Genomic DNA, 71,827 nt, shown 5'->3' with positions numbered 1-71,827 from the left:
TGGCCAGCAAGTCCGCGCCTGACATTATCATTGAGGAGAAGTAGAACACGCGAGGCCGTCGCTGCTTGGTCCCATGAAGGCTACCGCCGAGGCGATGCCGGCGTACACAGCCGGTGTCTTGCCCGGTTCTTCTTCAGCGCATATCATTGTTGACCCCCGCATGGTCTCCACGGAAGCGGAGGCGCCCCTTCCCCTCCGGCTGGAGCATCAGCCGGCGATTCCACACCGATGAATGGCGGGGAAGCGACCCGCCCTTTGCGCTGAAGCATATACCTCCGGGGTTTCTGGCAGTCCGGTGAGCGGGCTGCCGGACATGAGGAAGATGAAGGGATCCGTCGCTACCGGCCGTTGACTCATGTAGTGTATCCATGTCGTGTGAGTGGAGCTCCGCGCGACCGTACATGCATATAGTTTTACCGTTTTAGTTAAAATATGTTCAAAATATAAACGTTATCGTCTGGTTTGTATGAAATCCATCGTATTTATATGAAAGCCGTGTTTGCACAAATTTTGTCCGGTTGGTTCGAACTGTTGTCAAAATGTATGCGCCTACGGTTTGATGGCGTCCTTCCGCATACGTGTCCATGGACAAATGTGGGAGAAAATTTGCGGGTCAGCATTGGAGATGCCCGAAGTCTGTGTTTGCGCACTGTTATATGTAGTATTGATGAGATTTTTATTTTTGCAACGCCTATCTTGTTTGTATAGGAGATACACGGGAATGCCCTGATTGTGATTTATTCCACACCATCGTAATCTTTGCTATTGTAGTTGCCACAAGGTTGTTGGCTTTTGTGCCCCGGAAGAATGCTATGTACCCACCAATATCACATGTTCCCTGAGACATCACATGCAAGGTCTCTTCAACACCCAGTTGTGCATTCTGAACAAAGTTGAAGAACCAAGTTACCTGATGAAGCACCACATGTGGTGAAAGAGTAAATCCCAATGTCTTCCAAGCCTATGCAACAAATCCAGATATCGTGCAACCAACACTCCCTCAATGCATGAACGATGTATGTACATAATCTCCAAAGGAAGAGAAACTCAGAGTCTATGAATTATGGATCTACATGTATGGCTTGGGCATTGTGAGTGTGAGGGCATCTCACTACTTGCCTTTTTATCATCTGGCGAGTCCACGTGTTTCTTTACTTCCAACACATGTTCCTAGCCAATTAGTAGTTGCCCACATTGCGTATGTTCGGGTGAGTATTAATTCGTTTAATACATTTAATGTAGATTGTGTAGAGAGAGATTGTTTTTGAAAGGGGAGGTGTTAGGTGTACATGATGATAAGCCATAATTTTTCATGTGTATTGTCCACTCATATTCTTCTTACTTGCAGATGCCTTGTCACCTGTAATGCTTTTCACGTATATAAGTCACTTCTGATGAACCAGGGAACCTTCTAATTTAAAAGAATCAATTTAGCTGTGTATGTCACGTGTAAAATGGCTGCAAATGTTTGAAAAGAAAACACGCTACATCATACTCTAGCTTTCGTTTGGTGCGTTGACAGTACAGACCACAAATAGATAGAGTTCCTTCATCAAAAGCTTCCCATAATACTATCATCACGGTGCTTAGCTGGGTTTGACGCACATGCACGCGCAACGGGAGAGGTTAGGACCAGCGTTTTTACGCTAATCCGATAGCTAGGTTTCAAAAGTTTCAGAGCATTTTTATATATCTCCCGAGCAAAAGTCACACTACGGTGTCCGATTTAAAATTTTGAGCTCGAATGCTTGTTCAGGTTGGAAAGGTAGCTCACCCATAACGGAGTTGCCGGCCGGAAAGCACCTGTTCGTGGACGGTCGAGAAAAGGGAGTTCTTGTTTCTTAGAAGTGCACAATGATTTAATTAATTAGACGCGTCAAGTTTGATCGATGCATGAGAGGCTGATCCGCCGCACCTTATCTATGTAATTATACGCAGTATTCTAAAATATACATGGGAATGTGAAAAGGTAAGAGCATCTACACCTACGATGCTACGAATACTATTTCTCCACCGACCAAACCGAAGACAACACCATACACGCCCACGACCACGTACCACTGAAAAAAATACACAAAACGGTAGAGATAGCTACACTCCCTCTGTCCCATAATATAAGGCAGGTCATTGTAGCTTTGGCTATAAACTTCACAAGAGCAAAATTGAAGAATGCAAAAATCAGGAGGAATGGTTGGCAGAAACCACACACCCGAGGGTACTATAAAGCTTAATACTGATGCTGAATTTGATGGTGACATCGATCAAGTAGCACTGGAGCTATTCTGCGTGACGCCACAGGTTCTTTCTTGGCAGCTTCATGCAGCGACATCACCTTTGCAGAAGATGCAGCGATAGCAGATGCCCGAGGATCAAGAGACGGCCTACTACCGGCAAATGAGATGGGCTGTTATATTCTTCATGTCGAGGCAGATTATATGAAGGTAATTGCCATTATGCATAACGGCGGAAATTCTCTTGGTCCTGCAGCGGCCATCTACAAGGAGTGCTCCTTCTTAGCTTGTAATTTTAGCTTTATAGTTTTTAATCACTGTCCTAGGAAGGCCAATATGACGGCTGATGTGTTGGCTAAAAACTGGGAGACCTCTCGAACTATTGTTTGGAAGTCGGAGCCTCCGAGATTCTTGGTGGATGTTCTATCAAATGATGTATCCTTGTTTTCGTATAAAATATAAACAGTCATAATGGCTTTCCCTCAAAAAAAATATAAAAGTGTTTTTTGACAATATATTATGGGATACAGGGAGTAGTACATTTATGTGTGCACATGGCACGGCACTACGGTAGCTTTAGCTTGGCCTGAAGAATGACGGAGGACATGCATAGTATATATGCAAATGTACGTACCGGTCATAGTCATACCCATATATTGGCTACTCATACCAAGAGTAACTTCTTCTTGTTTGCGGATACCATGCCACACTGGTAATGGCTTTCACATCCATAAGTTGCTTCCGATGAACCAGGGAAACTTCTAATTTAACTTAATCAAGTTGGTCGTGTATATCAGCGTGGCAAACCGACGCTAATGTTTGACAAAGACACACGTGACGTGCATACCCGTGTTTTTTCATTGGCGTGTTGACAGTATAGATCACAAATATATAATCCAATGAGTTCATCAAAAGCTTTTCCCATAATTGCATTTGACGCACACTCACGCGTAACGGCAGAGGTTAGGTCCAACGTTTTATGCTAATGCGGTAGGTTTCAAAAGTTTTGGACCATTTTTTAATATCTTCCAGGCAAAAGTGGCAGTGAGTATGGTGTCTGATTCTAAATTTGTGCTCGAATGATAAGTCGACTTGGAAAGCACATTTGTGTGGGACGGTCGAGAAAAGGGAGTTCTTGTTTTGTAGAAGTGCACAGTGATTTAATTAACTATATACAAATCAAGTTTATAACCGATCCACCACCCACCTTAATTATATGAAAATACACAGTATTCTAAATACACAGGAACTTGAAAAACATAGGAATACGGTGGAGATGCATGCGTGAAACAGTGGTCGGAAAACACATGAATTTTGTAAACTTTAGGCCCTATTCGGTTCAAAGGGCTTTCACAAAAAGTCTATAAGGATAGGTGTTCCAAAGTAATTTAGACAAGATGGTCGTTCGTTCAGATGAAAGGAAACGTTGCTCCGATTTCCTGTTGAATTAATAATGCTATAGCCACGTGTTACCTCAGGAATTGGAAAATCCAGTCCGGGCTCATGCTACGCTTATGTCCGAGGCAGATTGATCCCTCTCTGAATAAACAATTCAGTTTTACTAAAGTACATCTAGATGTGTCATAAGTATTGCACATCTAAGTCCTAAACAATTCACCAATTATGTGATTTATGTGAGAGAAGCACTATGCAACCAATTAAAAATATCAGATTGTTGTTGTCATAGCGTCGAACGATGGAAGTATTTCTCCGTTTTTCCTATGTTGTACCGATCGCTCATTGCTTTCTGTTTTCCTCTGTTTTTGAACTTCCTTTGTCATTCCTATGGTCTCTTCCGTTCCTATTTTTACTATTCCTGTGAACCGACTAAGACCTTAGGGTTTAATTTACAGGAACATGGAAATCACTAGAATTCTAATAAATATGAACCGACTAAATCAATGGAAAACATATCATGACAATGTCATTATGCCCCTGAGGATTCTAGTCTCCTTCTCCGTCCTGACAAATTGAAAAAGAGGTCCAAGTGAATTGTATAATTAACATGTTTTTCTTTTGAATGAAACTGGATCAAAGGAGTCTTTCGCCTCCGTTGTATCCTTGCTCTATTTCTTTGAACAAATGTATGAATAGTGTCACCATAGGAACGATCCCTATTTCTACCATTTCCCCTAAATTTCAGGCCCTGAGAATTAGAGTGGTTCGGAATTACATTGACCATGTCACTATGTCGGCGAGTATTATTTTGATCACAAAGAAACTTATAAAGAAGGTATATGAAAGGTATTCATACTAATTTTTGTGATCTCCTTCCATTGATCCAAATAACTTTCGTACAAAACATTTCTTTGTGATGAAAATCTTCAATTCAGAGTGCCATAGTAGTGATGAATATATTATGCTAAGTTTCTGTTCCCGCATTGATATCTGTACTATTTATGGCATTTCAACTTTTGCTACGCCTATCTTGTGACCATAGGTTCCCTGAGTTATAGACGGGAATACTCTAATGTGGTATATTCCACACCAAATTCTTGGTAAGCTCTAGGATAACAATTGCCACATGGTTCGTTGGCGTTTGTGCCCCACATAGTGCTGGGAAGAGTGACGCATATCCACCAACAACATGTGTCCCTTGAGACTTCACATGAAAGGTCTTTCTAGCGCCCAATTGGTCATTTGAACAAGGTTAAAGGAACCAAGTTACTCCTGGAAAGAAAACAAGGTGTGAAAGGGTAAATCCCAATGCTTTCCAAGCCTAAGCAAGAAATCCAGATGTGGTGCAACCAACACTCCCTCACTGCATGAATAATGTATCTACATAATCTACAAAGGAATCAAAACTCAGAGGCTATGAAATTAAGGATCCGCATGTATGGTTTGGGCATCAAAAGTGTGAGGGCACCTCACTACTTGCGTTTTTATTAGCTTGTGAGTCCATGTGTTTCTTTACTTTCAGCGCATGTTCCTAGTCAATTACTAATATCCTACATTGTGCATATTTGGGTGAGTATTAATTATTAAATATATCTAACGTATACCCCCTCCGTCCTTGAAAGAATGTACTCCCAACTTTGTTGGTAAGTCAAACTTTTTTATGTTTGACCATATTTATACAATAATACACCAACATTTATGCCATGAATGAGTAGCAGTAGATTCATGTTAAAATATATTTCATCATATACCTATTTGGTTTCACAAAAATTGATATATTTTTGCATAAACTCGGTCAAACTTTGAGATAGTGTGACCCTCCAACATAGTTGGAAGTACATTCTTTCAAGGATGGAGGGAGTACGGTGCACAAGAAGATTGTTATTTTCTTTCAAAAAGGTGGGTGTTAGGTACATGATGATAAATCTCATTATTTTATTTTTTGAACAAACTAACATTTGTATGAAGAGAAGAACTGGCTTCAAAGCAGAGTAAGTATTTTACTGTATCTTTCAGGCATTTTTAAGAACGAGCTTCAAAAGCTTTGGAGCATTTTTATATATCTTCTAGATAAAAATGGCAATAGTATAACTGATTTAAATTTGAACTCCAATGCTCTATTAGTTTGGAAAGCAACTTTTCATGGACAATCAAGAAAAGGGAGTTCTTGTTTCGTAGAAGTGCACAATAATTTAATTAATTATATGCATCAAGTTTGATCGATGCATGAGCAATCGATCCATCGCACCTTAATTATATAATTATGTGTGGGACTCTAAGGGTGTCTTTGATTCTTGGAAATTTCATAGCACATGAATTGGAAAAACTAAATGATACCCTGCGTGTTGCCGCTGTACATTTGCTTAAAATCCATTAAAAGTATACGTATATAATAAATAAAACACCATTACAGTTTTGCGGTCAAGCAACAGTTAAACTATCTTGTTCAGTATTGATGTTAAATTCAAATCAATTAAATGGCATAACTCAAAATTGACACACCGCGGAGGACTCAGAATTACCACGCTATGTTTCTTTATTTTCTTACAAAAATATGCAAAGGAAAAAGCTGAAAGTATGAGTTTTGTGCACTAAAAGTTAATATAAATACATACAATGGTGAGTTAAAGTCCAAAACTAATCAAAAAGATGTAATCAAAATTTGAGTAGTTGAACAGTTTCGAAATCACTGCCAGCTGATTCTCTCAAACATATGAAAGTATCAGTTAGTAGGAAAATCTTGTTAGATGATATCCGCTATAGATTACAAAAGAGACCTGGTTAGTTGAAGCATCAACCTAATAGTGAAAGAACTTTTCCATCTAGATAAACCTGAAAGTATACATCAGATAAAAAAGAATTTCAGAGATTCTGCAAAATATAAGATCTGAGAAGCAACTTTGTGGAGATGAGATAAACAATCATTAGTAGTAGTATTCCCAGAAATTGTACTGCCTGCAAGTATATATCAGCCTATTTATCCATCTCTTGTGAAAAAAATATTATTTTATGGCATTCAAAAATTGCTTAACACTGCCCCAACATGAACAAAGTAAGGATGTGCTCACCTTTTTGCCAACATAATTCCAAAAATCCTGGGAGAGGTCAGTGGAGCTAAAATCCTGAAAAACAAGAGAGGAACCATTGTGACATTGTTGCTACCTCTTGTTGTAAATGCCCATGTTGGTGGAGCCTCCAACTGAGATTCTTAAAATTGGACATGGAGAAGGCTAGATGGGAAGGAAACTCAAGCAAATCATCGCCTCCTCGGCTCCTCTTACCCTAAAATTTAGTCAAAACACACTGCAACCAAATCCGCTGAGAGGCAAGGAGTGTTGGAGAAGCTTGATGATGGATAGCCTGAGATTCGCTGCGAATACAACAAAATGAAACTAACCACCGAATATATAATCGAACGCTTCAACACAGGAAACTCCAATGCACAAAAAAAAATTTTGGATGAATTTTTTTGGAGGGGAACGACAAGAAGGATTACAGGGAGGTCCTCACCATAGTTCTTGGAGTGGCGGCTTTGGTTCCTGCAAGGCTGGGACGCGAGTGGGAGCCAGGAGCAGTGAAACCAAGCCAAATCGAGTGGTGGTTCCCATCTCATTTCCTTTTCTGATGGCAAACCAGAACCGGGTGCTTCCCAAAGGGTTGTTAGGGTGGCGCAATAATCTTGAATGTGCGACTAGTGTAGAAGGAGGGCGTGACACCCATGGCTGCCGGCTACTGCTTTGGCGCTACTCATATCAATTAACGTGCGCTTGGACTTCGACCCTTCTTTTACAAAACTGATCGAGTTGCTTCATGAAGCGGTGAAATTAGCAAGTAGACTAATGGCGATGGTCAGGGTTTTTTGGTGAAGCGGAAAGGAGAGGAGCCGATTGGTCTCGGTGGAGAAATAAGAAAATCCTTTGGTGTACGTTGCAAGGAAGTACTGAGATCTAGGTGGAGATTGGAGAAGAAGAAAAGACAGAGGGGTTTCTCTAGAGAAGACGTGAGTCATCGGTAGTGAGCCTACCGTGTGAAAGAGGGTTCCCATCCCTGCGTACTGGTGGAGAAGATATAAAGCAGCGACACTACATGGGATTCTTAAAAAAATGAGGCTACATGGAAAAACCAAAAAATAGACGTGGGTCTGGAGAATGAATCGACATATTGGTGCAATTGGAAAGCAAACAATTATTTTCGTGATGCGTGGAACAGTTTTCACTGAGATGCCATGTTCTATAGCCCCAGCTCTATAGCCCACTTTGCAATCGGGCCAGTTGCTTCCCGGTTCTGAATGATATCTCCCAAAGGAGCAGAACTGACCACCGTAATTGGGTGCCATTGGAAGTATTGCTTAAGCTTCCGGCTTGCCATAAAAACTCCGTACACCAGCTTCTGCCAATGCGGATACCTTTGCTTGGACTCAATGAGTACCTCGCTGATATAATAGACCGGACGTTGAACCGGATGCTCCTTCGTCCCATGTCTTGGACAGGGCTGGCTTAGCAGATAGTTCAGGCGGTTTGGGTTGGGGTTGGGCGCTCCACTATGATTTTTCGGCCTACCCTTGCGCCGCTGGCCATTATCCTGTACGTTGGTATTAGCCACAAAATCCATGTTGCCATCCGCTTTACGCTTGCCTCCTCCGCCATTGCCTACCCAGTGATGCTGCTGACCTTTGGAGCTGTTGTTCTTCTTCCCCTTCCCTGTCTTGTCATCATTAGATTCGGGATCCTTGGTACTATCAGAATCAGCATATTTTACCAAAGCGGCCATGAGGGTCCCCATGTCGGTGCAATGACGCTTCATCCGTCCCAATTTCAACTTCAGGGGCCCAAACCGGCAGTTGCCTTCTAGGGTTAATACTGCGGTGTCAGCGTTGATGCGGTCTGAGGAGTGCAACACTTATGAAACCCGGCGCACCCAATGAGTCGTTGACTCTCCTTCCTCCTGGACGCATGCAGCTAAGTCCACTATCGACATAGGCTGTTTACAGGTATCCTTGAAATTGTTGATAAACCGGGCTCGTAATTGAGCCCATGAACTGATAGAATTAGCGGGCGAGCTTTTTAACCAAGTACGGGCCGTTCCTTCAAGCATCATGGTGAAGTATTTCGCACACGCCGTGCCATCCACATCAAGCATCTCCATGGCCATCTCATAGCTCTCTACCCATGTCTCTGGTGGTTGATCCACCGTATAATTTGGTACCTTGCGTGGGCCTTTGAAATCCTTGGGCAAGTGCACGTTGCGTAAAGCGGGGATGAGGCAAGGCACCCCCAAAGAACTAGAAGTAACACCAGGTTCGATCGAAATGGTTGGACGAACCGGCGTGAGCTGCCGAGCCTGATGCTGTGCGGCTAACTCGGCCTCCCTACGCGCTCGGGCCCGGTTCACCACTTCCTGAGCGTCATCAGCACCACCCGTCGGGTTGTTGTCCCGGGGTGCCCCACGTCATTCATTACTCGACACTGCCGGTTCATCCATATGTCTGCTATAGCTCCGGCTTGGACGAGGGGTCGAGTGGATCCGGTCGCGGCTGTACGAGTATGCTTCCTGTTGGGCCAAAGCGGTCCTCAGAAGTTCCTTGACCCGCCGTGTCTCTACTGCTTGTGGCGAGTCACCTTCAATTGGAATGGCCTCCAGCCGTGCAGCAGCGGCAACAAGATTGTCCATTGGGCTGGAGTAGTGACCCGGGGGTGTTAAAGCAGCCTGAGGTACAACGGTGTTTTGACGAGGCGGGTCGATTTGACGAGGGTGCACCGGTCCCAGGGGCTTCCGCCCGGTTCCCCTCCAGCGGATTGCCGGCTCTTGGCCCTGGAGTGTTGAAAAGGTCTCTGGCCTCGAAAACCGGAGGTAAGCGGGACCGGTGCTTCCTCCTCATGACTTCATGTGATGCGCTCTGGTCTAACATAAGTCTGTAGGCATGTGCGTCTAAAGCAGCCCGCTCTGCGGCCATCCTGGTGTCCTCAGCCACCAGATCCGCCTTGGCCTGGGTGATCTGTTCCTTTACCTTTGCAATCTCCGTATTGTGAACGTCCTGATCTGGCGGATTAACTTCCGCCATAAGCACAGCCAACGCATCAAATAGCTCTGATAGAACCTGAGCCGGCGGGCGCACAGGGCCTCCTGCCCCGGCGGCCGTTGCTGCTGAACCAGAAATCGTTGCCGCAGCTGTCGAAGAATGAAGCGCTGCTTGTGTTCCGGCCATGAATATGTTGGAAATATGCCCTAGAGGCAATAATAAAAGCATTATTATTATATTTCCTTGTTCATGATAATTGTCTTTATTCATGCTATAATTGTGTTATCCGGAAATCGTAATACATGTGTGAATAACAGACACCAACATGTCCCTAGTGAGCCTCTAGTTGACTAGCTCGTTGATCAATAGATAGTCATGGTTTCCTGACTATGGACATTGGATGTCATTGATAACGAGATCACATCATTAGGAGAATGATGTGATGGACAAGACCCAATCCTAAACATAGCACAAGATCGTATAGTTCGTTTGCTAGAGTTTTCCAATGTCAAAGTATCTTTTCCTTAGACCATGAGATCGTGTAACTCCCGGATACCGTAGGAGTGCTTTGGGTATGCCAAACGTCACAACGTAACTGGGTGACTATAAAGGTAGACTACGGGTATCTCCGAAAGTATCTGTTGGGTGACATGGATCAAGACTGGGATTTGTCACTCCGTATGACGGAGAGGTATCACTGGGCCCACTCGGTAATGCATCATCATAATGAGCTCAAAGTGAACAAGTGTCTGCTCACGGGATCATGCATTACGGTACGAGTAAATTGACTTGCCGGTAACGAGATTGAACGAGGTATTGGGATACCGACGATCGAATCTCGGGCAAGTAACATATCGATAGACAAAGGGAATTGCGTACGGGGTTGATTGAATCCTCGACATCGTGGTTCATCCGATGAAATCATCGTGGAGCATGTGGGAGCCAACATGGGTATCCAGATCCCGCTGTTGGTTATTGACCGGAGAGTCGTCTCGGTCATGTCTGCTTGTCTCCCGAACCCGTAGGGTCTACACACTTAAGGTTCGGTGACGCTAGGGTTGTGAAGATAAGTATATGCAGTAACCCGAATGTTGTTCGGAGTCCCGGATGAGATCCCGGACGTCACGAGGAGTTCCGGAATAGTCCGGAGGTAAAGAATTATATATAGGAAGTGCTGTTTCGGCCATCGGGACAAGTTTCGGGGTACCCGGTATTGTACCGGGACCACCGGAAGGGTCCCGGGGGTCCACCGGGTGGGGCCACCTATCCCGGGGGGCCCCATGGGCTGAAGTGGGAGGGAACCCAGCCCTTAGTGGGCTGGGGCGCCACCCCCCAAGGGCCCATGCGGCTAGGGTTAGAGGGGAAACCCTAGAGGGGGCGCCCCTTGCCTTGGGGGGCAAGCCCCCCACCCTTGGCCGCCGCCCCCCCTAGGAGATCCATCTCCTAGGGCCGGCCACACCCCTTGGGCACCCCTATATATAGTTGTGGAGAGGGAGGACTTCATATACCAGCCCCTGGCGCCTCCCTCTCTCCCCGTTACGTCTCTCCCTCGTAGTCTTGGCGAAGCCCTGCTTCTGTGACGCCCTGCATCCACCACCACGCCGTCGTGCTGCTGGATCTTCATCAACCTCTCCTTCCCCCCTTGCTGGATCAAGAAGGAGGAGACGTCTCCCGTCCCGTACGTGTGTTGAACGCGGAGGTGCCGTCCGTTCGGCGCTGGTCATCGGTGATTTGGATCACGTCGAGTACGATTACTTCATCCTCGTTCTAACGAACGCTTCCGCTCGTGATCTACAAAGGTATGTAGATGCATTAGATGACTCGTTGCTAGATGAACTCCTAGATGATCTTGGTGAAACGAGTAGGAAAATTTTTGTTTTCTGCAACGTTCCCCAACAGAATACTCCAACCCGGTTGAGCAGATCAGAGGGGTCTGGAATACTGTCGCCATCGGAACAGCTCCCAATCCGGCCATCTTGTAGTTGATAAAGAGATTCAGTTTCTCCGATCGAAGATTCGTCACCGGAACAAATGACAGTCGCCCCGCGAAATCCCGATCCGTCCTCATGACTTCCTCCATGGATGACTCCCACGAAGGCACGCTTCATGGCTGGTTTAACCCGGGCGGATTACGCACGCTGAGCCGTCTCGACGAGGTCGGTGCAGATGTCCGGCTCAGGGCCCGGTTCACCGATCTTCCCAATGAAAACGTGAATGCTACCAAAGGGGACCCGGTACCCGTACTCAACTGAGCCGGCCTCGGGGCCCCAGCCTGCATCGTCGATGTAGAGCCTGCCGCGACGACTCTTAGTCATCCGGCCTACAGCATAGCCCTCGAGTCCTTCAAAGCGGCCCTCCAAGAGCCGGAAACCATCGTGCGATAGCCCCACGGTGGGCGCCAACTGTCGTGGTTTTGTCACGGCAGATGTCCTAGAGAAAGGACTTAGTCGTGGAGCCATCGCTACGGGTTAGCTTGAAGGGGTTAAAGCGGACACAAGGACGCAAGAGAGTTTATACTAGTTCGGCCCCTTCAATGAAGGTAAAAGCCTACTTCTAGTTGTGATGGAATTGATGGGTGTTTCAATGACTAGGGAGTGAATAAGCTTCGCCTATGTCTCGAGTCGTTGTCTGTCCTTGAACCGCCGCCATGTCGGCCCCTTATATACATGGGTGACGCCTGCCGGTTCAGAGAGTCCCAACACCGGTTCATACTCGTATCCGGGTTGGTCTCTCCTTGTTCCTAACTCATATTACAAGTATGTGCACAAAGCTGATGTACGGCTACAGGTTGTAAACCGACTATGGGCCCTGGGCCTTTATCTGCCTCTTTGGGCTTTAACACCTTTGAACTACTGATGGAGTTAATCCGGCCCAGGTAGGCCGGTTTATGCCCAGTAGTAATATCCCCAACAGTTTGCATGTTTAGATAAATACGTTAGTCTAGATGAATATCTTAGGTATATAGGATACATGATTGCAGTGGCATGTCCACTTGAACTCTATAGGATTAACAAACCATAGGACTTTAGACTAGAGAGTGTTTGATGCCACCGAAAAAATGAAATTCTAAGAAGCGATTCGAGTGGATGTATATTTTACACTAAAATAGAGTGCAAAGCAATCCCTTTGAATTTTCCTAAAGATTCCAATCCGATGAATCAAATAATGAGAAGATTGATTGATTGATTGATTGATTGGCATGTGTGACGAGGAAATAAGTTGGTTTAAATAGCACTTCGGTTCGAAATGCCTATAGGATTGATTGATTGGTGTACATGGCAATTTCAAATGGTGCTACAATGCCACTTACATGTACTAGTGATTTAATACCAAGCTTGCATGAACCCAATTTGCCTTTGTGTTGTCTACCATACCACCTTGGTTTGCAAGAAAAGAGAACAATCTTTACTCACATGAACAAGAACTCTTGAACTTCTGACACAACTAGATTATCAATAATCATGTCATGTGTTGCTGTTGAGGGCGGTAGTAGGGTGAAACTTTAGTGGCCATCACTCAAGCTTCCACAAAACCACTCCTCCTTATTTTCGTTGCCGCGGGCCTCCGTGCGAGGGCGACATGCCTTACAACCCTCCCCCGTGAATCGGTGGTGGATTTTCCTACATGAGGTGGTGCTCTATGTAGATGGGTGAGGCTGATGGCCCTCGAAGTCTTGGCGGTAGCATCGCGATCTCTGGTGGGTGGCGGCGGCAAGGAATGGGGTTCTAGCTCCACAGATCCAGATGATCAGGCACAACTCAAGGCACTAACAGGTTTTTGAAGTAAGGCGGGCAGCATGCAGAGCAGAGACCAGTTGTGGCTGGGCAGGGATCCGAGTTTTAGAAGTGGCACGCCACCAACGAAAGTTGTGGCCAGACGTTTTTCCACTAGTGTTCTGTTTTCTACTACATTTTCCAACAACCCTCATGCACAATGTGTCAGGGTTAATTAACAATGTCCAACTCTACTTGGCCAAATTCAATTAAAAGCATAGAGGTCTTTGAACCAGATGCCCTTGTCTTTCTTCAGGATACACATTTTTCACCATGCACACTAGTGCATCTTTTTAATCATTGTTATATCCGCACCAAAACACAACCATCGACAATAATCTCCATATAAAATTCTGAGGAATCATGGACACAGACATAGCAAAAAATAGCAAATTTTGGATGATGGCTTTAAGGAGAATTTCTTACCCCCAGCCCATTGAAAAAAACTTTTCTTTCCAACACTTCAAATTGTTAATCACCCTTTCTAATAACTTTATCAACACCTACCATGGCTGGGAGGCCAAAGTATTATCAGATAAAGCTTCAGTCATAATGTTGAGTTTAGAACATATCTCATATTTCAATTGGATATTTTAACTTTATCAGCACCTACCATGGCTGGGAGGCCAAAGTATTATCAGATAAAGCCTCAGTCATAATGTTGAGTTTAGAACATATATCATATTTCAATTGGATATTCAGATTTGAACCGAGGAAGATACTACACATAAGATCACTGGCCATTTGTCCATGGCTATCACAATATTGATCACGGGTTTGTCTCAATAAGATCACATTAGTCACATCAGCTTTCATCGGAATTAAAGATTCGTCACTAAATAATTAGTGTGGAATTAATGGGTACTTTCCGCATACTCTTACTAATAAACTTGATAAACCTTCCGCGCAAAAAATAGGTACGTTGATAGAGGATTGCCTTCGAGGAGACCCTTGCTAGTAACAAACTGCTATGTCTCTTGGTCAATTAACAGTATCATGTATTTAAATGATGAAACACAAGCCATAAGAAGGTCAACAAAGTCCTTTTAAAAAACCAATCAAATCATCATCTTCTCTACAAAACCCCATTGTACTATGTCTTAAGCCTTGTGCATGTACAACTTAACTGCACAGTATCTATGCTTCCATTTCATCATTTTTAATGGTATGTAGGCTTTCATAGGCAACCAAGATGAGTAATTAGTCAATCTAGTTTGAAAGCACTTTGTAGAAGTGAGGTAACATCATCTAGCATGTGTTTTGGCATCACTACAATCATCTTGGAGACAATTTTGTGTAGAACAATGCATAAGCGAATGGGCCTGTATTGGGTTACCTTTTCCAGAATATCCACTTTCGGGATAAGAATAATAACTACATCACTCTAGTCTGTCGAGATCACCTTATGATTAATAGCATTCAAAGTCTCCTCTGTAATGGATTCACCAAGGGTGTGGCAACACTTCCTCAAAATAATAGAATGTAACCCATCAGTACCAGGAGTCTTCAAATCGCCAATAGAAAATAGAGCGTTTTTAACATCATCCATAGTAAAAGGAGGTTGGAGATTTTCATTCGTAACATCAATAACTTGTGGTGGAACTTTCTCCAAAATGGCTAGATCCACATTTTCAGTTGTTGTAATAAAAATGGAAAGTACATTGAAATGATGGGGTTCAAATATATAGTACCTTACTTCTATGCACCATGATCATCTTTCAACTTATTTATCTATTTTTCAATGCTAACATGGTGATCCTAGATTCCTGGGATTTACAAAGGAATTCCCTGTTTGTGGGATTTTCCACGTCACGTTTTTGGTAGTCTCTTGGAAAACAACTGCCACAATGTTATTAACATTTGTGCTTCAAGATCGTGGGTGTAATGAGTACCATGTAGCCAGGAACATCATTTGTTCCTTGACACTGGAAATGATGGTGTTTCCAACATCCAACTGGTTGCCAATTCGCTCGTGGGACATGTACATGATACCAAAGAGTGAATATTGATGCCTTCCTAGCCTAAGAACAAATTTAGATATGGTGCAATCTCATGTGATGTATGAAGGAATCAGAACTTAGAGGCTACAAAATAAAGGACCTACATGTATATGTATAGTTTGGGCATAGTGAGTGTGAGGAAACCTCACTGCTTGCATTTTTCTGTACTTGTGAGTCTATGACTTTTCTTGGTTTCCTGTTTTTTAACACAGTACAAACGCAGATTCGCATATACACTCATCCCTATAAATGGACACAAGCACAGCCTACCGCTATGAGCACCTCCAAGATACTGAAACGACAGAACATCTTCAGATTGACGAAGTCACCCTCGCCTTTGTAGTCAACATGAACGTCTTCTCCCAGGTTCCCATAGAAAAAACATCTCCGAAAACACTGATATAAATCCAAGAAAATGCTAGCACATTTGTCAGGTCTAGGACTTGAACTCTGACGGCGAGTGAGCGCGGCGGCGGGTGAGGGCGGCGCCGTGTCAGCCAGAGATTAGGGCTCACATGGAGACGAGGAGCCGCTAATCCAAATTAAAATACAGGTGCACAAAATACATGGTGTTTAATTGTAATTAAATTAGTCACAATTAATTAAACTTTTAGGACGACAATTCTCTTCGGCCAAAAAATTTATAGGACAATTATGCCTTTTGGGCTTTAATATGGCCAATATCGTTTCAACCGTTGGATCACCCATTTAATACACCGCCTCTCGTGTATTATAATGTATTGTAAAATCTCTCTTATTTTTACCATCATTGTTCACACGAGTTGCTATGTTGGTTTTCATGTCCGGACTTCTGACTATTGACACATTTTTAACGTTCTTTATTGCAACCAATGGGGTTTGCTGGAAGCATAGAAAATTTCTCTGCATGGGTGCGTCCAACTATTGCGAAACTTTTATCTAGCCTCTTGTGAAAGTAGAAAGGAGGGTACATGTTGCAAATGATGTTGCATACGTGTGGAAAAAAGTTGCGCACAAAAATGTATTGCTGCGGCGGCAAAAGGTCCCAAATTTTACCACTTAAGGTGGATCCCACAACAAGGGAGGCAGCTGACTTTTCCTCCCGTTCAAGCCGACTAGCGCCTACGGCTAGCCTTCTTCTATCGGGCCATATTGTGGTTGGTTAAGGCAAATTATTTTGATCAACAATTACATGTAGTATCGTGCCATGACACTGAGATCATCAGATTTACAATATTAAGAGTGCGACGACAATTGGTGAAAAAGAAACGTTAGAGGAGTACTTAAGCTAGCTAGGCATGTGATCGCCGGCTGTGTGAGTGATTAAGATCATGATTAGTTTATTCTTGTCTAGATCATGACGGAGGGGAAACATGCGTGCAACGAGACCCGTGCGGTACAGCCACAATATAGGACCTAGAGGTCACATGCGTTCCGAGTAGTTAATCAAGTCGTGCTACATACATTAACACACCTTTTGTTGCCGTTCGGACATTTGGCCGGCTTCTTTCGACCCAGGAATATATGGAGCACCCTGCACCCGTAACCAAGCAACCGTCGTCGTTCCCGGCCGGAGCTCCCTTGAAGAATAGTACTGCTTCTCTTATACCGATAGACTGTCGTGTGTTGTCTACTGAACTTAACAAGTCTGCAGGCCGGCCGGCCGGTACTCCTACACCTACTATGCTACGAATACTATTTCTTCACCGACCAAAACCCGCAAGAGACAACACATTACATACACGTGTCCACTTACTACTCCCTCCGTTTCATATTAGTACTAAACAACTACTCCCTCCGTTCTAATGTATAATATAAGAGCATTTTCGTTATTAGTGTAATGTCAAAAATGTTCTTATATTATGGGGCAGAGGGAGTAACATGGAACAGAGGGAGAAATAGATAGCTAGTGGTGGTATACATTTGTGCATGCATAGCATGGTAGCTTGGCGTGAAGAGAACATGCATGCATGTAATGTACGTGCCGGCCAGACTCATATTCATGCCAAGAGGAAGCCAGGTACTTGCATAGATAGATGTATTCATGTGTCTTGAGCAAGTTGCTTCCGATGAATCGGGGAAACCTGTCCTTCAAAAGCAAATAGCTTCTAGTTTAACAGGGTTTAGTCGTGTATATCACGTGTTAAATGGCCGCAAATGTTTGAACAAAACACACGCGACATCGTAGCTTTTCCTTGGTGCGTTGACAGTACGGACCATAAACATAATCCAACGAGTTCGTCAAAAAAGGCTTCCCATAATACTATCATCACGGTGCTTAGTTGGGTTTGACGCACACGCACGTGTAACGGGAGAGGTAAGGCCCATCGTTTTACGCTGATGCGGCGGGTTTCAAAAGTTTCGGAGCATTTATATATATATATATATATATATATATATATATATATATATATATATATATATACATATATCTTCCAAGCAAAAGTCGCAGTGAGTATAGTATCTCGTTTAAAATTTGAGCTGCAATGCTGAAAGTTAGCTCATGCTTAAAGGAACCGCTGGCCAATGGTTGGAAAGCACCTTTTTGTGGACGGTCGAAAAGGGAGTTCGTGTGTTCGCAGAAGTGCACTATAGTTTAATTATACGCATCAAGTATGATGGATGCATGAGCGACTAATCCACCGCACCTTACTTATATGCAGTATTGTAAGTATGGAGGAACGTGGAAAACATAGGAACACGATAGGAATACATGCGTGAAACAGAGGACTAAAAACACCTGAAATTTGTAGGCTTTAGTGTTTAATTTACATACATTTTGTTCAAACAAACGGAGCAAACAGTCACTTGGACCTTCTTTTCAATTTCACGGTACGAAGAATGAGACTAGGATCCTTAGGGGCATAATAACATTCTCACTATATTTGCTAAGGTCCAAGTGAATGTTTGCTCTGTTTCTTTGAACCAAATGTAGTGTCACCATAGAAACGATTCATATTTCTATGGTTTTCCTCCGTTTTTCAGGCCCTGAGAATTAGGGTGGTTGGCGACAACTACTTTGACGATGTCATTGTATCAGTGTGAATTGTTTTGATCGGAAAGAACCTTATAAAGGGTTGTGCCCCAGAAGAATGCTATATACCCACCAATATCACGTGTCCCTTAGACTTGACATCAAAGATCTCTTCAACGCCGATTGGTCATTTTGAGCAAAGTTGGAGGACCCAAGTTACTTGTAGAAACTGGACATGACGCGAATGAGTAAATCCCAATGCCTTCCAAGCCTATGCAACAAATCCTGATGTGGTGCAACCAACACTCCCTCAATGCATGAATGATGTATGGACATAATCTCCAAAGGAGTAAAAATTCGGAGGCTATGAAATTAAGGATCTACATGTATGGTTTCGGCATTGTGAGCGTGAGGGCACCTCACTACTTGCCTTTTTATTAGCTGGAGATTCCATATGTTTCTTTACTTTCAGCACATGTTCCTAGCCAATTAGTAGTGGCCCACATTGCACATGTTCGGGTGAGTATTAATTTGTTTAGTACATTTAATGTATACCGTCTAAAGGAAGATTGTTTTTCCCCAAAAAAGGGAGGTGTTACGTGTACATGATGATAAACCATAATTTTTGTTCTTATTTTGAACAAACTAACCTTTGAATGAAGAGAAGAGCAGAGTTCAAAGCAGAGTAAGTATTTTACTACATCTTCCAGGCATTTTTAAAAACAGGCTTCAAAAGCTTCGGAGAATTTTTTATATATCTTCTAGGCAAAAGTTGTAATATGTATCTCATTTAAAGTTGAGCTCCAATGCTCGATTGGTTTGGGAATAAACTTTTTGTTGACAATCAAGAGAATCGGAGTTCTTGTTTCGTAGAAGTGCACAATACTTTACTTATTTTCTTTTTAACTCAGTACAGATACAAACATTCATACATACGCACATACATGCCCTATGAGCACCTCAGAGAGACTAAGCCGGCACATCATCTTAAGACTGATGAAATCGCCACAGACGTCTTTGTAATCGACGGGAATGTCTCCTCCCACTAAACAGACATCGCTAGAAGACCTAAAATAAATTCAGAAAAATGAGAGCACCAGTGTTAAGTCTAGTACTTGAACTCTGGTGGGTTGAGGATACCACTGTCCTCATAACCATCCAATCATAGATTGGTCTGCTAGTTTAATTAATTATGTGCATCAAGTTTGATTGATCCACCACAACTTAATTATATAATTATATTTATGATTCTAAGGGCCTCTTTCATTCAGGAGAATTTCAAAATGCATCAATAGGAAAAATACATGACTGGGGTGGCTGTCCACTTGAATTATATAAGGTTAGCAAACCATAGGAATTTGGACAAGAGGGTGTTTGATGCCACAAAAAAAATTGTAAAAAGAGGTTTGACTGGATGAAAATTTGTTTTCAAAATAGAGTGCAAAGCAATCCTTTGGAAATTTCCCTAAGAATTCCAATCCTACCAATCAAACATTCTGAAGATTGATGCAATGGACGCACGTGATGAGGAAATAAGTCGGTTTAAATAGCAACTTTAGTTTGAAATGCCTCTAGAATTGATCGATTGATGTACATGACAATTTCGAATGGTGCTACCATGACATTCACTGGTAGTAGTGATTTACTCCCAAGCTTGAACGAGCCTGAATTTGGCTTTGTGCTTTCTTCCATACGACCTTGAGTTTGCAAACAAAGAGAACAATCTTTAGTCATATGAACAGATCTTTAAACTTTCAACACAACTAGAGTATGAATGATTGCACTTGTCATATTGTAACGCCCGGGTAATCAAGCTACAGTAAAACTCTCCTAATGATGCCATGTCATCTGCGATTACTGTTACTAATCTCGGGATAATTCGAAACCGCGTCAAATTCAAACTTAAAATTAAAGTCGACAATAAAAGTTTTCAAAATTGAAACAAAAATGTTCGGTGGACGCCAAATATTACAAAGGTAATTATGATGCAGAAAACACATTTTTAGTAAAAGACTAAATACTTTAAAATGAAATAAAACAGAAAAGAAAAAAAATAAAGAAAAGAAAGAAAGAAAGAGAAAGGAAAACCCCCCAAACCCCCCTGGGCCATCTGGCCCAGCTAACCCACCTGGCCCATCCGGCCGAACTGGCCCGCCTCCCCCTGCCGCCTCCCTTCCCTGTTCCCCCGACCCGGGTCGGAACAGGGGCGCGTCCCCGCCGCACCCTCTCGCCGGCGACGACGAAGGGATAAGGTCGCCACGCCGCGCCCCCTCGGTATCTCCTCCCACTCACCCCACGCTCGCCTCGGTTCTTGCGCCTCCCACTCCCCTCCAGAGCCACCGCACCTCGCCCCCTCGTTCCCCACCGCAACCGAGCGCCGCCATGGCCTCGCCGCCGTAGTACTCGCGGCCACCGCAACCTCCAAGCCCTTCCGACGCGTCCGCTCGCTTCGCCTCCCTCGACTACGCCTCCACGTCAAGACGCAGGACGCCAAGCACCATCGAACGCTGCCCCAACCTCGTCTTCTTCCTCGGATCCCCGACGCATCTCCGACGAGCGCCGTCGACTCTCCGGCTACTAAACTCCCAAGGGCCATCTTGCGTGCCGCACGGTGAGCTCCCCATCTCCCGCCCATCTTCGTTAGCTCCCTCGCACGCCCTAGCTAGCTGCCGCCGAAGCACCCGAGCGCTCCGCCGCGGACCCCGTCGCCGATGAGTCTCCGGTGACCAAATGGTCACGGGCTCGTGTCGGTTACGCTCCTCATGCCGCGTAGATCCTCCCCAACCTCTCCATTTCTTCGCTAGCTCGCCCCAGCTCCACTCTCCTTGAGCTCCCGACTACGCCGCCGCCTGCGCGCGTCGCCGGCGCCCTTCCGGTGACCAAATGGTCACGGGGCCGAGCCCTTTGAGCTCAGCGCGTCGCGCAGCTCCACCCTAGCCTTCCCGCTCGCCCCGAAGCGCGCTGCGTCGCCGTCTTCGTCCGCGCCCGAACAGCAGCCCGCCGCGCTCGTCGCCGGCGACCATTCCGGCCACCCCCGCCGTCGTGCTCCCCTCCATCGGACGCAGCGCGAAGAGGCCGTTCCAGAGAGCCTGGCCGCGCCCGATTTGGTGCCCCGTAGCGCGATTCCGGCCAACTCCGGCGAGGGGCCGCCTCTGTTGGGTCGCCGGAGTCGCTCCGGCACCGTCCGCCGACGTGGCTAGGCGGGCCCCACCCCTGGGTCGCTGCCTGTAGGCCTGGGGGCCCCAACTAGCCACGTTGACCAAGTCAACTTCGCTGACGTGGCAGCTACTGCCACTGACATGCAGGCCCCATGCCATAAAACAAATAAAAACAAATATATAAACTACTAATTAATTAAGTTAATTAACTAAAACCTAATTAGACACTGACTGCTGGGGCCACCCACTAATTAACCCATTTTAGTTAGTTTTAAAACTCTGTTAAGGCCCTTGACAATGACATGTGGGTCCCACTGGACCCACCTGTCTGGTTTGACTGGTCAACCGACCAGTTGACCTGCTGACATCACTCTGATGTCATGCCTACGTCGTCACACACTGTTTTGGATAGTGTTGGAATTAAATATATAATTAAAATTAGAAAATGATTTAAATCTTTAGAAAATCATATCTTTTAATCCGTAACTCAGATGAAAATACTTTGTACATGAAAGTTGCTCAGAACGACGAGATGATTCCGGATACGCAACCCGTTCGTCCGCCACACCTCCCTAACCTATCGAACTCGTAGCTTTCCCCCTCCGGCTCCTCTGCCCGAAAACGCGAAACACCGGGGATACCTTCCCGGATGTTTCCCCCCTTCACCGGTATCACCTCATACCGCGTTAGGGCACCCCTAGCACCGTTACTTGTCTTGTCATGCATCGTTATGCATATGTTTGCATTGTATTCATTATTTCTTCCCCCCTCTTCTTTCGCTAGACACGAGACCGACGCCGCTGCTACCCAGTACGACTACGGAGTTGACGACCCTTCTCTCTTGCCAGAGCAACCAGGCAAGCCCCCCCTTTGATCACCAGATATCGCCTACTCTTCTCCCTACTGCTTGCATTAGAGTAGTGTAACATGCTACTGCTTTCCGTTAATCCTATTATGATGCATAGCCTGTCCTTGCCACTTCTGTTGATACCTTACCTGCAATCCTACTTGCCTAGTATAGGATGCTAGTATTTCCATCTGTGGCCCTACATTCTTGTCCGTCTGCTGTGCTATACTATTGGGCCGTGATCACTCGGGAGGTGATCACGGGTATATACTTACATACTATTACATGATACATGTGGTGACTAAAGTCGGGTCGGCTCGAGGAGCACCCGCGAGTGATTCACGGATTGAGGGCTGAAAGGACCTTTGTCCCGACGGCCCTCTGTGTGGATCTTTGTGGCGGAGCGACAGGGCGGGTTGAGACCGTCTGGGTGAGAGGTGGGCCTGGCCCTGGTCGGTGTTCGCGGATACTTAACACGTTTAACGAGATCTTGGTATTTGATCTGAGTCTGGCTACTGGCCTATACGCACTAACCATCTACGCGGGGACAGTTATGGGCACTCGACGTCGTGGTATCAGCCAAAGCACTTCGTGACGCCAGCGACTGAGCGGCGCGCGCCGGGTTGGACCGCGTAACGTGACTTCCTTTGAAATGGAGGTTGCTAGGTCTGCTCTCCGGCCGCGTACGCAACGTGCAGGTGTGCTATGGGCGATGGGCCCAGACCCCTGTGCGCTTAGGTTTAGACCGGCGTGCTGGCCTCTCTGTTGTGCCTAGGTGGGGCTACGACGTGTTGATCTTCCGCGGCCGGGCATGACCTAGAAAAGTGTGTCCGGCCAAATGGGATCGAGCGTGTTGGGTTATGTGTGCACCCCTGCAGGGAAGTTAATCTATTCGAATAGCCGTGATCTTCGGTAACAGGACGACTTGGAGTTGTACCTTGACCTTATGACAACTAGAACTGGATACTTGATAAAACACACCCTTCCAAGTGCCAGATACAACCCGGTGATCGCTCTCTAACAGGGCGACGAGGAGGGGATTGTCGGGTAGGATTATGCTATACGATGCTACTTGGAGGACTTCGATCTACTCTCTTCTACCTGCTGCAAGACGGAGGTGACCAGAAGCGTAGTCTTCGATAAGACTAGCTATCCCCCTCTTATTCTGGCTTTCTGCAGTTCAGTCCACATATAATAGCCGTATTCCAGTTGATACCAATGCATACATATGTAGTGTAGCTCCTTGCTAGCGAGTACTTTGGATGAGTACTCACGGTTGCTTTCTCCCTCTTTTCCCCCTATCCCTTCTACCTAGTTGTCGCAACCAGATGTTGGGGCCCAGGAGCCAGACACCACCTTCGACGACGACTCCTACTACACCGGAGGTGCCTACTACTACGTGCTGCCCGCTGACGACGACCAGGAGTAGTTTAGGAGGATCCCAGGCAGGAGGCCTGCGCCTCTTTCGATCTGTATCCCAGTTTGTGCTAGCCTTCTTAAGGCAAACTTGTTTAACTTATGTCTGTACTCAGATATTGTTGCTTTCGCTGACTCGTCTATGATCGAGCTCTTGTATTCGAGCCCTCGAGGCCCCTGGCTTGTAATATGATGCTTGTATGACTTTTTTATTTGTAGAGTTGTGTTGTGATATCTTCCCGTGAGTCCCTGATCTTGATCGTACACGTTTGCATGTATGATTAGTGTACGATTGAATCGGGGGCGTCACACATATGTTGTTGAGGGAGGTAGAAGGGCGGAACTTTAGTGGCCATCACTCAAGACTCCACAACCACTCCTCCTCTTTTCCTTTGTCGTGTGCATGTGTGCAAGAACGGCATGCGATACCAGCCTTATCCCCTCCTGGGAAGGGCAGTGGATTTTCCTAGATGGGTTGGTGTGCTCGGGTAGCTGGGCGAGGGAGGGTCCCAATGAGTCTTGAGCCAGGTGGCCCGGCACGACTCGAGGTTCTAATAAGTGTTTGGAGTAAGGCACCCAACATGCAGGGCGGAGGAGTGGTGAGCGCACCAAGTGTAACTATGGAGAGATCCGGGTTCCATAAGTGGCTCTGTGGTGGTGTCATTCAAAGGCCCGCTAAGCCTTACTTGAGGACGACAGTGGTCGCAGGTAGCACCTTTTGGCTACTGATATGGTGTGGCCGGTGTGCTCCCCGCCCTTGTGCTCGGCTTCAGCATACATGCTTTTTGAGAGTGAATTTTTGGTATCCCTGGATGGTGGGGTCCTGGGTCGTGGTTGTGCTTGGGTAGGCTACATGTATAAGTAGATCTAGCTACATTGGAGCGGGTATTGCATGAACAAGCGGTATATAGAATTTGAGATGGTGAAGTTAGTGAAGGCGGTCTACAAAGGACGCAATAAGAATTCTAGATGTCGGGACAATGACACCAAGTTGTAGTGGTCATTGGAGCTTTGTAATCGAAGGATTTCCTTGTGTTTTAGAGACACACTTTCACCTCCATAATTGTTTGGGTGGCCCAAGCCTGCTCCTTGCATAGCGGCTTTGGTTTCTCTCCCCTTTGATACTCTAGTGAATTGTCTTCTGGGCTCCTTAGGAAGCATGTCATGATCTTCCCTCTCATCATTGGGTGGATCGCTCTTTTTGTGGATGGTACAATGCAATAATAGTTTTTCCTCTTCCACATTTGCTTGATGTGTTGGCGTGTATGGTCGTGTGTTTCGTATATCATTTTGTCGCTTGGAGGAAGGGGGGTTGTCTCCATGCCCTTTATATCTACTTTTCAGCAGGTGTTGTAATTAATAGTCAGCTCTTCTCTTCTGCTCCCTTCGTTACAAAATAGAAGATATATTAGTTTTTTAAGTCAAACATGAGCATGTTTGACCAAGTTTCTAGAAAAAATATCAGTATGCACAATATCAAATTTATATCATTTGATCCATCATGAAAATTATTTTTATATTTTGTCTAATAAGTTGGTCAAACGTACAATCGTTTGACGTTAACGAAAACTGATACACATTATATTCTGGAATGAAACGAGTATATATTTAGGTGACGCTCATGTCGGGTTTCTCAAAGAACAAGGCAAAACTAGATTACAAAAAGACTTGTATAGTTCCATGAGAAAATAGTTCAGTCACGTGTATTATCATTTTCGTAGATGGGGTGGTCCTCTCGGTAGCTGGGCAAGGGATGTGGCTCCAGGAGTGTTGGTTGTAGCCTCGTGGTCTTCGATAGGTGGTGGTGGCTGGGAAGGGGGAGTCAGGCTTATGCGGATCAAGGTGGTCAAGCACAACTCGAGGCTCTAGCAGGTGTTTGGAGTAAGGCGCGCATCATGCAAAGCAGGGGAGCGCGATGAGCACATCAGGTGTCGCTGGACAGGGATCCGAGTTTCAGAATTGGCTCTGAGTGGTGCCACAAAGGCCCACTAGGCCTTATTGGAGGACGACGGGAGTCTCAAGGCCCACAAAGGCACTTCTTAAGTTACTGATATGGGGTGGCTGGCGTGTTCCATGCCCTTGTGCTTGGTTTCAACACACAAACAATAAGGTTATGGTATGCAAGGATGGCAGTCCTAGGCCCTGGTCGTGGTTATCTAGGCTACGGATCTAAGTACATCTAGCTACGTGGGAGCATATCCTGCATGAACAAGAGGTAGATGGAAGTCGAGGTGTTGGCCTCAAAAGCGGGTGAAGACCATCTATAAGGGGCACAATCTGTATGTCGAGACGACGACACCAAGTTGCGATGGTCATTGGAGCTTTGGAAGCGAAGGGCGTCGTTTGGTTTAGGAGACACACTTTCATCTCCACCTATGTGGGGTTGGCCCAAACCCACTACTTGCATAGCAGGTCTTGCTTTTCTCCCCTTCGATGGTCTAGCGAATCATCTTCCGTGCTTCTTAGGAAGCAATATCGGGGTCTTCCCTTCCCACCCCTCCCTGGGCGGATTGATCCGTGGAGCTCGTGTGGAGGGTACGGGACAACAGGAGTTTTTCCTCTTGCGCATTTGCTTGCCGCGCTGGTGTGTATGATCCCGCGTTTCGTATGTCATTTTATTGCTTGAGGGAGGGGTTGGATCGTGCCCTTTATATCTACTTTTCACCGAGGTGTTACAAAACTAGCAGTCAACTCCTCTCTTCCATATGATAAGCGCAGTATTAACAAAAAAATCAACTCTTGGCCGCTGCATTCAAAGCAAAGGCCATAAATTTGATAAAGGAAAAAACGGAAGCCCTTTTTTGCAAAAACAATGGTAAGCGCAGTGTCCAGCAACAGTCTTCTATCTATAATCCACTCTATCTAAAAAGAAAAAAAAAAGGAGAATAAGAAAGGACCAGCAGCACACCCAGCGGCGACTGTCCTCCGGCGGAAGCCATCTCCGCTCCGGCGGACGCCCCTCCCTCCACCGAAGCGCGCCGCCTCGTAGGTACAGTACCCCCCCTCTCGACCCGTCATCCATCCCTCTCCCGCGCTCCACCGGAATGGCCTCGTCTTAGATCCACCCGTCCCCAGCCTGGATCGATTTCTTTACTCCGTCGGCCGGCGACGAACCCTAGCTCTGCTCCGAGCCAGAGCAGCGCGTCCCAAAAATGTGTTTCCTTCTGGGACGGATGCCCCCCAGTCTCAGCTTGTCGCGGCCCCCTTTGGTGGGGCACTGCAAATCGCGGCTTGTTTTCCAAAAATCAATCATTTGGGGGCGGCCCCTCTTTAGGCCCGCCCTTGTCCCCTTGACACTGACACTAATCAGGCTGTCTTTTGTCTATACGCTAGCACTAGCAAGTTGCTGCATGATGATGTGCCATGTGTTGAAGCGCCTGTTTATTCTTTTTTTCAATCTCGAGAAAAAAGCACCTGTTTTTTCGCCATCCCGAGAGGTTTCAGCACTGGCGGACCTCCATTTTATTTGCTTTCCAGCTTTTAGCATAGATGGACAGATTTTTGCTTATCCATGTGAATGTGTATTTTTTCGACGATGTTCGTCAAGACTAAAAGTTGTCAACCTGCCTCCTCATGATAGCTTGGTGTTATTGGGGACAGGGAAGACTGCTTGAGAGTGTTCCTGGGCCCGGAAGCAGTCACCAGAAGAGAGCTGAAGGGTTTGTGTTGCTTTCCTCTGAACCAGTATAATAATGGCCACAAAGCTTGTGGTAAGGTTCTCAACTTAAGTTCCCTCAAGAAAACATTCTGTAGTGCATAAATGCATCTCTTGCTGTGTAACGACGATGTGTATTTAATGTGCATAGGTTTTTGGGCTCCCCTGGGATGTGGACAGCGAAGGATTACGAAAGCATATGGCCAAGTTTGGACCCCTGGAAGATTGTATTGTCATGAAGGTTTCCAGCAATTTCACATTTTATGTTAAATGCCGTCTGCTAATCCTCATTAATTTCCCCTTTCATTACAAATTATACACCCCTCCCTTCAGATTTGTGGAAAACCGTTACCTCTTATACTTTGTCTGTTTGGTAATATATTGCACATTTTATTCCTTTTAAGACCAAGTTTGCTTTGGAATACTATGTGCTAATTTTCTTTGTGATATGCTCTTTGAGATTTGGAATTGTTTTATGTTATCTTCCTTTTAAAGGAATAATTAAGATCTAATTTCCCAACGTACATGTCCAACATATCCTCTCAATTCAACGGTGATTAAGTTTCTGAAGCTGTAGCCCACAGCTATCTATACCATTCCTTGCCAAAAAAAAAAATCTATACCATCATGCAGTGTTTACCAGCTCACAGCATGATTGGGTCATCTATACTCTGATTGCTGTACCGATTTACCCCAGTATATCTTGCTTCTTGAAAAATAGGATCGCTTTTCCGGTCGATCTCGTGGGTTTGGCTACGTAACGTTCTCATCGGCTGATGACGTCAAGGTTGTAAAATGAATATCTGCCCATTCTCTCTATTTGACTTCATTGATTATACTCTTTTTCTCAAGCCATTGAAAGGTAGCTCAGTTACACCGTACTTATGTTAGGAAATGTTAACACCTTTCCATTTACCTAATCTATTGTTTATAATTTGCAATTATTTACATCTGAATCATTTTTTATCATTCTTTCAGAATGTTCTTGAGTGTGAACATTTTCTTGGGAACCGACCTCTAGAAGTGAAGATAGCAATTCCCAGGGTAAACAATACACACACATTTTCACTTTTTCTATTGTCCATTGACTCTACAATTAATTGGTGTCAAATTTTAGTTGAATAATTATCATAGTGCATTTTAATCTTAACACAGGAAGAACTGAAAGCACAGCCACCGGGAACAAAAACAGCTACTAGGATATTTGTTGGTCGCATTCCGCAATCTGCAGATGAGTCAATGTTCCGTAGGTGAGCTGTAGCCTTGTCTGTTTTTCCATTCCTCATTTTCTTTGTGACTCTATCATCACTTGTCTGAACTATAATGTTTGCTTAACAGGCATTTTGAAGCATTTGGAGAAATTATCGATCTTTACATGCCAAAGGTTTGACAATCTGGAACTGATTTACCGCTGATGAATTTCTTGAAAGAAAATCTGAATTAGGGGATGTTCTGCAGCGTCATAATTTATTGCATATGTGTGTACTCAGAGGATTTGTCATGCAATTTTGAGCATGGATATGTTGGCATAAGGTCTAAGGTAGTCCTTGAAGTGCCACTGGATGTAGTTATATGAGTACGTACTTGTATGTCAGCACATATCTTCAGCCAGTGGCATTTCAAGGCCTACCTCAGACCCTCACTCTTATGTGGGTGTGTACTTTTAGTATTTTCTGAACCCCTCTAGAGGCATTCTTCTTATATTATACTCCGTCCGTCCGGAAATACTTGTCAGAGAAATAGATGTATCTAGATGTATTTTAGTTCTAGATACATATATTTTTATCCATTTCTGCAACAAATAATTCCGGAGGGAGGGAGTATTGGACAGTGACAGGGAAGATGAGGATTGAAAGTATATGAGCACACACTAAGAATTTTGATCTGTATTGTCCTGTTGATACAAACTGTATTAAGTTCCTGTTGTGTAAGTGCTTGCTGTGGTGATAGTAAATCATTGTTGCATTCATTGTAATGTGCTGTTGCCAGAATGGAAATAAACCACAGCTAGAGGTAGTATGATTTTACTCGAATGAATTCCATCTTTCTTTTTCATGTGTAGGAACATGGTTCAAAAGGTCATCGTGGAATTGGGTTTATCACTTTTCAGAGCGCAGGTATGTTTACTGCTATCTATGGATCTTCCAGCATTCTTTTAGGCATGCAATTTATTTGTACATGCGAGGGAACATCAATCTGAGGAAGTAGAATGATTGAGAATGTTATTGTTTAGTTGCTTAATTGGCATGAGCAGTACTACAGCAAAATGTTCCCTGTACAGTAATAAACATTAAATCATTTTGTATATTTGTATGTTGGAATTCACTGGCTGAGATATGATGTTCATGCACATTACTGTTCACCATTTTAGTTGTGGTTTTGTGGCAGACAAGCATGTATGTTCTATAGTAAGATAGATTTGGAAATGTGAAATCGTATGCAATCAAGGACACCTTATCCACTTTTTTGGATCCATTTACAGTTGAAAGCTACTCCCTCCGTCCTAAAATATAAGAGCGTTTTTCATACTAGTGTAATATGAAAATCATTCTTATATTTTGAGACAGAGGGAGTAGCTTGGAAATGTTTTCTTGTGCTCACTCTTTACGCAGTAGCTAATGTGCTCTTTCTCCTGAGCTTATATGTCCATGTTCTTTCTTCCTCATGATCTGTATTTGGTCTTGATTATTCCTAAATTTCATGTGATCACTCTGTTTGTGTTTATATTGCCTTATTTTCATCTTGGTCATAATTCAACAGAATCTGTAGACAGTATCATGCAAGAGTCGCATGAGTTGGATGGAACAACTCTACATGTTGACCGTGCAACTCCAAAGGTACTTATCCTATTCCAAAATAGAGTTGAATATAGATATATTTTCTATTCAACCATGTCTTATGGCACGTACTGCTTATAGTATGCATTTCTTATCACCTGAAAATTTCCCAGCATCAGGATGAAGATATCAGACACCCTCCAAGCAGGACATCTCAGGATGGGGGCGACTATGGCCTTGGCTATGGTGCATATGATGTATACATTGCAGCTGCAACCATGTTTGGAGCTTTGGGCCCACCAACACGGTATGATCATCCAGGATCAGCTTATGGAAGTAAGTCCTTCGATCATCGTGGATCAGCTTATGGAAGCAGTCCTTTCTTATGAAGTGTAATCCATATTTGACATACAAGAAACTTCATCTGTGGATTGAGTACCATTTCTGTTTGACTTACATTGAAAAGGAGGATACTCTGGATCCCCTCAAGAAACGGGCAAAAAGATATTTGTTGGCGGGATTCCACAAGAAGCAAACAAAGATGACCTAAGGAATTACTTTGGTGGATTTGGCCGGGTCGCAAATGTGTTTATTCCAAGGGTGAGGCTAAGACTTCCATCATCTGTGTCTGTATGGCGTTTCCCTTTTGTTTTCTTAATTTCTATGTTTCTCTTGTAGGATCCTAAAGGAAGTGGCCATCGAACTTTTGGTTTTGTCACCTTTTCTGATGAGGGTGTGGCAGATAAGGTAGCTGACAAAAGCCATGAAATTCTTGGATGTAAGGTAAGGCTGTGGGTGCTTCCTTGTCATTGCTCCCCTTTCATCTAATGGAGGGAAGTATGATTGCCTTGGCCCAGCTTTCATTTGGACAGAAAATTTCTGAACTTCCATAATTTCAGGTCACAGTAGACATAGCTGCACCGCCTAGGGGTGATACCAGTGGTCGTTTCGCTGACCCCATGCCCGGCGTGGACCTTCATGCACCACCTTACGGCTCAATGCGGCCTTTCGGCATGTTCTGCGGCAACCTGGGTTATGACGTAAGTAGAAAAATCCGTTCCACGTTACGTAGTAGGTTTATGTATAAATTGATCTGCTCAAGTAGGTTCCTTCAAAACAGAAAACTTAGACTTTAAACCGGTTCTTTTGTAGTTTCCACCAGTTGTTTCTTAAACATATATACAGCAGCAATCCTCTAACCAAATGCTTTTCATCTTCCAGCGAGGCTATGGTCCCGGCGGAGGCGGCAGCAGATCGAGAACGGATGGGCGGCATCGACCTTACTGATCCGGCCCGTGCTCGTCTCGTTGATGTTAAATGCGTCCCTGTTTGGTGATGATCTCACTGGTACTGGTAGTCAGCTGATTCTGGACTTGGGGTGGTGCTGTGTTTTCCTAGCTGTGTATTGTTGCATCTTTTAAACTTGTTTTGCTGGTTGGTCCGGGGGTCGTAGTCAGCGTCTCAAACTAACCTGGGCGTGTCATTGTGTGAACCTCACAAACCCCTGTTGCATTACCTCTGATAGTGGAATCCGTGGTGTCGAATCGTATGGAAAGAAGAACAAGTCTATGGCAACTCTTTAGGCTGCTCGCTTGTACTGTAACTAGGTAACCTCATCTGTGCCTTGAGTGGGATGTTTGTTATGGTTATTTTGCAGTCGAAACACACATATGGGGTTTCTGTGCCGCATTCAGTGCGAAGGGAGTGAAGAGAATGATCGATGCAGATGTATAGAGTTGTGTGGAGGCATTCTCTCTAATTACATTTTTTACAGAAAATAAAAAGATCTGCTCGCTTAAAAATATGAAAAATATTTACAACACTAATGATATATGTATCTATTGTGCCATAAAAATTTCAAATCGAACTCAATCTGAATGTTGAGAGAAAAAAGGGACAAATTCAACCTGATGTCGAGGCCTGGATTCATAGCCAAGCTCATTTTAGGTTCAATTCAGAGATAGATTAGCCTTTTTTGGTTTGGCGATGGAGTATGTTTGGAACTTGGATTACAAAATTTGAGACTTGATGGATACATGCTTTGCCGAGTACTTGGAAACCTGGGAGTACTTGATACGTTCGCGGGGTTTGTGTTTCTGTCAGGTTCAGGGAACTGAACTGACAAACATGGACAGCTAACGATGAATTCATACAACAAGTAGCTAGTTTTGGGGAGTAAAAAATCAGAACTTGGTGCAATCTTAGTTACAACTATAGGCCAACTAGGAACACTGACGGCCATGGTTTAACCAAGTACATCATCAATACAGTATACAAGTCTTTAGAATGCTTGCTTTAGAGCCTTACAGTTAAGTGAAAAGTCAGAAAAATAAGGGAGCAGGTAAACAGCAAAGCATGGGGTGTTTCTTCTGAAAAGTAAAGAGCGACATCCAGAAGCTTGGCCGCCGTCCGATTGAAGATCGACGTCATCATGGTCCGTTTTTCACCCGCAAAGTGGTTACTGGTCTGACAGATGTAGGATCGAAGATGGACGGTGGCCGGCCGCTGACGCCCCAAAAGGTATTATGAAGTTTAGATCGTAGCTGAACTCCGATCAAGTGTTGAGTCCTCAGATATTCAGACACGCTCCTGACAGTTTCTGATGTCATGAACACAGAATATCATCCATAAAACAGCATAATGTCATAAAACAAACACTTTTTCTCGATAAGATAAATACAAACTGCCACTTGTAATTAAGTTAGTCATCAGTAGGATCTACTAGTAGCTCTGTTCCCCGGGCGACCAGTAGTCCATCAACTCTGACGCAACACTTGCCGCCATCTTCTCCGTTTGGTCGAACACGCCGAATCACGCCGCAACCGAATCCCGAGTAGGTTTAGCAACACGCCGAATCTGCATGCCGGCACGGCGCCGCCGTGGATCGTTTTCGTTTCCACTCCACTCCACTCCACTCCCTCCCTTGACTCCCCTGCTATACTTCTACGTTCTACCAAACGCTAGCTAACCCAAGGTAGAGGAAGCAGAGGAGATCGGTCGATGGCCGCGCCGCCGCGCTCGGTGGCGGCGGCCATCTCCGTCGCGGAGGCGGACCGGGCACGGCTACACCAGCTGGGGTACAAGCAGGAGCTGAAGCGCGGGCTCAGCGTGGTCTCCAACTTCGCCTTCTCCTTCTCCCTCATCTCGGTGCTCACCGGCGTCACCTCCACGTACAACACCGGGCTGCGCTACGGCGGGCCGGCGTCCATGACGCTCGGGTGGCTGGTGGTGGCGTCGTTCAACGGCTGCGTCGCGCTGTCCATGGCGGAGATCTGCTCCGCCTACCCGACCTCCGGCGGGCTCTACTACTGGAGCGCCAAGCTCGCCGGCAACAAGTGGGCGTCCCTTGCCTCCTGGGTCACCGGCTCGTTCAACATCGTCGGGCAGGTACACCTCGATCTTCGTAGGACAGAATCTCTGGCTCTCTGATGATGCATACATGCAGTGAACTCCTTGTCTTTTTTCTATATTTTTTCAGTTTTTTCATTTTTGACCTGTTGCTGACATGGTCTAGCCTCCTGTTTTGACTGACTGTGGCAGTGGGCGTCTACGACGAGCGTGGACTTCTCGCTGGCGCTGCTCATCCAGGTGATCATCCTGCTCGGCACCGGCGGAGCCAACGGCGGCGGCTATAGGGCCTCCAAGTACGTCGCGCTGGCCATCTACGGCCTCATCCTCGTCCTGCATGGCCTCATCAACAGCCTCCCCATTCACTGGCTTTCCTGGTTTGGCAAGTTCGGTGCTTTCTGGAATCCCGCAGGTACTGCCATTCCTGGTTTGTTCTAACTGTCCATGATCAAAATCTGTTGTGTCTGTAATCTGTATCTCATATTAAGAGCCATAACTGCTTGCAAGTTGAGGTTTCGGTAACATGTCTTTTGTGGAACTTCGAAATGCTATGATATAAGAGAAAAGTGATTCTACCATGCACGGGATATCCAGTGCATGGCTAAACCGTCCATCTTGTTAGAGATTCACTCATGCCATGTATTCATTCTCATATTAAAATCCATCTGACAACTTTATGGAGCAAAGCTGCACCTACTAGTTCTCTCTCCTACACACCAGTATGCGACGTGGATTTTATTTTGAATCTAAACTTTAAACAACCATATACTTTAAAATAAATACAGGGTAAGTAGTCTGTATGAACGCATGTCTTTCTTTCAATGATATCTTCAAAACAAGTTCAATATTTCATATGTTTTGAGTTTTGAGTTTACAAATCACAATGGAACATGCATGTACAGAATATTACATGATGGTTTTTGTGTGGATATATAAGAATGTTCTCTTCTTGCATACATAGTAAGTTTATTAATAACAACGGAAAATAATTGTGCAAATTCACAAAAAAAGATCTAACAATCATAGTTTTTGTAGTTTCATGAAGTTTTAAAATTCATGTTCAAAAATGTTTAAAATTCATAGTTTTTGTGGTCACCCGGAAGAAGATGGGCAGCGCGTAGGAGATATACAACCCTAGCGTAGCGATCGACAACATCGCATACGAGTGTATCAACCTAGTGCAGTTTCCTGTTTGAGATTAGGAAAACTCTCTAATTCACCCGACTGATTTTTGGTCTCGTAAATCCCTGTGTCCACGCGCCACGTGCCCCGCATGAAGCTGCCCGCCTCTTTCCCAACATTATCTCTAGCGAAAGAGCGCCAAGCGTGTAGCATTGCTACGTTTGTCAAGCGGCAGAGGAGAAGCACCACCCAGATTTGGCACCACCACAGCGGAGCGGAGAGGACGCCAGTCGGGCGTCGCCTGGTTCATCCTCACGCCGCTGGGGCTGCAATAGAGCACCGAGCGAGCTTGTTGAAGCTCCGCCGTGGCTGCACTGAAGCGCCACCGGAGCTGCATCATAGCTTCCACTGTCGTCGGGGCTGCAATGGAACACGTCTGGGGTTATTGGAGCCCCGCCATGACTGCAATGGAGCTATGATGGAGCTTCCCCGGGACGTCGTCGGTGTTGCAAAGCTTTTTTTTTTCACCAGCTTCGGTGCTGCTCCGTTGGAGCTCTTCGGTGGCCCCAGTGGTCGAGGTCGCCGGCGGCAGCACCACTGTGGGTGCATCGTTGCTTTGCTGCACCATCGATGGGGGCGGTGTAGCTGCAATGCAACTTCCATGAAGGAACCGGCGAGGGGAGCGGTATAGCTGCGACGGAGCACCGGGCCATGCTGCGGTGAGGTTGCAATGGAGCATTTCCGGGAGTCGTCATGGTGCTATGGAGCTGCGACAGAGCATCGTTGGACCGCCGGTGCTGCGTTAGAGCGGGCTGTGGAATGCTGCGTGGGAGCATCGTCCATGGTATGATGGTGAGGCTATTGCGACCAAAAATGACACTCCGGCGAACGACGGCACTACACTACCGGCTAGTACCGGCCGGCGAGTAGCTGCTGCGACCAAAACGACACTCCGGCGAATGACGGCACTGCATTGCCGGCCCGAGGAGCTGCTGCTCGAACGACTAGGCACTGCGATAAAAAAAAGGTCGGGAGGGAACCTTCATCGCGCTTGCTGAGATGTGACGCAAGAGGAGGATGCGAAGAGAGACGAGGGAGACGCGCTCATGCTAGCCTACGATCTAACGGCCATACAGAGAGTGGAATTTCTACCATGCACGGGACCTCCAGTGCATGCATGCATGCATGCACTTTTTTTTTTATTTTTTCTGTGGGCCCATTGACATGTGTTATTCTCTAGTCATTAAGTTTCATTCAAACAAATAGATGCCTAGTACATTTTGAAATAAAAATTTGTTTTACTTTCTGTTTACACAAATGTGTTTTTTTGGGCAAGATCTTTAAAACAAGACTAATATTGATATGTTTTTTGAAATAAATTTTTTTTGACAACTAAATCGCTGGGCTTCAAACTTGTTTCATCAAAATTTGCTAATTCCATGGGAAAAGTTCAATAATGTTTCTGGTGACGTGGCCTTTGAAACAAAAACATTCTTGAATATATTTTGACAAGATTTGAAATTTAAGTCTTCAAACATGATAAACATTATGAAACTATTAACCCCAAAAAAGATTATGAAATATTATGCAACCATCAACGACTTTTTTTTATTGTGAGTGACTGATTGGTATGGCCACATTGATGGAATACGGCAGATGGATTGAGCAATAATAATAAAGTATGCATGCATGAAAATGAATCTCCAACAAAATAAACGGCCAGCACATGCACGGGATATCCCATGCATGGTAGATATGCTTTTCTCCTGCCATGCACGTCTAGGGCTGATCTTTCAAAAATTCAGCCGGCTTAGGCGGAGCAGCCGCCTTGAGATTAACATAAGATATACTTGAATGACCGGTCCTAGTCCGCCCCCGAGGAAATGGTACACACGATTGAATGACAGGATATGGAGCAGTATAATAAGAGTTCCTACATGGCTGCCTTGATGCACGAACGGCGCCGCAACCGTGGATCATTTCCCCTTCTTTTGACTCCTTGTAGTACACCAACCAAACGCCATTTCTCACAAGCTCAACTGCCCAAATAGTACTAGCGCCTCGGCCAAGCAGACGCGGTCGATATGGCCGTGTCGTCGCGCTCCGCCGTCGTGGCAGTCACCGACGCCGGCGCCGGCGAGGACGCAGACCGAGCCCGGCTGCACCAGATGGGGTACAAGCAGGAGCTGAAGCGCGGGCTCAGCGTGGTGTCCAACTTCGCCTTCTCCTTCTCCATCATCTCCGTGCTCACCGGCGTCACCTCCACGTACAACACGGGGCTGCGCTACGGCGGGCCGGCGTCCATGACGCTGGGGTGGCTGGTGGTGGCGGCGTTCAACGCCTGCGTGGCGCTGTCCATGGCCGAGATCTGCTCCGCCTACCCGACCTCCGGCGGGCTCTACTATTGGAGCGCCAAGCTCGCCGGCAACAAGTGGGCGTCCCTCGCCTCCTGGGTCACTGGCTGGTACTACTTAATTACTCAATCGCATTCATATTGTTTTTTTTGCGGTTGCAATCGCATTCATATTGGTATAGTATGTTTGGCTGTTCATGCTTAATTAGATTCGTGAGCAGGAATGGGTGATTTTGATATGCTGTTCTGCTTGGAATTATCTCTTCATTGCATTGGATAAACTGTAGATACATATGATCTGTCATTTAGTTAGCAGTTTGCTCAAAATTTTGATATCCACAGACTCGGCCATATATCCTCTTCCACAAGGCAAATTATTAGAAATAGTTCTCTCTCCAAGGTTGCCATACATCTCTTTCACAAAGCAAACTATTAGAAATAGTTCCTTTTCCAGGTTTGATCTTAGCTTTTTTTTTTCTTTTCGAAAAAAGGTTTGATCTTATTAGCTATGCTCTGCTTTTACAGGTTCAACATCGTGGGTCAGGTACTTCAACTTCTAGGCTCCTTTACTATCTCTACATTTGTCTGCAGCTTCAAGTACACTCCCTTTTCTACAAGAAGTATAGTACTCCCTCCAGTCCATAATAAGTGTGGCAGTTTTAAACTAATGTTGAACTAACCTTAGTTCAAAACCATGACACTTAGTACTTTAGTACGTTGATCTATAAGTATTGGTAGCTAGTATACTTGAAGACAGTAATCTATCTATAAGAAACTTAATGCATGCATGTGGCCGTCCAGAAAGACCATTGGATACTTGGATAAAAAAATAACAGCAGCGTGTTCGGAACGGAGATCTTCCACGTCCCTGTCGATTTTCAACGGAGTGGACGGACCACTGAGGCTGTGAACTCATACTTCAATCAAGGAACAGATAAAACTAAATTATTGGCAAGTTGCTGACACAGTCCAGCCTCTTCTTTTGACCGTCCTGCCTGCCTGCCTGCCTAGTGGGCGACGGCCACCAGCGTGGACTTCTCGCTGGCGCAGCTCATCCAGGTGATCATCTTGCTGGCCACCGGCGGCACCAACGGCGGCGGCTACGTGGCATCCAAGTACGTCGTCTTGGCGATCTATGGCTTCATCCTCATCCTGCATGGCCTCATCAATAGCCTCCCCATCCACTGGCTCTCCTGGTTTGGGCAGCTCGGCGCTTTCTGGAACGCGGCAGGTATACTCATATTATTTTGATCATTGCCTTGTTTGGATATGCATTTTATTTTGATTTTGCATGCATATTTCATACGTTAGTACACATCATACTGTAGTACACATCAACTTTTGTTAGTCTTTGATTGTTGGTGTGTGCCATCAACTAGTCTTTGATTGTTGGTGTGCCTGTACTCTCTGAACAATGGTAGGTGTGCTTGTGCTGGTGATCTTGATTCCGTCTGTTGCCAAGGAGAGGTCGAGTGCCGACTTCATCTTTACGCACCTCAACACGGACAATGGCATGGGCATCCATAACAAGGCTTACATTCTAGGCGTGGGGCTGTTGATGAGCAACTACTGCATGATCGGCTACGATACATCTGCTCATATGGTACATGACAATCGATGTTAATTAATTCCAACATAAACTTTTGTTGATTACTTAGACCATGTACTCACATATGGATTCCAATTAGAGCATGCCCTGATTTCTAGACATCGATTGCACTACACCATCCTCGACGTCGATATAACTAAAGATCTAATGATCGGGATGTTCTTGCTTAATTATGTATATTGATATATATGCAGACAGAAGAAACGAAGAACGCCGATAGGAGCGGTCCGATTGGGATTGTCACTTCGGTCGTTCTCTCAAACATCTTTGGGTGGATTTACCTGGTGACCCTGACTTCAGTGGTGACAGACATCCCGTACCTGCTAAGTGCCGATAATGATGCTGGCGGCTATGCCATCGCTCAGGCTCTGCACACCATATTCAACCAGAGGTACGGCAGTGGTGTTGGTGGGCTCGTGTGCCTCGGCGTCATTGCTGTCGCCATGTTCCTCTGCGGTGTTGCGAGCATCACGAGCAACTCAAGGTTCGTCACTAGATTATCGTCTCTTTGGATGTATTGTTTACTATTGGGGGGGGGGGGGGGGGGGGGGAGCCAGGGCCAGTCCTGACATTTCAGGGGCCCGGGGCGAGACAAGAATTGGGGGCCCTTAGCCTTAACGTAATCATCAAAATATTGACATATATTCTATATACTAAAAACACTTGAGATGCATCCAAAACCAATATTTATAATAAATAACTTATATATATTATCTAAAAAAATTATAACATTCGATAGATGCAAAGTCATTGATGATCATACCAATACCCATATCTTCCAGCAATTTCTACATGAAAAACAAACTTTTGCTAGAGGCATATGTTAGATAATATATCTCTCAATCCTAATAAATGACAGAATTGTAAAACACACTACAATTAGAATTTAGTACTAAACATACATTTGCTATATGTGGTACACATCGATCCATCCAATATTTAAGATGATGGAAATTACACACCTTGAGGATTTGGCTAGTTAGGAACGGTCAAACTGGCGAACTAGCAGGAGCATCCAGAAGGATTTGATCGAAGCAGGGACTGGACCAGCAGCGGTAGAGAGGATAGCAGGGGCCGCTCACCGGCCCTCGATGTCTGTAGAGGGCGGCAGCGAATTGTTGAACACATGCGGTCTGCCATGGTGGCTTTGGATTAGGGCTTTTTGGAAACTGAATTTTGGGGAGTCGGTGAGACAGATAAGGAGAACGAGGAGGCGAGGATCCGGGTAGGAGATCGGAGAGTGGAGGTTCGTCCAGCGCATGCACGGAGATCATGGCGATAATCTAGCGATTGCAACCTTTTTTAGGCAAAAAAACTAGGGATTGCAACTTCTAGCTAGCGATCAATGGGACATCTGCTGTGCGTTTTGTTTTATTATAAGGCAAACCTGCTACGTGCGCGTACGTGTGTGCCTGCCTCCTCCTTGGGCCAGCAATGGGCTACTTGCGTATGTGTACCTGGCGGGGGCCCCTTAGGTCTTGGGGGCCCGGGGCGGCCGCCCCCTCTGCCCCCCCTCAGGGCCGGCCCTGGGGGAAGCGGGGTGGTTGTGGTCGTCGTCGTGATGGTTGGGACGTTCTATGCTCACAAATACCTCCTTCCTAAAATTTGTCCCGTCACAGACATCTCATACCCCAATCACAAATATACATTACTTAATAATTGAGAACTTATGACATATTTTTCAGTATGTCGTCCGCTCCCACATCCTAAATCTGTTGGTGTTGCATTCCAGAGGCCCTTTTGCTGTAATTAGAAAACAAAAATTAATATCAAATACCGCCTGATAATGCTTCGAATATTGCATGTCCCATTACATCATAATAGGTTGCTATTATGATTTGGCTGGTTAGCGTTTTTGCAAATTTGGACTGTTGCTTGGTTGTTGCCATAAAGGAGGAAACAGAGAAAGATATCGATGTCGGTCATGGCTTGTTGGAAGTGATACGAGGGCCATGCTCACACATGTGGTTCCAAAGTACAATTTGTATTTATGTATATGTTTGTATTTTTTATTGCAATGCACATGCATTTAAGTAGTACAGCACAATAAGTGAGAGAAACTGTTGTATTGTCCCAATGTATTATCTGAATTGGTCATCTTTGTGTCGTGGCACAGGATGGGGTATGCCTTCTCCAGGGATGGAGCTATGCCGTACTCGCACCTCTGGCACCGGGTGACCAAACATGAGGTGCCTTTGAACATTGTCTGGCTCTCCGTGCTCGTGGCTTTCGCCATGGCTCTCACGGTACGTATGCATGTTTCACAGACTTTGTGTCGCCCGAATCGTTGACTGACATTTCATTTCCTTGCTTCATGTTATTTGGTGTGTGAAGTCACTGGGGAGCCAAGTGGCCTTCCAGGCGATGGTGTCCATTGCGACTCTAGGGTTGTACATCTCCTACGCGTTGCCCATCTTCTTCCGGGTGACGACCGCCCGAAAGTCATTCGTCCGAGGGCCGTTTCACCTCGGCAGGTACGGTGTGATCATCGGCTGGGCCGCCGTGCTGTGGGTGGTCTTCATCACTGTGTTATTCTCGCTACCGGTGGCATACCCTGTGGGAAAGGACGTCTTCAACTACACGCCGGTTGCCGTCGGTGGGGTGCTGTTGCTCAGCGTTGGCTCTTGGGTGTTCCATGCTCGGTTCTGGTTCAAGGGACCCATCGTGAACGTTGACACATACTAGAATTATGAGCCTTGTAAGCTTAATTAGTTCGATGGCTGGTTGATTTTTATGCATGAAGGGAAGTAGATTTTCTGCAGCTGTGGCGGGAATCTTGACAGCACAACACGCCTTTTTCTCCACCCCTCGTTCAAAAAGTCTGTCTCTCGCCGGGCCGGCTGACTGCCCATGATAGGGGTTAGGGGTTACCTGCTCGGATCCATATGCATATGCAGCATCGATTAGCGGTGCGCTATGGCTGCAATAAGCTGCAAAAAGATTTAAAACAGACACGATTAATGTGTTCATGTGTTCATCGGATTAAAAACGTATGCACATGTGTCATGTATAGTTCATGTGTTCTATGACAACAACATGATTAATTAAAACTCTATATATTCATTCATATATGTCGTCTACACTAAAGTACCCTACTTCAAAATGCAAAGGAAGATGAAATAACACCAGGATCTCTAATCACACAGAGTGTATCAATCGATGTCGATGCAGACATAAAGATCAGTGATACAAAGCCTAATCACACTAGCTTGACAGTTGACACTGACAGGAACAAAGGAGGTCTCCCTTTCTATATATTGTACTCTTATATGGTACTCCCTCCGTCCCATAATATAAGAGCGTTTTTGACACTAAAATTAGTGCCATTTTCATAATCCCAGAGCCAGGTACAAAAGAGGCAAATGGTCTCCCTTTCTATGTATTCTACTCCGATATGGTATATCTTTTTGCAGCCAAATTAATGAATTTTTCATAATCCAAGAGCCAGGGGCGGAGAGAGGAGCTGTCTTGTAATCTTATCATATCACTCCATATCACGCGAATGATTGTGGAACCCTTGGTCAACAATGCTAAATCATGCGGAAGGAGATCTTGAACAATAATTCCATGCACGACCCGTATGTGGTGACAGCAATTATAAACTATTTGCCCTCGGTCAACAATGCCAAATCATGTGGAAGGGGATCTTCCCCGCATTAAACCTGGGATAGTTTGCGACCTTGTCTAAATTTCAGTGTTGGAACTGATTTCTTACAAGTCCCGGTCGATTTTAAAAAGTACAACCTGTAATATTTAACCTGCTAGTTGGACTTTTAATAAGTAAAATTTGCAATTTTGGAAAATTGAGTCTCCCTTTCTATTCCCTCCCTTTTGGTTTGAAAGGCTCTCTGCTAATTTAGGTTAATCTCTGATTATATATTTGAGTAAAAAATATAAGTTATATGCCACAAAAAATATATTATATTTATGTTCGATATCATAACTCATGGTCAGAGGTTAGCTAAAATTAGTTTGGAGGGAGGAGGGGGGGGGGGGGATACAAATCAGAAGGGAGAGCGCAGTATACGTCGTTTTCAGTCAAGTTACTGCAATTCATACTCCAAGGAACCATTCACGTGACACTAGAAAATTCAACTTAAACGCTTATCTTATCACACCACTCCCACATTAATGGTGTGGAAAGGGATCTTGAACAATAATTCCACGTGCGACCTATAGGTGACAACAACAAGAATCATAAACTATAACCCCTCGGTCAACAGTATTGAATCATACGGAAGGGGGTTTGAACAATAATTCCATGGACGGCCTATACACGATGACAAAAACAATAAACTACTTCCTCTTGGTCAACAATGCCGAATCATGCGGAAGGGGATTGCTGGCGTCCAACTATGGACAGTTTCCAAGCTTGTTTGAAGTTCAGGGAACTGATTTCTTATAAGTTCCGGTCGATTTTTAAAATTACAATCTAATTTTAAACTAATTGCACTTTCATAAGTAAAATTTGCAATCAGCCGTATGAGCTTTTGGCAAAACAAAAATATAAAATATAGTCCACACTCTCTTGTTAATCAGGTGGAGATACATAGCAGGAGCAGCTGTGGGAGCAGGGGTTGGGCGTAGATGAGGGAGGATGTCACCTATGAGCCGGACGTGAAGAGATATGATTTGCAAGAAATTTTCCACTCCGAGGTGCTTTGTCGTACTGGGTATTTGTATAACTCCCACCCAGGTTGACAAGTTTGATCTTTGCCTACTTTTCACTTGCCATGGAAAATAACACACCACCTCACATGAGCAGAGCAGATCAGACAGAGCTTTCAAAGCTGAATTTGTTGCTCAAATCTCCCATCTGTTAATGTATGGGGCCTGACCAATCTTCTCCTTTCTTCTCCATCACAGCAGATAAAGATGGTACATGATGTATGTATGTATGTATGGCTATGGGCAGAGTCAGCCATACAGTCTCCTCCTTGAATGCAACTATGTCAGCACCCTCCGGCATTACGTCAAGCACCTTCAACGCATAGAACACACCTTCCTCCCCTGGCCATTGCTACTAAACGACAATGTGTGAAAACAAAGCGCATAAAATTGGACAATGTGCCAAGAAACAGAGGCGGCACCTCACTACGCAGTAGAACAGTAAGCACAAGTCAGACATCCAAACAACCAAACCAGAAACAGTTCAACTTGAACAGTCGGCCAAAAACAGAGGAATCAGATGGCCATGTACCTGCACTGCACGGCCACAGATCATGAACGTTGGTGTGGATTCTGTAGAACCTCTTCATGGGCAACGCCAGTTCGATCCTTGTCCAGGCATAAGTGTGTTGGGCGATGATCCCGGCTGCCGCTAGTCCGTCGAAGTACTTGTCTCCGACAAACTTACTGAACCCGAGATGCTTTGGCCACGGCAGCTTGTACGGCGAAAAGGTACAAACAAGGCAACGCACACGTCTTGGAGCCAAGCAGGCAAGAACACAGCTTGATGGATTCTCGTGTCTAGCTAGCTAGCGCAGACAAGTCGGCGGAACACAATACGCGGAGTCGCCGAGTTATAGCAACAGGCTCGTGTCGAGCCTTTGTACTTTTATTGCTTTGATTGATCTAATATTAACCAAAACGTAGGGTACAGGCTATATTATAACAAGTTACAAAGCTAGCTAACCCAACCCGAGTCGGTGAACTGTTCCTAGTCCATACGGACAGGACTTCTACTACATGGTTGATTCCAACAATCACCCCCCCAAACCACGATGTCCTCACTTTTCACAGTTGGACGCCCGATCCTTCCCCGACATCTCCGGTGAACAACTTCTGTCGTCCAAAGATTTGGTCAGGATATCTGCAAGCTGATCGTCGGTGCAAGTGTAGTTGACTCAATCTTGCCCTTCTTCCACGCAATCCCGTATGTAATGATACCTTATATTCAATGTGCTTACTTCTATCAATGATGCACTGGATTTTTACATAGAGGCAATCGTGGACTTGTTGTCAACATTGAGCACCACTCCTTCCGGTCCCTTGTCGAGTGAGGGTCACCGAGTAAGCCTTTCTAGCACACACCTTGACCTGGCCGCGGTGGCAGCTGGCAATATAACTTCCGCTTCACAGGAATGATAATGCGACCACTTTCTGCTTTTTGTGATAGCCCAACTCAACAATGCTTCTTTCTTCCCAGGAAATATGCCACGGCCCCAGGTACTTTTAACGGTCGTCATACCTCCTGCCAAGTCGCTATCACTGTACCCCACTAGCTCCAACCATCTCCTTCCGCTTTTCTCTCCTCTCAAATAGACACAACCGAAGTTAGTTGTCCCTTTGATGTAACCTGAAGATTTTGTTTCACAGCTGCCCAATGTTCGGTCGTGGGTGCTTCCATGAAGCGACTCACTACTACCAACAGAATAGGCCAAAGTCTGGTCTTGTATTCACAAGATACCTTAGGCTTCCCGACCACACTTCTATTACCGTTGCATCAACCGCGGGTGCTTGGCTCCTCTTGCTAAGTTTAAAGGTCGAGGCTCATTGGGAAATGACTTGGATTTGCAGTCCTCCCATGCTACACTTTCATTTCAGAAGAATTTTCTTTTGCATATGCCCCTCCCCTGCATAGTGTGATTTCCCTCCGCTTTTGATGTACCTCGATCCCGAGATAGGTAAGTCCAAGAGCCTAGATCACTCATCTTGAAAAGGCTCCTTCATTTTGTAGCTTGAATCTAGCAACTCCTCCTCAATCTGCTTCCAGTTATTCAAGAGATTCATCAACATATGCCCACTAGAAGACGATCCTTTGCCTTTACCCCTCGCTTATACATAGCATGCTCCAGTGGACGTTTCTCAAAACCAAGAGAAACTAGTGTACGATCAAGCTTGATGTTCCACGCCCGAGGAGCTTGGCATAGCCCGTACAATGCCTTGTGTAGTTTCAACACCTTGTGTTCCTCTCCCTTTTTGATGTAACCCGGTGGTTGCTTCACATACACTTCTTCTTTTAACTCCCCGTTCAAAAAAGCGGATTTTACATCCATGTGATGTAGCCTCCAAGATTCTTGAGCCGCGAGAGCTATAACGTAGCCTCACCGAGTCTATCTTCGCAACTGGAGCGAAACACTTCTTCTGAAGTCACACCTTGCTCTTGCACGATTGTGGTTTAGCCACGAGCCTTGCTTTATGCTTCACCAAGTTCTCTTCGGCATCCTTTCTTGACTTTGTACATCCACTTGAGCCCTATGATTATGGTCGTTGGGGATCCACGAGCTCCCATGTTTTGTTGTCTTGGATCGATCCCAACTCCTCGTCCATAGCACGACGCCAACACTCCTCCGTGTTTGCATCTTCAAATTTCGTCGGTTCCTCGACGCTAAGCAGACACCGCCATCCTCTTCCTTTAATTTTCACAGGATTTACTTTTGGAAGCACTTTCTTTGGATATAAATCCACCACTGGTCGAAGATGTACTGTGTTCGGCGGACGTTCCTTTGTCTCCTGTCAGTCGAAGACGAGAACTCATCATCTGAAGTGCCTCACTTCCGATTTCTGGCGACTGAGGTTCTTCCGAGCATGGCCGCGTGTCCACTGGACGAACTTAGACGTAGCTGGCCGTGCTTTTCCTGCACGTACAGTGGGCGAACCAGCCACAACTGGTGTTTCTTCACCATCACGTGGTTGGCTTTGTGGGCCAACCTCCACACTCCACGTGGGCTTCCCCCCAGCCTAGTAGCCGAGCCACCTGGGCTTTGAGGGGAAAGGCCTCCACGCGTACCTGACCCACCAGATCGAGCGCAGCCCACACTGCCTGGCGTGTTCATCGGGCGCACCAACCGTTCCTTCTTTCCCCGCGTGCGCGTGTGACGCAGCGGGAGTAGCTGGCGCGTCTCCATTTTCTGCCGCGCCGTCCGCGCCGTTTGTCGCGGCCGACGTCTCCGGTTGATCACCAATGTCTGCATGCTCGTAATCATCGTAAACAACGTTGAAAATTTCATCGGAAGACGGGTATACCGGCTCGGCGGAGTTCCAATTCCATGACCTGCTTCTTCGAAAGACCACGTCGCGCGTCACAACCACCTTGTTGGTAGAGGGGTTGCACGCACGGTATGCCTTCGTGTTACCTTTTTCATAGCCAACCAACACCATTGGAGTACTCTCGATCCGCCAATTTGCTAGTATGCCCGGTCACTGTCTTCACATGCGCCACGCACCCGAAAGTGCGAAGATGATCAACCGTGGGCTTGTGTCCGTACCATGCTTCGTACGGCGTCATCCCAACCACACTCTTGGTTGGAGCCCGGTTCAGCAGATAAACGGCGTATTGACTGCCTCACCCCAAAACTTGCCCGGCATGCCTTTACTCTTCAACATGCTTCGTGCCATCGCCACCACGGTTGATTCCTCCGTTCCACAACACCGTTTTGCTGCGGTGAATATGGTGCCGTAAGATACCGCTTGATCCCTTGAGCTTCGCAAAAATCCGTGAATGCACGGACTTGAACCCTCACCCCCCCGATCGGTACGGAGGGCCTTCAGCTTGGCTTCAGATTCTACTTCAGCCACGCCATCTTTATTATCCTGAAGGCTTGCAAAGCTTGGTCCTTCGTCTTCAACAACACGATCCACATGAATCTGCTGAAGTCGTCGACGACGAGCAAGAAGTATCTATTTCCGGTAGGGGTGGCCGGTGTAATCGGTCCGCACAAGTCTCCATGGACCAACTCAAGAGCTTTACTCGCTCTAAAGTTTCCCTCTCTTGGGAACGGGGCTCGCCTTTGTTTCCCAATGAGACAACCGTCGCACACTTGGTCGACATGATTGATGCACGGTAGACCACGTACCATCTCCTTTTGTCCAAGTTGCCGAAGAGCCTGGAAATTTAGATGACCGTAGCGCGCGTGCCACTTCCATGCCGAGTCGTCCATGCTTGACAAGAGACATACTGGATCCACACGATCCAAGTTGAGGATGTAAAGCCTGTTAGGTGACCTCTGCACCTTCATAATTAGCATCCTCTGACGATCATACCCCCATAGATAGCCATCTTCGAGCACAATCTTGCAACCACGCTCCTCGAGCTGACCAAGACTTATGATGCTGCTCTTTAGCTTGGGAATATAGTACACATCTGTGAGTACCTTGTGACCGCCGCTCTTCAACTCAAACAGGACAGTACCTCGCTCTGCGATGTCAACGGTCCGTCCGTCCGTCGCCGAACCGAACCGTGCCTCCCACCGAAACACTGAGCTCAGAAAACTGGTCCTTGTCGCCGGTCATGTGGTTGCTAGCGCCCGTGTCGAGGTACCACACGTGCCTCGACGTGTTCATCCTCTTCTTATCGTGAAGATAAACTGCCTCCTCTATGAGCGTGACAACCTCTGTAGCCGGCGCCTTCGGAGCTGGACTATCCTCGTCCATTAGCTCGCATACTTCGACCATGAGCATCATGTCTCCATCATCGCCTCCTTTGGCCAGGAGAGCTTTCTCCTTCGGTGGTTTCTTGCACTCCGACTTGAAGTGCCCCATGATGCCACAGTTGTGACACTTGATCTTGCGCTTGTCCGAACTTCTTCTCTTCGGAGCGCCGTGCCGGCTGTTCTTCTTACTTTGTTACTTTCTGGCGCACGATCTTGGCGAGTGTTGCTGCTAGAGCCCTCGCCATCCTCTCCTTGAGTCCATGCTTGCCTACTGAGCCAGCTGTGAGCATGACATGCTCGTCATCGTTCCTCCCATCCCCAAGACTGTACCGCATACGCTCGTCGTGAGCCTTGTAGCGCTCCGAAAGATCGTCGATGGAGAGAGTCTCGAGATCGACGCACTGCTCGATGCCGTGACAATTTGCAGGTACCGGGGAGGAGCCGCGCGCAAGAAGAACCGCCGACAACCGAGGTCTCCGTGAGGTTTTCTCCAAGCGCGCGGATCCGATTGACGAGAGTAGCCACCCGTGAAGCGAACGCATCCACGGACTCATCGTCGCCCATGACCAAAGTCTCGTAGTTCCTTAGGAGAGTTGGGAGATTGGCTTGCTTGACGCGGGTGTGTCCCTCGAACATGAGCTTCAAAGTATCCCACGCCTCCTTCGCCGTTTCTTTGGCGATTAGGTGCTGGAGGACATCCATCGGCATCACCGAATAAATCGCCGACGCCGCCTGCCGATCCTTCCGGTGCTCGGCTCCCTCCTTCTTGAACGCGTCGCCTCCTGGGTCGACCGCGTCCCATAGCTCGTTGGCGCGGAGACCACACTCCCTGAGGGCCTTCCAGACCCCAAAGTTCTCGCGATCAAATCGTGGGTACGAGGAACTCGCCGGAGCAGCAAATACTTTAGCCGCACCGGAGTACTCCGCCAGCTGCTTGTTCCTCTCGTCGTCCGCCATGATCCTCCGTTACTAGAAGATCAACCTTGCTCTAGATACCAATTGTTGGCGATGATCCCGGCTGCCGCTAGTCGTCGAAGTACTGTCTCGACAAACTTTACTGACCGATGCTTTGGCCACGGCAGCTTGTACGCGAAGGTACAAACAGGCAACGCACACGTCTTGGAGCTAAGCAGGCAAGAACACAGCTTGATGGATTCTCGTGTCTAGCTAGCTAGCGTAGACAAGTCGTCGGAACATAATACGCGGAGTCGCCGAGTTATAGCAACAGGCTCGTGTCGAGCCTTTGTACTTTTATTGCTTTGATTGATCTAATATTACAACGTAGGGGTACAGCTATATTTATACTAGTACAAAGTTAGCTAACCCAAACCGAGTCGGTGACTGTTCCTAGTCCATACCGGACAGGACTTCTACTACGTGGTTGATTCCAACAAAGTGCAGTATAGGCGAGAAAGGTCAGAGGCATTCCATCAAACAAAATGGGTGCACATGCGGAGCAGCAACACCCAGGACACATCGGCGACCACGCCTTGCACCAGCAGTCGGCCGCTTCCAAGCTGCTGATCCAGCCAGAGGTAGTCGCCAGCTCCAGTAAGTGGAGTCGGGTCGAGTCTCACCCCGCCACAGACCATCTTCCTCCTCTTGCTCGCCGTCGACCGCCGCGGCACTGCGCCTCCCACGCAACAGCGTGCTAGTCGTACGGTGGCGGGATTCGGAGGCGGGTACGTAGAGCTCGTCGTGCAGCGATGGAGTTCGGGGACGGCAAGCAGCGGTGCTAGGATCCAGACGATGATGACAGGCTATGGGAGAAAACTGGTCTGACGGAGAGAGCGAGCAAAGGAGCCGAACGGCGAATTGGACGACGTGGGCATAGTTCAGCTTTAAAAAAAATTCATAGCAATTAAAGGTACACTGATTTGGATCTAAGATTCAATAAAACTAGGTGATACCTCGCGCGTTGCTGCGGGGACTTTTAGTCATATGCACATGATAATACATACATTACATAACTTTGTTTAGAGAGTAGAGATATGATCTTACATGAAAATATATTGCAACGAAAACAATACTTGAAATATAACTATGAAGATAGCAAAATGTGAATTGAGAGCTGTTTTTTTTAATAATATAGTGATATGACATAAGTAGTCTTGCGTGACTTGCATAAATATATGTGTGTATAAAGACAATAAGAATGCGGATTCTGAAATGAAGACGCTATGAAAGATTATGTACAAATTTCCATTTTCAGATAGTTATTGTGTATTTTGTGGGACTCTGGTTGTAAATCATTCTCCAAGTCCGCATAGTTAAAAATATGGACAAAGAATAAGCATTGTGGTAGTTTGCTTGACTTGACAGTGAGTAATAGAGCTCCAGTATCAACGATAGAAGAAAACCAATCAGAGTCACCGGAGCGAAAGAGTACCAATTCTTTTTTCTCCCAACTAAACTTCCTTTTCTCGTTCTTTTTGGAGTGAGTACCCTTTTTTTGTCCCAAAGCACTGAATTGAAGAGAGCATGATAACTTACATAGATTAGCACGGCGATCCGAATTGTCCATGTAGTTAAAAATGACAATCAGATGCAAGAAACAAATCAATAATTATAAAAGGTACACTTTTGACATGTTCAGTTGCGCGATGGATTTCTTATCTGAAGCTACCAAGGTAAAACAATGGACGATGGAGCTCCCTGAAGAACATCCATGAAGCCTGTACAAACTTAGTCCCAAACTGTTGTCATGCATCTGTGGAGCTGTTTTGAATAAAGCTGTCACCTCAAGTTCAGTCAGCTGTGGAGCTGCATGAGCATTACAACTTACAACCGAGGCAAGATGGCAGGAGCCATGGAGAGGTGGATGCGAGCTGGCAGGGGGCATGGAGATGTTGGAACGGCAGTGACGACTTGCGCCGCACACGGTACTGCTTTGATCAATTGGGGATTATTCAGAAAAATATTCAGTGAAGCTGGACTGTTGTAGATACCAGGAATCCATGGCGCCCGTCCTCCATCGCGTCGACCAAATCGACAATTTCGATTACTTGTCATCACTACTCACAAGATTCTCGAATGCGCCGCTGGGACCGGTAGTGTGGTGGTAGCACGGCGACCTCCGTAGTCCGCACATCAAGGACAAAAGTCCCTCTTCCACTGTTCCGCTTTCGAAAGACAGGCTGCCGGGGAAGCTAGAGGCCAGAGGTTCTAGAGACCTAGGGGATGGAGTCGGGGCTGGGTCATCCACCATCGAGTGGGGCATCACAGGCTTGTAGCTGTTGCCCATCTTCCATGGAGCCTTTAGGAATAGAGATGAGGAAGATGAGATCATGTGCCGAGGAAAATGATGCGCCTCAGCTTTTTAGGACTCGTCGGTTAGGAAGAGGAAACGATTGCTTATTAACGATTAATTAACTCTTGGTGGCTGGACATCACCGTAAAACCAAACGACTGAGAAAATAATGCCGAGCTCTAAAGAAGTGCTGATGTGGCATGTAACGCCTAAAACAATTCTGATGACCTAATGATTTGTTGATATTTTTTTCTGCTGAGATGGAGGCTGCATGTTGAGAGAACGTTGACGTGGCATCGTGCTGATGTGGATAGTGTGCATGTAGAGAGAATAGATAGAAGTGAGGAGCAACTTCTTAAGAATGATAGATATAAAGTAACTCCCATCACTAAGAATTACAACAAAATTTCTTGAAAACACCTTCATTCTATCAATCTCTGCTAGAAGAAGTACTCCAAAGACTTAGATAAAAAGGCTGCAATTGGACTGAAGCAACGATGTTGTCACTCTTCCATCCGCACGAACATTATCAATAATAGTTTTTGAAAGCACCTTGAGTCGCCCATCTAAAAGGATGGGAAGCCTTGATCGATGAACGTACTTGGGCCCTAGAAGTGCAGGCCATCGGATCATAATATCTTCATCATGTGTCGATAAAATATTTCAACTCCACAAAGAAAACGAACAAAAAAATGACACACCAACATAAACTCATCAGATCTGAATAATCGGATCTGCGAGGAACTCTCTAATCCCATGGCACCGCCAGAAGAACGAGAGTAAATTTATTCTCACAAAATACGATGATCACTAGACGATGACGAAGAACATTAAAATCTTGAAGATGTGAGCCTCCTCCCCGCTCTCAGCACCAAGATGGCAGCCGGAGGCAAGGGGGCCGAAACCTCTGTTGCTCTGGCGACGGCCGCGCCCTAGGGAAACCCTCCGTAGTAGGACTCGCCAAGATTTTTCACCCTCCTGGGCATGGTTCAGCTTAAACCTGATCATTCCACGAGCCGGGCTTGGCAAAGCCCAATGAAAAAAATCCCGAGCCCGAGCTCGGCCCAGCCCAGCCCGAAGCACATGAAAAGTGACATATTTTAATTAAATTAATCTTATTTAGGATATTATATTAATTTATTATACCTATATTTCTAATAGAAACATATATATGTTGGGCTTTGGGTTCGGGCCTCTGGGCCGGGTTGTCCATGAACAAGTCTAGTTCAGCTGTGAGGCCAGATTTAGAATGTTCGCCTCATGGATTTATCGAATTGCTCCGTCCGCTTCTAGCATTATTAAAGTTCTAGCATTGTTCATCTAAAAAAAAAGTTCTAGCATTGTTGTCTTAAGCTAAACTTCGTTAAACTTGACCAAGTCTATATAAAATAAATCAAGATCTACAAAATTACCTCATAGCGCTGCCCCGCCTCATCTCTTCTCCCCTCGTCTTGTCGCCACCTGAGTTGCCGCCAGCGAAGCCTAGAAGTGCTCCAAGGACGACGGTGGCCGGGCGGTTCTCTGTGTCGATTCCCTTCGGCAACTGGTTATGGATGCCACGACATTGTGGGCTAACTTCATGGTAGAGGGACGTGAGGCGGCGGGACTCGGCTGCCGGTGGTGGGTCAAGGCTGTGACTCCTAGCGTCGAGGCAAGGATCGGGCTTGGCGTCTCAGAGGTGCAGTCACCCGGCGGGCGCAGTTGTGGTGTCAACGCCTCAGATCTGGCGCGGTGGCGGCCATGGGCGGCGCAGGGAAACCTCCCTGTGACGGCCTTGTTCAGCGACGGTGGTGGTGGGGCTGGCTCCGTCTAGTTGTGGTGCCTCGTCGACAGCAATGTCCTAGAGCTGGGTGTGCATTTTGGGCCCGCTCAATGGTGTTGTCAGGCAATGGCGGAGCTTGAAAAAAAAGTTGGGCGGGCCAGAGAGCACAATATTCTTCAAATTCTAAAACATATACTATTTCAATAGATATAGTCACTACACCTTCTGTTCACATTGAATACAAGATGAGCAGATGCATATAGATATACTTATATATTACTGAGACCAAAATAAGCCATAACATTTGACCATATATACTACTCCAAACCAAAATAAGCCATACCATTTGACCATCAGGCAAGGTTGTGTGGAGTTACATACTACAAATCAGCATTCTGTTCCTTCACGCATTTGAAATGTAAAATGATATCTTCATAGTTGTACTTCTCCAGAAGTTCACCCTCTATGTTAACTAACAAGTTATTGGCAAGAAAGTCATCCTCCATTGTATTGCGCAACCTTATTTTAATGATCTTCATACTGGAAAATGCATGCTCAGCACTCGCCGTAGAAACAGGAAGGGTAATGAGCAAACGGAGTAATGTTTCAATCAAATTGAGGACAACATGTCTTCCTGATTCCACAAGGCATCTACAAAGATCAATCAAGTCCTCCCAATACTCCAGCCATTTCTGGAAATTGTCAAACCATTTGTACTAGAAGCGGCGTTGATGCCCTTTTACCGAAAAAGGCTTTCGCCCCGCTTTATATTATAAAGTAAATGCCCAAGCCAAACATCCAACAAGGTTCACACACACACACAGGTCTAGCACAGACAAGCAGTCAAAGGGTTAATGCTGAGGGCACAGCTCAACAAGCCCTGAAGAAACAAAAAAGAACGCACGCGCGGGGTGCGGCATAGCATCTAGTCGGGCTCCGGGGAGGGCGGAGGGAGCGGAGGCGCCAAGCGGAAGGCCATCGATCGAAGGTCAGCAAGGAGGTTGCTGATGACGTCCCGGTCCTGGGGGCGGCTAAGCGGCCGCCAGAGCTGCAAATATCCACACATTTTAAAGATGGCGTCAGTAGCACGTCGAAGAGGCACCTTCTGTATGACAAGCTTATTGCGTACGGTCCAAAGCGTCCAGGCAAGGACCCCAACGCAAAGCCATCTAATATGCCTGTAGCGAAGGGGGAGGCCAGAATCTCCGCAAGCAGGTCAGGGAAGTTGGTGTTGCACCACTGGCCCCCAACCGTCTCGCGGAAACAGGACCAAAGGAACTGTGCCGTGGAGCACGAGAAGAAGATGTGGTTGGCATCCTCCACCGTGCCGCACATGGGGCACATCCCATCCCCAGGCCCATTACGCTTAAGGACCTCTACGCCGGACGGGAGGCGGCCTCGGATCCATTGCCACAGGAAGATCCTGATCTTCAGGGGCAGGCGGATGTCCCAGATCAAACTGAAGGGCTCGTGGGCCGTCGAGGGGGCGATGGCCGCGTAGAGGGATTTGGTGGAGAAGCAGCCGGAAGGTTCTAGGTGCCAAGAGATAGCGTCCGGGGTGTCGGCGACGTCCATAGGGAGGAGGGCGATGTCCTGGAGGAGGACATCCCAAGCGGCTACTTCAGGGGGGCCAAAGGGGCGGCGGAAAGCGCGGCGCCCTAGGTCAATAAGGGCCATCTCGACAGAGACCCGAGGGTCAACAGCAATGGCGAAGAGCTCCGGAAAACGCGTGGCCAGGGGGGTGTCGCCAAGCCACCTATCAAACCAGAACAGGGTCGAGGACCCAGTACCAACCGAAATGGATGTGCCAATGCGAAGCACGGGCAGCAGCTGGACGACGGCCTGCCAAAACTAGGAGCCGCCTGAGCGCTGACAGAATGCGAGAGGCTGTCCACGGAGGTACTTGTTCTGGATGATAGTGAGCCAAAGTCCTCCATCGCCATTGGCAATGCGCCAAAGCCAACGGGTCAAGAGGGCAATGTTCATGCGTCGGGAGGACAAGATCCCAAGACCGCCCTGGTCCTTGGGTTTGCAGATATCTGGCCAGCTGACCATGTGGTACTTCTGCTTATCCCCCTCCCCAGCCCAGAAGAATCTGGATTGGTATTTGGCGATCTCCTGATGAAGGGTTTCATGGAGGCTATAGAAGCTCATGAGGAACCATAGAAGGCTGGCAACCGAATAATTGATAAGGATCACGGGATGAGCCTTCGACAACTAGCGCCCTTTCTAGGGCTCAACGCGATGTTTCATACGTGTCACCGTGGGGCGAAGATCGGCCACGGTGAGGCGCGAATCACTAATGGGGATCCCCAGGTAAGTCGTGGGGAAAGAACCCAACCGACAATTTAGTCGGTCAGCAATAGCCTGTGCTTCCTCCAAGGGGTATCCGAGAACCATCACTTCGCTCTTATCGAAGTTGATGGTTAGGCCCGACATTTGTTGGAAGCACAGGAGGAGGAACTTCAGGTTAGCAATATCTAGAGCGGAGCCCTCCACCATTATTATGGTATCATCCGCATATTGAAGGAGGGAGACCCCTCCCCCTCCGACTAGGTGGGGGATGATGCCGCGGATATGGCCAACGTCCTTGGCCTTATCCAGGATGGATGCCAGGGCATCGACCACCATGTTGAACAAGAACGGCGAGAAAGGGTCACCCTAACGGACCCCACAGAGGATGGGGAAGTAGGGCCCAATGTCACCGTTGATGTTCACTGCGGTCCGACCACAGGAGACAGGCTGCATGACGCGAGTCACCCAACGGTCGTCAAAGCCCTTGCGAAGCAACACTTCCCGCAAGAAGGGCCAGTGGACCGTGTCGTATGCTTTGTGGAAGTCTAGATTTAGAAAGACCGCGCGATGGCGTTTCAGCCAAACCTCATGGAGGACTTCGTGAAATACTAGCACCCCATCCAGAATAAATCGGCCTTGTATGAAGGCGGATTGGTTTGGATGGGTAATCGCATCAGCGAGGAGGGCCACCCTATTGGCATACCCTTTGGTCGGGATCCGGAATATCACATTAATCACTGTGATTGAACGGAACTGGCGGATGTCAGAAGCGCCCGGGACCTTGGGGATGAGGGTCACAATCCCATAGTTGAGACGCCCAAGGTCCATGGAGCCCGAATAGAATTCCTCAAACAGGGCCATGACCTCCGACTTGATGGTAGGCCAAAACGTTTTGAAGAACGTCACGGGCAGGCCATCTGGACCCGGGGCCGAGGAGGGGTTCATCCCATTAATGGCCGCGAGGACCTCGTCCTCGTCAAAAGGGGCTACTAATGCCGCATTGGCCTCAACAGAGACCAATTGCGCAATCGACCAAATGTCGGGGGCGAGACTAGCCCCACCCCGCGGGGTGGGGGTAAATAGGGCTTTATAAAAGCTGTCTACATGGGCACGGATGGCCAAGGGGTGAACGAGAGGCGTGTCTCCATCTGTAACACCCCGGATGTAATTTACCTTATATGTACTCCAACTCTTGCCGTTTCCGGCGCTAAGTTATTTTATTTCCTCGGGTTCGGGTTTTTGTCTCCGTGTGTTGTTGTCGTTGTCATGCATCTCATATCATGTCATCATGTGCATTGCATTTGCATACGTGTTCGTCTCATGCATCCGAGCATTTTCCCCGTTGTCCGTTTTGCATTCCGGCGCTCCTATCTCCTCCGATGGTCCTTTCTGCCTTCTTTTCGTGTGTAGGGATTAAACATTTCCGAATTGGACCGAGACTTGCCAAGCGGCCTTGGTTTACTACCGGTAGACCGCCTGTCAAGTTTCGTACCATTTGGACTTCGTTTCATGCTCCAACGGTTAACCGAGGTACCGAGAAGGCCTCGTGTGTGTCGCAGACCAACACCCTTCCAATTTGGCCCAAAACCCACCAAAACCCTCTCCATCATCTAGAGCGTTCGATCACGATCGTGTGGCCGAAAACCGCACCTCATTTGGACCCTCCTAGCTCCCTCTATGTCTATAAATAGACCTCTCCCCGAAATTCACGGGTCTCCCCTCCCCCCTAAACCCTAGATCCATCTTCCCCGCGCCGCCAGACACGTCCGAACCGGGCCAGACGTGTCCGACTCGCCCTGCCGCCGCCACGTGTCGGCTCCTGACTCGCCGCGCCTGCCCGCCGCTCGCCTCCCGCGCGAGGGAGCCGCGCCGGCCTCCCGTTCTGGCGACTCCGCGCCTCGACGACCGTGCCGCCGCCACTGCCAAGTCGCCGCCCCGCCGCACTCCTCGCCGGCGCCGCCCGCGGCAAGTACCACGACGTCCGCGCCCGCGCCGCCCGGATCCCGCCGGTCCCCGAGTTCGGCGACCCCGCGTCCAACTCCGGCGAGCTCCGGCCTCCTCCCCCTCGAACTCCGGCGAACTTCCTCCTCCGGCCAACCTCGGTTTCCGTGCAAGCCAGATCTGGATCGGGTCAAACCCTAGGTTGACCCCGAGATATTTTTCTAAGTCTTTTTCTGCAGTATTTTTATGCCATGTTCATCACATCGTAGCTTTGCACCCGTAGCTCCGTTTTGGGCGTGTAGCATATCAAAATGTTCGCCTCGGAGAGCACATCATTTCATCTCATTGCATCATTTTCATTTGAGCTCATCTTGATGCCCGAAATGCTGTTGGAAAAGAGCTATTTGAGTTAATTGTCATATCTGCTGCACCAAATAGCTATTTGTTATTTTTGCCATGATTATTGTGTGTATGATATGCTCCCGAGCTCTACATGTGTTTTGTTATATGCCATGCCATCTCTACAGAGGTGCTATCCATGTATTTTTGCGATGTGTGTGGTGACTAGCACAAGCTTGCAAAGTAGTGCATTCGTTAATGCTGATTTCAGGGACTTAGAATTTCTCTAAGTCCTTGATCTGTTTTTATCAATATGCCATATGTTCATGTTGTTTCCTAGTGATCCGTGCCTCTTCTGAGGATGATCAGTAAGGATGATTTGTTAATATTGTGGTGCTCTATCCATCCATGTCTTTGTTTGCAATTATGGAGCAACCTAGCTTGAGTCAATCGAGCTTTACTTTTGCTATTTCGTGAATCCTGGCAGATTGTCTACTTGTTAGCGATTTTGCCGAGGATGTTGTTGTTGATTCGTGCATGCTATATTGTTGTGCTTGCCATTTCTAACTTCTATAACATGTATTATTGATGGGTGTATGCTTAGATTGTCATGCCATGCTCTGTAGTGAGTGCATCGAGCTCGTAAACATGCCTACTCGTTAACAGATTTGCATGCTCCAGTTTTTCTCTAAGTTTGAGATCTGATTATGTTTTTGCCATGTTCACATGCTTGCAATTGTATTTTATGATCCCTTTTGGCTCAAGGTCACTAAGGGACTCTTGTTAAGCTCTTGGAGTAGCTCCATGCCATGTCTTGCTTTGCCATGTTAAGTTCCTGTAGCATATAGTTTTCATGCTCCAAAGAGTGCTACCTGATCTGAAATTCCAGACTAGTGTTAATTTCACTAAGTTTGAAACCTGTTTATCAATTGCACTTTTGCCATGCTTGTTTGAACCTGTTAATGGATGCATTGGCCGTAGCTCAGTGTTCATCTTTTGTTAAGCTTTATGAGTGGATCCCTGCCATGTATTTTGTTGTCATGTTTGAATGCTGTAGCATAATTAACTTGATGCTTTTAGATGGCTACTTGCTATTTATCGCAGACCGGTGTCATATTTGTTTTGCTTGCCATTTCCAAACCGTGCCTCCGATTCCGGTGATCTTTATATCGATTTCAACCGAAATCACCTCACCTTTCCAGTGGCACACTTGGATTTCCAAGTTGAGGCCAGGTTCAATCATTCCTTGGTAAATCTTGCATATGCATCACATATCGCATCCCGCATAGCATACCATGTTTGTATCATGTTGTTCGAGCATTTGCACGTGGTTGATTGTGTTCCTTTTGCTTGTTTGTCCTGTTTGAGTAGAGCCGGGAGACGAATTCACTAACGAGGAGCCCGTTGAGTTTGCTTTCGAGGATCCAGTCAACTCTGACAACTTTGCAGGCAAGATGATCATACCCTCGAAATCACTTCTATCTTTGCTTTGCTAGATGCTTGCTCTTTTGCTATGCCCATGCTACGATGCCTACCACTTGCTTATCATGCCTCCCAAATTGCCATGTCAAACCTCTAACCCACCATGTCCTAGCAAACCGTTGATTGGCTATGTTACCGCTTTGCTCAGCCCCTCTTATAGCGTTGCTAGTTGCAGGTGAAGATTGGAGATCGTTCCTTGTTGGAACTTTATTTTTCTTGTTGGGGTATCACTATATTATCTTGTTATCTTAATGCATCTATATACTTGGTAAAGGGTGGAAGGCTTGGCCTTTTGCCTAGTGTTTTGTTCCACTCTTGCCGCCCTAGTTTTCCGTCATATCGGTGTTATGTTCCCGGATTTTGCGTTCCTTACGCGGTTGGGTAATAATGGGAACCCCTTGACAGTTCGCCTTGATTAAAACTCCTCCAGCAATGCCCAACCTACCTTGGTTTTACCATTTGCCACCTAGCCTCTTTTTCCCTTGGGTTTCCGGAGCCCAAGGGTCATCTTATTTAAACCCCCCTCCACCTTGTCAGCCGCCGGTGGCCACCAGGGGCAACTCTGGGTTGGTCTACCGGAAGTTTAGACATTCTGAGTGTGCCCTGAGAACGAGATATGTGCAGCTCCTATCGGGATTTGTCGGCACATTCGGGCGGTGTTGCTGGATTTGTTTTGACTTGTCGAAGTTGTCTTGTAGAACCAGGATGCCGAGCCTGATCGGAATGTCTCGGGAGAAGGTTTATCATTCGTTGAAAGTGAGAGCTTGTGATGGGCTAACTTGGGACTCCCCTATAGGGATTTGAACTTTAAAAAGCCGTGCCCGCGGTTATGGGCAGATGGGAATTTGTTAATGTCCGGTTGTAGATAACTTGAACCTTAACTTAATTAAAATGAATCAACTGCGTGTGTAACCGTGATGGTCTCTTCTCAGCGGAGTCCGGGAAGTGAACACGGTGTTGGAGTAATGTTTGCGTAGGTTGTTCTCTAGTTCTTCGTTCGTGCTTTGCCTTCTCTTCTCGCTCTCTTTTGCGAACAGGTTAGCCACCATATATGCTAGTCGCTTGCTGCAGCTCCACATATTACCTTGCCTTACCTATAAGCTTAAATAGTCTTGATCGCGAGGGTGCGAGATTGCTGAGTCCCCGTGGCTCACAGATTACTTCCAAACCAGATGCAGGGCCCGATGACTCCGTTCCAAATGATGCGCTTGAGCTCAAGTGGGAGTTCAACGAAGACTCACGCCGTTACTGTGTGTCTTTCCCTGATGATTAGTAGTGGTGCCCAGTTGTTGGTGAGATAACCTCGACGCCACCCAGTGCTGGGGCGGGAGTTCGGGAGTATTGCCATAACTTGTATAACGGATGCTTTTCGAAGGTTGAGGTAGACAATTTCCGAAGTTTTTCTCGGTTATGTGTTGAAGGATGCATACAGCTGGATGTAGGATTTGCTAGATTTGGGTTTGATATTATGCTTCCCCTGTATCCCCAACACCTGATTGCATAACCCGAAAGGTTCGGGAGTTTCATAGGTGGGAATTCTTGTAGCTCTAGTTCTTCTTCCACGGATATTTAGTTTGAGATTGGGTGATCCTTACCGAGTATTCGTTCTTGTTCCGTACCTTGTTGATTGTATTCCTCTACCTAAATTCTAAGTGGCTTCTCAATTTATGGATATGTGACCATTTCAATTGGAATGCATTCGTTCATTTTGTTCGGATGTGAAGACTATATGTTGCAATTTCAACCCGCTTGATTCAGCTTCAATCTTATCTGCCAATGTGCTAATGGATGTCAACCTCTTTAGGATGGCTCCTCCAACGCGCACGACTCCGAATCCTGATCCGCCACCACCACCCCCTCCTCCGGAGGCATGGCAAGCTGTGATGGCTGCTACCAATGCAAACACGCAGTTGATCATGCAAATTCTTCAAGGGCGCAATCAAGCGAACCAAGGCAACCAAGGCAACCAAGACAACAATCAGAATCGTTTTGCTACACTCAACCAGTTCCTTACTAACCAGCCAAAGACCTTCAGCAATTGCGTTGAGGCAACTGACGCTGACGATTGGCTCGTGGACTTGTGCAAGCATTTCGAGTGCAGTAATGTCAGGCCTGAGGACTTTGTCAAGTTCGCTTCCTTCCAACTCAAAGACCAAGCTGCAGAATGGTTTCAGCAGTACAAAGATTCCAGAGGAGGCCGTGAGATTACCTGGGATGAATTCCTTCAAGACTTCAAAGCTCATCATATTCCTCAGAGCGTGGTTGAAAGCAAGCGTGAGGAATTCCGCAACCTGAAGCAAGGTTCTATGTCTGTCTATGACTACAACAAGTTGTTTCAGAAGCTCGCCCGCTTTGCTAAGCAGGACGTCCCTGACGAGAAGAGCATGATATACCAGTTCAGGGGTGGTCTCAGAGAAGAAATCCAGCTAGCTCTCGTTCTCTTTGAGCCCAGGAGGTACGATGAGTTTTACAACATGGCATTGAAGCAAGAGGCTGCTCAACTGAAGTGTGATGCTTCCAAGAAGCGAGTCAGAGATGCTACTCCTTCTTCCTCTACTCAAGTGGCTAAGCAGCAGAAGTATTGGCTTCCTCCTTCTCCGTTCCGTCAGCCGTATCAACAGAAGAGCAAAGGTGGCAGTGGATCTTCCTGTTGGGTTTCGTAGTAATTTCAAAAAAATTCCTACGCACACGCAAGATCATGTGATGCATAGCAACGAGGGGGAGAGTGTTGTCTACGTACCCAACGCAGACCGACTGCGGAAGCGATGACACGACGTAGAGGAAGTAGTCGTACGTCTTCACGATCCAACCGATCAAGCACCGAAACTACGGCACCTCCGAGTTCGAGCACACGTTCAGCTCGATGACGACCCCCGGACTCCGATCCAGCAAAGTGTCGGGGAAGAGTTCCGTCAGCACGACGGCGTGGTGATGATCTTGATGAACTACAGCAGCAGGGCTTCGCCTAAACTCCGCTACAGTATTATCGAGGAATATGGTGGCAGGGGGCACCGCACACGGCTAAGGGATAGATCACGTGGATCAACTTGTGTGTTCTAGGGTGCTTCTACCTCAGTATATAAAGGAGCCAAGGGGGGAGGGGGGCGCCGGCCAGGGAGAGAGGCGTAGGAGGAGTCCTACTCCTTCCGGGAGTAGGACTCCCCCCAATCCTATTCCAACTAGGATTCCCCAAGGGGGGGAAAGAGAGAGAGGGGGCCAGCCACCTTCTCCTAGTCCTAATAGGACTAGGGGAGGGGGAAGTGGCGCAGCCACCTTGGGCTGCCCCTTTCTCCTTTCCACTAAGGCCCATGAAGGCCCATATGGCTCCCGGGGGGGTTCCGGTAACCTCCCGGTAACCCGGTAAAATCCCGATTTCACCCAGAACACTTCCGATGTCCAAACATAGGCTTCCAATATATCAATCTTTACGTCTCGACCATTTCGAGACTCCTCGTCATGTCCGTGATCACATCCGGGACTCTGAACAACCTTCGGTACATCAAAATGCATAAACTCATAATGTAACTGTCATCTTAACCTTAAGCGTGCGGACCCTACAGGTTCGAGAACAATGTAGACATGACCGAGACACGTCTCCGGTCAATAACCAATAGCGGGACCTGGATGCCCATATTGGCTCCTACATATTCTATGAAGATCTTTATCGGTCAGACCGCATAACAACATACGTTGTTCCCTTTGTCATCGGTATGTTACTTGCCCGAGATTCGATCGTCGGTATCCAATACCTAGTTCAATCTCGTTACCGGCAAGTCTCTTTACTCGTTCCGTAATACATCATCTCACAACTAACATATTAGTTGTAATGCTTGCAAGGCTTATGTGATGTGTATTAGCGAGAGGGCCCAGAGATACCTCTCCGACAATCGGAGTGACAAATCCTAATCTCGAAATACGCCAACCCAACATCTACCTTTGGAGACACCTGTAATGCTCCTTTATAATCACCCAGTTACGTTGTGACGTTTGGTAGCACCCAAAGTGTTCCTCCGGTAAACGGGAGTTGCATAATCTCATAGTCATAGGAACATGTATAAGTCATGAAGAAAGCAATAGCAATATACTAAACGATCGGGTGCTAAGCTAATGGAATGGGTCATGTCAATCAGATCATTCAACTAATGATGTGACCTCGTTAATCAAATAACAACTCATTGTTCATGGTTAGGAAACATAACCATCTTTGATTAACGAGCTAGTCAAGTAGAGGCATACTAGTGACACTTTGTTTGTCTATGTATTCACACATGTATTATGTTTCCGGTTAATACAATTCTAGCATGAATAATAAACATTTATCATGATTATAAGGAAATAAATAATAACTTTATTATTGCCTCTAGGGCATATTTCCTTCACTTCCCACCCACCCAACCCTGCCTTTCAGAACAAGACTTCGTCTCAAGCTCCAAGATCGAGTGCTCCGTATCACCGTCCACTTTCAGAGGTCACTTGCAACAAGTGCCAACAGAAGGGTCACTATGCCAACAAATGCTTCAATCAGAGGCGTCTCCCTCCTCCTCCTCCTGTGAGATCGGCAAGTACAGCTGTGGTCAAGCATAACCCCAAGTACGCCAAGGTCAACATGGTGAATGCAGCTCAGGCAGAGGACTCGTCAGATGTCATCATGGGTAACCTTCCTGTTAACGATGTTCCTGCAAAAGTACTTTTTGACACTGGTGCATCACATTGTTTCATCTCGAGACCTTTTGCATCTAAGCATGGGTGGTATTCTCAAGTTTTGCATAAACCATTAGCAGTTGTCTCTCTGGGTAGATGTTTGCTCGCAAACTACGAGATTCCGGATATTTTTATCATGATGGGTGATTTTAAGTTTCTGGCTTCTCCAATGGTCCTTGATAACTCGGATATTGATCTTATTCTTGGAATGGACTGGCTTTCTAAGCACAAGGCTCAGCTTGATTGTGCAGCCAGGCAGATTCAATTGACTCATTTGTCTCAGGATGTAATTGTCTTTGCCGCTCGGGATAATACCATCCGCCTGTTTTCTCTCAATGAGAAGGGTGAACTCGATGCCATCTCTCAAATTCCAGTCGTATGTGAATATCAAGACGTCTTTCCAGAAGAACTTCCAGGAATGCCTCCGCACCGGCTAGTTGAATTCGTCATCGATCTTGAGCCTGGCACGGAACCGGTGTGCAAGCGTCCTTACAAGCTCGGACCTGAAGAGTTGAAGGAGCTGAAGAAGCAACTCGATATTCAAGAGAGAATGGGTCTCATCCGACCTAGTTCTTCTCCGTGAGGTTGTGGAGTTCTTTTTGTGAAGAAGAAGGATGGAACGGACCGACTTTGTGTTGACTACCGTCCATTGAACAAGAAGACTATCAAGAACAAGTACCCACTTCCCAACATCAATGAGCTGTTCAAACAACTCAAAGGTGCCCAAGTATTCTCCAAGCTTGATCTCCGTATGAGTTATCACCAGATTCGAATCCGTGAGAAAGATATTCCCAAGACGGCTTTCAGAACAAGCTATGGTTCATACGAATACACTGTCATGTCTTTTGGCCTCATCAACGCTCCTCCAACTTTCTCTCACATGATGAACTTCATCTTCAATGCCTACACAAATGACTTCGTTTCGGTCTATCTCGACGACATTCTGGTCTTTTCGAAGAACAAGGAAGATCATGCCAAGCACTTGCATTTGGTGCTCGATAAGCTCAGAGAACATCAGTTCTACGCCAAGTTCTCAAAGTGCGAGTTTTGGCTCGATGAGGTTCTTTATCTTGGGCATATCATCTCTGCCAAGGGCATTGCGGTGAATCCTGAGAAGGTGTCTGCAATTGTGAATTGGGAACCACCTTAGAACGTGAAGCAACTCCGTAGCTTCCTCGGTCTCGCAAGATACTGTCGAAGGTTCGTTGAGAACTTTTCAAAGATCACGAAGCCTCTTTCAAACCTTCTCCAGAAGCACGTCAAGTACATTTGGTCTCCGGAATGTGACATCGCTTTCAACACTTTGAAAGAGAAATTGGTCACTGCTCCAGTTCTGACTCCTCCTGATGAATCCAAACCGTTCGAGGTCTTCTGTGATGCCTCTCTCCAAGGTCTTGGTGCAGTGTTGATACAAGAGAAGAAAGTTGTGGCTTATACCTCTTGCCAGTTGAAGCCCAATGAGAAGAACTACCCCACTCATGGCCTCGAGTTGGCGGCAGTTGTGCATGCTCTTTTGACTTGGAGACATCTCTTATTGGGAAGAAAAGTGGACATCTTCACTGACCACAAGAGTCTCAAGTACATCTTCACTCAGCCTAATCTCAACCTCAGGCAGACTCGCTGGGTCGAAATGATTCAAGAGTATAATCCGAGTATCGAGTATACTCCAAGCAAGGCCAATGTGATTGCTGACGCTTTGAGCAGAAAGGCTTATTGCAACAGTCTGATTCTCAAGCCTTACCAACCCGAGCTTTGTGATGCTTTCCGCAAACTCAATCTGCAAGTTGTTCCTCAAGGTTTCCTCGCCAACCTTCAAGTCTCTCCTACTTTGGAAGATCAGATTCGCGAGGCTCAACTTCTTGATGCTATGGTGAAGAAGGTGAAGATTGGGATGGCCAAGAGTCAACCCAAGTACAAGTGCTACCGCCTTGATGACAAGGATACTCTCTTCTTCGAGGATCATATTGTTGTGCCCAAAGGTGACCTTTGTAAAGTGATCATGAATGAGGCGCACAATTCACTCCTCTCCATCCACCCTGGGAGTACGAAGATGTATCAGGACCTCAAGCAGGCTTGTTGGTGGACTCGAATGAAGCGAGAGATTGCTAAGTTCGTGAATGAATGTGATGTCTGCAGAAGAGTGAAGGTAGAACAACAAAGGCCAGCTGGTCTCCTCCAACCTCTTGCCATTCCAGAATGGAAGTTTGACCGCATTGAGATGGACTTCGTGATTGGGTTTCCAAAGTCCAAGCGTGGCAATGATGCTATATTCGTTGTCATCGACAAACTCACTAAAGTGGCTCACTTTCTGCCTATCAAAGAGTCTATCGCTGCAGCTCAATTGGCAGAGCTCTATACCTCTCGGATTGTCTCGCTGCACGGTATTACGCAGGTGATCTCTTCAAACCGTGGCAGCATCTTTACCTCCAAGTTTTGGGATTCTTTTCAGAAGGCCATGGGCACCAACATCCGCTTCAGCACAACATTCCATCCTCAAACTAGCAGTCAAGTCGAGCGTGTCAATCAGATTCTTGAAGATATGCTCAGGGCTTGCGTTATCTCCTTCGGTATGAAGTGGGAGGATTGTCTTCCATACGCCAAATTCTCCTACAACAACAGTTTTTAAGCAAGTTCGGGCAAGGCCCCATTCGAAATTATGTATGGCAGGAGGTGCCGTACTCCTCTCAACTGGTCAGAAACCGGTGAACGTCAACTTCTTGGAAATGACTTGATCACAGAGGCAGAGGAAATGTGCAAAGTCATTCGATATAACCTCAAAGCAGCGCAATCGCGCCAGAAGAGCAACTATGATAGTAAGCACCGCGATTTGGCTTTCAAGATCGGAAATCATGTTTACCTCCGCGTCTCTCCAATGAAAGGTACTCGTCGCTTTGGTATCAAAGGGAAGCTTGCCCCTAGATACGTGGGTCCTTTCAAAATTTTCAGCAAGAGAGGCGATCTCGTCTATCAACTCGAGCTTCCTTCAAACTTTGCAAATGTGCACGACGTGTTCCATGTCTCTCAGCTCCGCAAGTGCTTCAAGACTCCTGACCGCACCGTCAACTTCGAAGACATTAATCTCCAAGAAGATCTCTCTTATCGTGAGCACCCCGTTGCTATTCTTGAAGAGACTGAACGCAAGACTCGCAATAAGTCAATCAAATTCCTCAAAGTTAGGTGGTCACACCATTCCGACCGTGAAGCCACCTGGGAACGCGAGGATCACCTCCGTTCTGAGTACCCGGCGTTCTTCCAGTCCTAGATCTCGGGACGAGATCCTTTCGTAGTGGTGGAGTGTTGTAACACCCCGGATGTAATTTACCTTATATGTACTCCAACTCTTGCCGTTTCCGGCGCTAAGTTATTTTATTTTCTCGGGTTCGGGTTTTTGTCTCCGTGTGTTGTTGTCGTTGTCATGCATCTCATATCATGTCATCATGTGCATTGCATTTGCATACGTGTTCGTCTCATGCATCCGAGCATTTTCCCCGTTGTCCGTTTTGCATTCCGGCGCTCCTATCTCCTCCGGTGGTCCTTTCTACCTTCTTTTCGTGTGTGGGGATTAAACATTTCCGGATTGGACCGAGACTTGCCAAGCGGCCTTAGTTTACTACTGATAGACCGCCTGTCAAGTTTCGTACCATTTGGACTTCGTTTGATGCTCTAATGGTTAACCGAGGTACCGAGAAGGCCTTGTGTGTGTTGCAGCCCAACACCCTTCCAATTTGTCCCAAAACCCTCTCCATCATCTAGAGCGTTCGATCATGATCGCGTGGCCGAAAACCGCACCTCATTTGGACTCTCCTAGCTCCCTCTATGTCTATAAATAGACCTCTCCCCGAAATTCACGGGTCTCCCCTCCCCCTAAACCCTAGATCCATCTTCCCCGCGCCGCCGGACACGTCCGAACCGGGCCGGACGTGTCCGACTCGCCCCGCCGCCACCACCTGTCGGCTCCTGACTCGCCGCGCCTGCCCGCCGCTCGCCTCCCACGCGAGGGAGCCACGCCGCCGTGCCGGCCTCCCGTTCCGGCGACTCCGCGCCTTGACGACCGTGCCGCTGCCAAGTCGCCGCCCCGCCGCACTCCTCGCCGGCGTCGCCCGTGGCAAGTACCTCGACGTCCGCGCCCGCGCCGCCCGGATCCCGCCGGTCCCCGAGTCCGGCGACCCCGCGTCCAACTCCGGCGAGCTCCGGCCTCCTCCCCCTCGAACTCCAGCGAACTTCCTCCTCCGGCCAACCTCGGTTTCCGTGCAAGCCAGATCTGGATCGAGTCAAACCCTAGGTTGACCCTGAGATATTTTTCTAAGTCTTTTTCTGCAGTATTTTTATGCCATGTTCATCGCATCGTAGCTTTGCACCCGTAGCTCCGTTTTGGGCGTGTAGCATATCAAAATGTTCGTCTCAGAGCGCACATCATTTCATCTCATTGCATCATTTTCATTTGAGCTCGTCTTGATGCCCGAAATGCTGTTAGAAGAGATCTATTTGAGTTAATTGTCAGATCTGCTGCACCAAATAGCTATTTGTTATTTTTGCCATGATTATTGTGTGTATGATATGCTCCCGAGCTCTACATGTGCTTTGTTATATGCCATGCCATCTCTACAGAGGTGCTATCCATGTATTTTTGCGATGTGTGTGGTGACTAGCACAAGCTTGCAAAGTAGTGCATTCGTTAATGCTGATTTCAGGGACTTAGAAATTCTCTAAGTCCTTGATCTGTTTTTATCAATATGCCATATGTTCATGTTGTTTCCTGGTGATCCGTGCCTCTTTTGAGGATGATCAGTAAGGATGATTTGTTAATATTGTGGTGCTCTATCCATTCATGTCTTTGTTTGTAATTATGGAGCACCCTAACTTGATTCAATCGAGCTCTACTTTTGCTATTTCGTGAATCCTGGCAGATTGTCTACTTGTTAGCGATTTTGCCGAGGATGTTGTTGTTGATCCGTGCATGCTATGTTGTTATGCTTGCTATGTCTAGCTTCTATAACATGTATTATTGATGAGTGTATGCTTAGATTGTCATGCCATGCTTTGTAGTGAGTGCATCGAGCTCGTAAACATGCCTACTCGTTAACAGATTTGCATGCTCCAGTTTTTCTCTAAGTTTGAGATCTGATTATGTTTTTGCCATGTTTACATGCTTGCAATTGTATTTTGTGATACCTTTTGGCTCAATGTCACTAAGGGACTCTTGTTAAGCTCTTTGAGTAGCTCCATTCCATGCCTTGCTTTGCCATGTTAAGGTCCTGTAGCATATAGTTTTCATGCTCCAAAGAGTGCTACCTGATCTGAAATTCCAGACTAGTGTTAATTTCACTAAGTCTGAAACCTGTTTATCAATTGCACTTTTGCCATGCTTGTTTGAACCTGTTAGTGGATGTATTGGCCGTAGCTCAGTGTTCATCTTTTGTTAAGCTTTATGAGTGGATCCCTGCCATGTATTTTGTTGTCATGTTTGAGTGCTGTAGCATAATTAACTTGATGCATTTAGATGGCTACTTGCTGTTTATCGCAGACCGGTGCCATATTTGTTTTGCTTGCCATTTCCAAACCGTGCCTCCGATTCCGGTGATCTTTATATCGATTTCAACCAAAATCACCTCACCTTTGCAGTGGCACATTTGGATTTCCAAGTTGAGGCCAGGTTCAATCATTCCTTGTCAAATCTTGCATATGCATCACATATCGCATCCCGCATAGCATACCATGTTTGCATCATGTTGTTCGAGCATTTGCACGTGGTTGATTGTGTTCCTTTTGCTTGTTTGTACTGTTTGGGTAGAGCCGGGAGACGAGTTCGCTAACGAGGAGCCCGTTGAGTTTGCTTTCGAGGATCCAGTCAAGTCTGACAACTTTGCAGGCAAGATGATCATACGCTCGAAATCACTTCTATCTCTGCTTTGCTAGATGCTCGCTCTTTTGCTATGCCCATGCTACGATGCCTACCACTTGCTTATCATGCCTCCCAAATTGCCATGTCAAACCTCTAACCCACCATGTCCTAGCAAACCGTTGATTGGCTATGTTACCGCTTTGCTCAGCCCCTCTTGTAGCGTTGCTAGTTGCAGGTGAAGATTGGAGATCGTTCCTTGTTGGAACTTTATTTTTCTTGTTGGGGTATCACTATATTATGTTGTTATCTTAATGCATCTATATACTTGGTAAAGGGTGGAAGGCTCGGCCTTTTGCCTAGTGTTTTGTTCCACTCTTGCCGCCCTAGTTTTCCGTCATATCAGTGTTATGTTCCCGGATTTTGCGTTCCTTACGCGGTTGGGTAATAATGGGAACCCCTTGACAGTTCGCCTTGATTAAAACTCCTCCAGCAATGCCCAACCTTGGTTTTACCATTTGCCACCTAGCCTCGTTTTCCCTTGGGTTTCCGGAGCCCAAGGGTCATCTTATTTAAACCCCCCCGGGCCAGTGCTCCTCTGAGTGTTGGTCCACCTCGTCAGCCGCCGGTGGCCACCAGGGGCAACTCTGGGTTGGCCTACCGGAAGTTTAGACAATCTGAGTGTGCCCTGAGAACGAGATATGTGCAGCTCCTATCGGGATTTGTCGGCACATTCGGGCGGTGTTGCTGGATTTGTTTTGACTTGTCGAAGTTGTCTTGTAGAACCAGGATGCCGAGCCTGATCGGAATGTCTCGGGAGAAGGTTTATCCTTCGTTGACCGTGAGAGCTTGTGATGGGCTAAGTTGGGACTCCCCTGCAGGGATTTGAACTTTCGAAAGCCGTGCCCACGGTTATGGGCAGATGGGAATTTGTTAATGTCCGGTTGTAGATAACTTGAACCTTAACTTAATTAAAATGAATCAACTGCGTGTGTAACCGTGATGGTCTCTTCTCAGCGGAGTCCGGGAAGTGAACACGGTGTTGGAGTAATGTTTGCGTAGGTTGTTCTCTAGTTCTTCGTTCGTGCTTTGCCTTCTCTTCTCGCTCTCTTTTGCGAACAGGTTAGCCACCATATATGCTAGTCGCTTGCTGCAGCTCCACATATTACCTTGCCTTACCTATAAGCTTAAATAGTCTTGATCGCGAGGGTGCGAGATTGCTGAGTCCCCGTGGCTCACAGATTACTTCCAAACCAGATGCAGGGCCCGATGACTCCGTTCCAGATGATGCGCTTGAGCTCAAGTGAGAGTTCGACGAAGACTCACGCCGTTACTATGTGTCTTTCCCTGATGATCAGTAGTGGTGCCTAGTTGGGGCGATCGGGACCGTGTCGCATGTTGGGTTGATCTTTTATTTTGGTACCGTAGTCGGACCATGAGTGTATTGAATGATGTAATGCTATTTATGTTCTTTGTGTGACGTGGCGAGTGTAAGCCAACTATGTACCTTTCCCCTTATTATCTATTTACATGGGTTGTTGTGAAGATTATCTTACTTGCGACATTGCTTTCAATGCGGTTATGCCTCTAAGTCGTGCTTCGACACGTAGGAGATATAGCCGCATCGAGGGCGTTACACCATCCCACAGGCAGTGGATGGAATTGCGACGACGCCGGCCGTTCGCCACCGCCTGGAAATAGGCGGTGTTGGCATCACCCCGAAGCACCCACCGTTGGGTACCACGCAGCCGCCAGTAGGCCTCTTCATCCGTGTAAATGGTGGAGAGCTGATCTTTAAGGTCGTATCGCAACATCCACTCATCCGGGGAGATCCCGGTCGTGTCGGCGCGGGCGTCCAGGTCTCTTTGTTCAGGTGGATATCGCCAAATTTGCGGGCGTAATCTTGGGTCTCGCTGCAAGAATTCGACACCTCGGAATGTTATAGGTTCATTTGCATGAAGACCTTCATCTTGGCTCTCTGGGTATGGCTGTTCAATTTCAAGCATTGGCAAAGGTTGATCTGCCATTGGTGAAGGATCTTCCTCAAATCCAATCATGTCATCATCTCTTTTTCTTTTGAAAACCAAATCAATTTTTTGCTCACTGGCCTTGCCCATGGCTGCCTAGACCTCAACTTGTAACCTATAAACACAATGGAATGCGTTATTTATGCTATAGCAAGCCT

The 71,827-nt window shown here is 46.6% G+C and overlaps 2 protein-coding genes across 6 annotated transcripts; both read left to right on the top strand.

The window, feature by feature from the left end:
* The first annotated feature begins 26,632 nt into the window (after positions 1-26,632).
* LOC125546040 (heterogeneous nuclear ribonucleoproteins A2/B1-like) lies at positions 26,633-31,894 on the top strand. Of its 4 annotated transcripts, none has more exons than XM_048710155.1 (14): positions 26,633-26,784; positions 27,396-27,505; positions 27,602-27,691; positions 28,172-28,237; positions 28,429-28,494; positions 28,606-28,700; positions 28,789-28,834; positions 29,513-29,567; positions 30,211-30,287; positions 30,407-30,563; positions 30,694-30,827; positions 30,906-31,010; positions 31,127-31,267; positions 31,449-31,894. In XM_048710155.1, the coding sequence occupies exons 2-14, from the start codon at positions 27,488-27,490 to the stop codon at positions 31,512-31,514; spliced, it is 1,116 nt and encodes a 371-aa protein (XP_048566112.1). In that variant the 5' UTR covers positions 26,633-26,784; positions 27,396-27,487; the 3' UTR covers positions 31,515-31,894. The 4 variants fall into 4 exon arrangements, with proteins under 4 accessions (XP_048566112.1, XP_048566110.1, XP_048566114.1 ...); XM_048710153.1 differs by having other exon boundaries at positions 30,401-30,563; XM_048710154.1 differs by having other exon boundaries at positions 26,635-26,784; positions 27,376-27,505; positions 30,401-30,563.
* A 1,268-nt stretch (positions 31,895-33,162) lies between these two features.
* Positions 33,163-41,420, top strand: LOC125546039 (amino-acid permease BAT1 homolog). Of its 2 annotated transcripts, XM_048710152.1 has the most exons (8): positions 33,163-33,595; positions 36,901-37,161; positions 37,576-37,594; positions 38,062-38,281; positions 38,472-38,653; positions 38,854-39,143; positions 40,776-40,905; positions 40,994-41,420. In XM_048710152.1, the coding sequence occupies exons 1-8, from the start codon at positions 33,228-33,230 to the stop codon at positions 41,342-41,344; spliced, it is 1,821 nt and encodes a 606-aa protein (XP_048566109.1). In that variant the 5' UTR covers positions 33,163-33,227; the 3' UTR covers positions 41,345-41,420. The 2 variants fall into 2 exon arrangements, with proteins under 2 accessions (XP_048566109.1, XP_048566108.1); XM_048710151.1 differs by lacking the exons at positions 36,901-37,161; positions 37,576-37,594 and having other exon boundaries at positions 33,165-33,614.
* Positions 41,421-71,827: the final 30,407 nt, after the last annotated feature.

Source organism: Triticum urartu, chromosome 3 (genome assembly GCF_003073215.2).
Source record: "Triticum urartu cultivar G1812 chromosome 3, Tu2.1, whole genome shotgun sequence".
Taxonomy (NCBI): domain Eukaryota; kingdom Viridiplantae; phylum Streptophyta; class Magnoliopsida; order Poales; family Poaceae; genus Triticum; species Triticum urartu.
The sequence above is the reverse complement of the archived record's forward strand: the minus strand, read 5'-3'. Positions and strand labels throughout refer to the sequence as shown.

What these genes read in the sequence shown, in the direction of transcription:
- LOC125546040 (XM_048710153.1), top strand. An exon ending in GATGAGTCAATGTTCCGTAG is followed by an intron (nt 28,701 to 28,788) that starts GTGAGCTGTAGC and finishes TTTGCTTAACAG; the next exon opens with GCATTTTGAAGCATTTGGAG. An exon ending in TCCAGGATCAGCTTATGGAA is followed by an intron (nt 30,564 to 30,693) that starts GTAAGTCCTTCG and finishes TACATTGAAAAG; the next exon opens with GAGGATACTCTGGATCCCCT.
- LOC125546039 (XM_048710152.1), top strand. Translation starts at nt 33,228, where the DNA reads ATGGCCGCGCCGCCGCGCTCGGTGGCGGCGGCCATCTCCGTCGCGGAG. An exon ending in GCCTCCTGGGTCACCGGCTC is followed by an intron (nt 33,596 to 36,900) that starts GTTCAACATCGT and finishes GCGCGGGCTCAG; the next exon opens with CGTGGTGTCCAACTTCGCCT. An exon ending in AGCATCACGAGCAACTCAAG is followed by an intron (nt 39,144 to 40,775) that starts GTTCGTCACTAG and finishes GTCGTGGCACAG; the next exon opens with GATGGGGTATGCCTTCTCCA.